This window comes from Macaca nemestrina, chromosome 5 (assembly GCF_043159975.1).
Source record: "Macaca nemestrina isolate mMacNem1 chromosome 5, mMacNem.hap1, whole genome shotgun sequence".
Classification (NCBI taxonomy): Eukaryota; Metazoa; Chordata; class Mammalia; order Primates; family Cercopithecidae; genus Macaca; species Macaca nemestrina.
Genome location: NC_092129.1, coordinates 5,302,607 through 5,374,426, shown reverse-complemented (window position 1 = coordinate 5,374,426; position 71,820 = coordinate 5,302,607). Strand labels below are relative to the sequence as shown.

The 71,820-nt window shown below is 44.6% G+C and overlaps 2 protein-coding genes across 2 annotated transcripts; both read right to left on the bottom strand.

The window, feature by feature from the left end:
- Positions 1-12,676: 12,676 nt before the first annotated feature.
- On the bottom strand, positions 12,677-14,893 carry LOC105487549 (proline rich 18). Its single transcript, XM_011751017.3, has 2 exons — positions 14,763-14,893; positions 12,677-14,686 (listed from the first exon to the last, which is right to left on the bottom strand). Exon 2 carries the CDS (start codon positions 14,654-14,656, stop codon positions 13,772-13,774), a length of 885 nt encoding a protein of 294 aa, XP_011749319.2. The 5' UTR covers positions 14,657-14,686; positions 14,763-14,893; the 3' UTR covers positions 12,677-13,771.
- An 11,331-nt stretch (positions 14,894-26,224) lies between these two features.
- LOC105487550 (SFT2 domain containing 1) lies at positions 26,225-48,943 on the bottom strand. The gene is made up of 8 exons (XM_011751018.3): positions 48,780-48,943; positions 36,180-36,266; positions 35,517-35,599; positions 34,306-34,387; positions 32,197-32,232; positions 30,688-30,746; positions 29,030-29,059; positions 26,225-26,453 (listed from the first exon to the last, which is right to left on the bottom strand). Exons 1-8 carry the CDS (start codon positions 48,840-48,842, stop codon positions 26,414-26,416), a joined length of 480 nt encoding a protein of 159 aa, XP_011749320.1. The 5' UTR covers positions 48,843-48,943; the 3' UTR covers positions 26,225-26,413.
- Positions 48,944-71,820: the final 22,877 nt, after the last annotated feature.

Here is a 71,820-nt window from a genome sequence, read left to right as displayed (position 1 = left end):
TTCTAAGAAATTCGGACTCAGTGGCTACTGTGAATAAGTGTAGCTCAGGTAGGTATCCCTGACCCAACGGTGTTTCCTGGTGCAGCGGGGCTGGCAGGGGCAACATGGGAGGCAGAGTTTTCCTCACTGCAAGAGGGAATGGAAGAAGACACACGCCTGCAATTGCTGGGAAAACCAAACCCCAACTGGTTGCTCTGACAGCCTGCTGTCCTGACAGTCTGTCCTCAGGAACAGCGGACAAGTCCTTCCGGGGTGGGAGCTTGACAGCCAACAGCCACAATTGCCTGAGTCACGGTGCCGGTGACAGGCAGGCAGACCCCTTTGAGGCACTACTAAAGTCTTTTTGTGGCCAAATAGGCAAGTCTTTTTTCTAATACCATATATATACACATACATATATATGTATGTATATGTATGTGTGTGTGTGTGTGTGTGTGTGTGTGTATATATATATATGTATGTATTTGAGACAGGGTCTTGTTCTGTCTCTGGGGCTGGAGTGCAGTGGTGTGATCAGGCTCACTACAGCCTCAACTTCCTGAATTCAAGCAATCCTCCCACCTCAGCACCCCAAGTAGCTGGGACTGCAGGTGTACAGCACACCCAGCTAATTAAGTTTTTTTTGTAGAGATAGGGATTTGCTATGTTGCCTAGGCTGGTCTCAAACTCCTGGACTCAAGCAGTCCTCCCAGCTTGGCCTCCCAAAGTGCTGGGATTATAGGCATGAGTCTTTGTGTCCAGCCAAAACTAAAAGTTTTTTTAAAAAACATAATTGTATTATTCCTCAGATTTTTTAAATTGCAAATGCATAGAACAGAATCATAACAATTGAGGAAAATAGTAAATCGAAGGCTGAAAGAAAAATGTCAGAAGAATCCACTTCAGGTTGACTTGGCTGTCTTAGTAAATGACAGAGCTGGAGCACTGTCATCTTGGACAAACACTGCCACTTTAAGTTCTAGCTCCCTTTCTAGCCTCATGCATTTCAAGGAAACCACTTCTCTTTTAACAACAAGCAGTCGGAAAGAGCAGACAGTAAAATACAGATAAGACAGCTCAGGCACAGAGGCAGGTGGGGGAAAGTCTCTTGGGTAACTCCCAAATTTCACCCTCACAGAGTGGGCCCCAGTAAAACAGTGGGCCTGAATAAGAACATTCTTTTCTCTTCACGTGCACTAAGATAGGGAAGCTAAAAGCAGAACTCGGGGGTGGGGTCAGGGGAGGTGTATGCCTGCAGCCACAGAAAGACATATGGGAACAGACACACAACTCTCCCTCCCGGATAAGCACAACAAAAAGACACAGAAGCAGTCCAAGCCTCTAATAAATTTTCCCTCCCTGAATCCTTAAAAACCCATAGTCTATAAGAGAAAGTGCCTCTGACCTCACTTGGCCAGAAGCCCCTCTCAGGTTTATTCTCTAAAATAAACCTGTCTTTGACTGTCAAGCCACTTTTCATGTTTCTTTCCTCTTTCTTTAATTCTTACAGTAAGGAGAACTTTGGAGCATCGGGACTTTTAACTTTGTCTTTATATATTTCTATCTTTGGGCACAATGAGTATGTATAATTTTATAATTTAAAAAATCAGAGAAAGCTTTAAGTGAAAATTGTTCTTTTCTGTGATGCCTGAAGAAGGTCAGTTGCACAAGGCGGAATTTTCCATGCTCTTCTATCAGGTCTGCAGTAGCAGAAGTGTGTGTGTGTGTGTGTGTGTGTGTGTGTGTATGTGTGTATTGGGGTGGGAGGAACAGCTTAAAGTCAGCTAAATGTGAGACAGCTCTGCGTCCTTCCAACACTACTGGTAAACAAACACATGCCATGTCAACATAGTCTGTTGGAAATGTATAGTTTGTAGTCTAACCATATTAAAGAACCAGTCTGCAGGATGAATCCCCTTTAAGCTACATGAAAGCCACCTAGATGTGCACCAGTCTACCATCCCTGGTGCATTACCCAGCTGCCAAGTGTCCTGAGAGGGGGATTTATAATTTGTCCACAATACCAAGTACTTGAAATTTTTTCTCTCTCAATTTCCTGAACAAATCAACAACACTAACAAGCTGTACATACCAGAGTAGGCTAGCAATGCTCTGGAAACAATAGCAGGCTCTTTAGTCCCAGCTGAAGGAACAAGTCTTTCAGTCTCTGCAATCCCATCTGGGGATGTTATTGGTGCTATTACAGTTAAAGAAATCCATGCATTGCAGAACAGTTAAGAATATGAAACACTGGTCTGTAGAATGAAAGAGTGACTCAGGATGTTTTGATCAACCCAATCAACATGAAGCAATCTAAGTACCCAGGGATGTTCATGCCAGCAAGCCCAGCACAGCCCCACCAAACCACACAGGATGCTTCTGTTTATGCATTCCATGAATGTGGTCCAAAAAAGACAAATGGTACTGATTGGAGTCTGTTTCATTAAAAACTGACTCTGAAGGAGTTTCTCATAGAGAAAGATCAGAACCATTTTGAGCTTTGGAGAATTTGCTTGGCCCTGGAGGAGGGGCTGGCTTGAGAGAGAGGGAAGTGAGCAGGGGGCCCTCCGGCACTTTGCAAAGCCCAGGGTAAGTGGGTTTCCTTCTCTTCCCTCCTGCTCACCAGTCTCTCCTTCCTCTTCCTCCAGGGCTGGCAGGGCAGAGGTGACACCAGTGGGTGTCAGCTGACCCTGCTCCTTCCATGTCCAAGTCTTCCCTTGTTCTGGGTGCCCTGCCCACCCCTCTCCCACCTCTTCGAACACTTCATGCCCTCCATTCTCCTCGTTAAAAAATCCCCGTAGCTTACTATGGAGCAAATGAGCCATCTCCAGTTGCCTTGCCATGCTCACCCTAATGGTACTGACTGTGTTTTACAGCAAAAGTAAAATCTTCAGCCAACATCACTAAGTACGTACACATGGGGTTCAGTGCTTGGGGAGGTTACAGAAAATCGAGACATCAGGCGATTCCAGCCAGCAATATTCCCAGGCCTCCAATACCACTGGAAACAGGCTCCCCTGGGTTCAGAAAGCACAGGACCATTTCTTAGTCAGCGATCTTCGCGTAATTAGAACTCGCTCTGTCCCTTCATTTCCCAGCTCCTCATTTATCATCCTAACCAGATCTATTTTCAAACAAAGGTAAGTATAACCTAAAAACTACACACAGCAAAATATCATTGGTGTGATCACAATATTCTCCCGTGCAGCTGGCACGAGGCGCTACATTAAAAATATTGAGAACGCATTTTTCTAAAATTCTGGTAAATATTTTATTGTGGATGTGTGAGTTTCTTCTGGAAGTTGCTGGGCTGCAAGCCCAGATACGTATCCCTAGAAAAGGAGATAACTTTTTATCTCCACAAAGTATATGCCTGCTGTTGAGAGTAGGGAGATAAAGTCATCTCTTTAGTGTGGCTTTGACTATAGCCCTGGCTGACCCCTGAATCCAGTTGGCCTGAGAGCATCATGATTTGTAACAAATATGAAACTATGTGAGCTCATCTATTCTTCAGTTTTCTTTAATTGACACTTCCACTCCTCTCGATGTCTCTCCGCAGACCCTGGGATGACACAGAAGCGGGCGCTCATTGTCCTTTAAGTGGATGAACGAGGCCCTTTGTTTCAAGTCTCTGTCTCCTGTGTGCTGAGCATGACGACACTGCAGATGAGGAGAGCCACAATGGGCAGCGAGTGTCTCGGAACTCTGTGGCTCCATTGTCTCCGCGGTGCTGGGCTACAGTCAAGCCATGCTCACCCTTGCAGGACTGCACCAAGGGACGAGATGTGACAGTGACAGAGGATGGCCAAGACCATCTTACTGAGTGCCAGGCACAGGCCTCGGCACCTGCTGTGCTCTGTCTGGGGAAGCAGGCACAGAGAAGAAGTGGGCACAGAGATGAAACGGCCCCATGGCGGTCCCTCCCCAAGAAAGGGGTGGACCTGGGGCCGGAGCCAGCGCAGGGGATGTATGGCCCCCGTCGGAGCCGTCAGGTGCCCCTCAGCGCCTGTCCTCCTTCTCGTTTTCCCAGATAGCTGGTTTCGTATAAGTGTTTTTGTTTGTTTTTTATTTGTTTCTTTGCTTGTTTTGAGATGGAGTTTTGCTTTTGTTGCCCAGGTTGGAGTGCAATGGCACAATCTCGGGTCACTGCAACCTCTGCCTCCTGTGTTCAAGTGATTCTCCTGCCTCAGCATCCTGAGTAGCTGGGATTACAGGCGTGCACTGCCACCCCGCCCGGCTAGTTTTGTATTTTTAGTAGGACAGGGTTTTACCATATTGGCCAGGCTGGTCTCAAACTCCCAACCTCAGGTGATCAGCCCACCTCGGCCTCCCAAAGTGCTGGGATTACAGGCATGAGCCACTGTGCCTGGCTCGTATAAGTGTTTTTTAAACAACTTCCTGGAGTAAAGATTTCCTACTTTCGTGATACTAACCCAGGAACCCCACGCCGACCCCTCCACTGTGAGATATAGTAAGGAAACAGGCCGCTTTCTCTAATCCCTGGACAGTCTTAACTCGAATGTGGCCTCTCGACCGTGAAGTTACAGTGGCAAGTACATGTCAGGAGGTTGTCCAGAGTACATTTGCAGGGATGTTTCCCTCCCTGCTTCAACAGAAGCACATCCCTGTGGGGTGAGGTACAGCGAGGAGCACGCCCAGTCCAGCTCTCTCTGCTGACCCCAGGCCCTGAGGCAGGCACTGCCCAGAAGGGAGCTATGTCTGCCTTAAACTGGCTGTGAGTTAGTTGTTGCCACTCCTACCTGAGTGATGGGGGACCCCTCCCAAAGAGTTTCCCCGCCTTTATCTACAAGATTGACCAAGCAGTTGCGTCCAGTCAGTGATGAATGTGAGACCTCGAAAATCAAGGTGAGTCTTCTTATCGATGTTACTAGAAGGTGGGAAAGGCTGTGGGGAGCCGATCTCTGGCACAGATCTACAGGGGCGGAGAGGTGAGCTAAAGTCCAGTGCTTGCTCAGAAAGGGCAGTGGGTGTTGGTGGGGCACTGGGGCTCTCACGCTCCAGGGACCAGGCATCCCCCTCTCCATGAATGCTGTGGCCATGCAAATTAGGCTCTTGTTTGCAAAAGGGAAAGATTTTTTCCAAAACATTTGAGATGATGTGTGCTGGGCGAGTTCTACGTATCTATTATTTTGATGAAGGAAATAAAAGCAAAATCCTCCTTGCCTCCACTCCTACAAAGAACATCATAAATCACAGAATTTTAGCCTCAGTCATGTGTATATTGGCTGTTTTTAATTATGGCAAAGAAGGTATTGACCACAGAAAAAATCTTTCTAAAATAACAGTGGGAAATGAGGTTGAGTTCTCCCTCTGCATGATGCTATGGGCAGTGGGATGGAGGGGCTGCAGCCTGGGCCTTTTTCTGTTCATGGCGTGTCTGTGGATCCTTTTCACATCTGTAGGATCTGTAGTTATATCCCTTCTTTCATTCCTGGTCTTGATAATTTTTTTTTCCTTGATCAATCTTGCTAAGGGTTGCTTAATCTAATTTTTTTTCAAAGAACCAACTTTGGACCTTGTTTATCTTCCCTATTGTCCTATTTTGCTGATTCCTGCCATGGTCATTTTTCATCAGAGGTTTTAAATCTATGGTCCATGGAACCCTCAAGGGTCCTAAATCCACTTCCTGGGAGGCTCCTGGATGTGGCACTGGTGTAAGTCCTACCTGGTCTCCCACTTGGCCCCACAGCACTGGGACAGGCCCTTTGCATACTGGTTAAGAACTTGAACTCAGGCCAACCTGGGCATGAGCTCAGCTGTAAAACTAAAGTAAATAGGTGTGAGGTGAATGTGCCAGTTGCTTTACCCTTAGAGACTCATTTTCTTTTTTTTTGAGACGAAGTCTTACTCTTGTCACCCAGGCTGGAGTGCAGTGGCACTATCTCGGCTCACTGTAACCTCCACCTCTGTTCAAGTGATTCCCCTGACTCAGCCTCCCAAGTAGCTGGGATTACAGGTGCCTGCCACTATACCCAGATAATTTTTGTATTTTTAGTAGAGATGGGGTTTCACCATGTTGGCCAGGCTGGTCTCAAACTCCTGACCTCAGGCGATCTGCCCGCCTTGGCCTCCCAAAGTGCTGGGATTACAGGTGTGAGCCAACGTGCCCAGCCAGAGACTCATTTTCTACACCTGTAAAGAGAAAGAAGGTTGCTGTGAGGCTCAAGCTTGCCCATGTGTGCCAAGCAGTCAGCACCAGCATCTTGACGTTCTGCCTGTTGGAGGATATGTGAGAAGCCACCTCCAGGACTTATGTAGATGTTATGAATTTTGAATATGATGCATAATGATTAATACAAGCTGATTAATTTATCCGTCACCTCAGAAGTTTGACATTGTTGTGATGAGAACGTTTGAGATTTTCTCTCTTAGTGATATGGAAATGTACAGTCTGTGGCCTCTTAATTCGGTGGCCTCCACCTAGAAGGAAAAGGAAGATAACTGCTGAGTCAGCTAGAGACAGCATATGGTCATGGCTTTAGCAAAAAGAAGAGAAAATTAAGAGCAAAAGAAAATTGCCAAGAAGTGATCAGAAGAAGGAAAAAGAGAGAAGGTGGGAAAAAGAAAAGAAAATTTTTTAAGAAGAGAAAGCAAGACAGAGTGTTTCTCTGTACACGTGCATCACGCAAGAATGCAGACAGATGGCTGGAGCCACAGGGCTGTGGGCCAGCAGGCAGCAGAGAATGGCCCGGCCGGGACTGCGCCCTGCACAGGTTCATTAAGGGACTGTGCCTTAGATTATCTGCCTGGCACCGCAGGTTCAGTCAAAAATTTTGAGCAGGCCGGACGAGGTGGCTCAAGCCTATAATCCCCGTACTTTAGGTGGCTGAGGCAGGTGGATTACCTGAGGTCAGGAGTCCAGCCTGGCCAACATGGTGAAACCCTGTTTCTACTAAAAATACAAAAATTAGCCAGACGTGGTTGTGGGCACTTGTAATCCCAGCTACTTGGGGGGCTGACACAGGAGAATCTCTTGAACTCAGGAGGCAGAGGTTGTGGTGAGCCAAGATCGCGCCATGGCACCCCAGCCCGGGTGACAAAGTGGGACTCTGTCTCAAAAACAAAAACAAACAAAATTTCAGAGCAGATACAAAGGCAAAAATAAGAGATTGTAGAGAGCAAATAAACTCTTTGCAATCTTAGGTTACAGACTTCAGGCCTGGCTTGAACTTTTCTGACTAGTTGGGCAAATTCTTTCATCTCCACATTCTTGTAGGTAGAAATAAAAAGGTTGAACTAATTAATTTTTCAAATTTCAATAAAAATTCTTCTATTTTTATGCTTCCAAAAGTTATGTGTTTGTGTGCATGCTTGCGTATGTGTGCATGAGTGTGTTTGTGCACGTGTATGTTTGTGTACATGCATGTTATTTGTGTGTGTGTGCTGTGTGTGCACCTAAGAGGTGGGAAGAAGCTGAGGACCTTATCTTGCTATCATATTCCATAAGTGGCCTTAAAAAGCAACTGAAACCATAGACCACGTTCTGGGTTGAATCTTGTCCCCAACACCTCCAAATTAATATTAATATATCAAAGCTCTAAATGCACTGTGACTGTATTTGCAGAGTGCATTTAAGGAGGTAAAGGTTAAACGGGCACATACGTGTGGACTGTGATCCAACAGAACTGGTGTCCCTGTAGGAGAAGGAAGAAATACCAAGGCTCTGTGAGGACACAGTGCTGGAGATGGCCGTCTGTAAGCCAGGAAAGAGGCCTCACCAGGGACCAGCCTTGCCGGCACCTTGATCTTGAACATCCAGCCTTCAGAACTATAAGAAAATAAATATCTGTTTTTTAAGCCACCCAGTGTTGGTATTCTGTTAAGTTGGCCCAAGTAAACAAATACAGATCAATGGCTGTCCTAAAGAACCACTCAACAGGCTGGGCGTGGTGGCTCATGCCTGTAATCCCAGCACTTTGGGAGGCCAAGACGGGCGGATCATGAGGTCAGGAGATCGAGACCATCCTGGCTAACACGGTGAAACCCCGTCTCTACTAAAAATACAAAAATTAGCCGGGCGAGGTGGCGGGCGCCTGTAGTCCCAGCTACTCGGGAGGCTGAGGCAGGAGAATGGCATGAACCTGGGAGGCGGGGCTTGCAGTGTGTGGAGATTGCGCCACTGCACTCCAGCCCAGGGCACAGAGCAAGACTCTGTCTCAAAAAAAAAAAAAAAAAAAAAAAAAGAACCACTCAATATTGACTGTCCTCAAACCAAAGTCATTGCTCTTGGCAGACCTGGATACACCTTTGAACAGGCCGACCCATTCGATTCTATTACGTAGGGAACAGTTCCAGTTAGTTTTATATCTCAGATACCCTTCATCCTGTAGAGGCAGGGTAAATATTTTTGAATGAATAACTGAACTGCTCTGGGCCTGCTGGCATACTACGCTGCTCAAAGTGAAATATTCAATAGATACTTGTTATAATTTCCTCATAAAATCAGGTGTTGAGCTCTGTGCATTGTCTGGGGTTGGCTTTTCAGGACACGGCCATGCATCTGCAGTTCTCAGAGTCTGCCCTCCCACTCTGGTGACACGACGGCATCAGGAGTGGCATGTGTGTGTTGTGGAAGCTTGTATCTGGGAGGCATTCATAATTATGCTGACACAGGTAGATGAGAGAAGACCTAGGACATCAGTCACCAAGGGAGAGGACTTGGGATGAATGAGATCTGGGGCAATGCCCCCCAGAAGTGGAGTGGCCAGCACTCCCAAGTCTATGAGGTGGACGGTGCCTAAGCTGATGACATGGGGTCACTTTAGTTATTTTTGGTCATTGCATCCTACCCCCCCTGCCGTGAAAACACATGGCCAGGAAGGGAGACATAACTACCTAGAAAAGGAGACTCTGATATTGACAGGGTAGCATTGCAGTGTCTATTCTGAGAGGACATAGTTGGTTAAATCCACCTTCAATAAAATCTGCCTGAAGTATTTCCTGAGCCTGGTCTTGTATTTCTTGCCATATAGCAATGACTCCCAACCTGGTGGCACATCAGCCCTTTCCCAGATCTACTGAACTAGTATCCTTAGGTCTGAAGTCTGGAAAATATGTTTCTTAAAACACTTCCTGTCCATTTCAGATGCAGCTAAGCCAGCTCTTACAGCAGGCACTAGGAGCTGACATGGTGTGGATGAAACCAGCAGTTTGAGTGTTCTGGGGTCTCCGCTTTAAGTTCTGAAGCAGGAAGTCCTGATAGAGAAACCCGCACTGAAGAAGGTTCTTTGGCTTCCCTCAATGCTTTTTTTCCCTTCAGTAATTTTTGAGACTAGAAAGAGGTCATGAGCCCAAACATTTAAGGACTGATGTAGAATTGTCTGAGGTTCTAGGGCAGTACTTGCTAAATATTTGAGCAGATCTAAAACTGCTTCCTGAAGATTCTCTACTGTATTTTGCAGGTTTCCATCTACGCCACCTCCATAAGGTGGGATGGTCCAGTTCCAGGAAGGATGTCGCTGATGATGGCTCCACTGGCTTTCATCAAGAGCTAACAGTGATGTAAAGAACATTTAGGCATCTTCTGCTGGGCGCAGTGGCTCACGCCTGTAATCCCAGCACTTTGGGAGTCCTAGGTGGGTGAATCACGAGGTCAGGAGATCGAGACCATCCTGGCTAACACGGTGAAACCCCGTCTCTACTAAAAATACAAAAATTTAGCCGGGCCTGGTGGCAGGCACCTGTGTGGGCTGAGGCAGGAGAATGGTATAAACCCGGGAGGCGGAGCTTGCAGTGAGCCGGGATCCTGCCACTGCACTCCAGCCTGGACGACAGAGTGAGACTTCGTCTGAAAAAATTAAAAAACAACAAGGACATTTAGGCACCTTCGAGAAGCTGCATTTAAGGATACTACCCATTATGTTATATATAATTCAAATACACACATAACAATTTTCTCCAAAAAGTGTTTCTTGTTATTAGATATTGAGATTATATGACTCATTACTTTAAACTTTGTCTCTCCTACTAGGTAGCTCAGAGCTAAATTTTGTGCTCGTAACATAATAATTAAGTGTGAGATAAGAAGGCAAAACACAATAGACATTGTAATGTTTTAATTCCTCAGGAAAATAAAAGTGTAGGTGTGCATTAAATGGTTAAAGATAAAAATCTCAGAATGCTGTAACCAGGGAGGGTTTCCAATGTGCACATGAGTGCCAGAGAAGGATGTTTTCTGAGTAAAGACTTTTTTGAAATAGTAAAAATTACAGTTAACCTTGAGCTGGGGGAACGCTTTGCATATTGCCTCATAATCCTCACCAGGGTCACCTATGTTCAATTATCCCCACAGACAGAAGATGAAACAGACATGGAAGTTTAATGAAACACATGGATAAATGACAGCATCAGTGTGGGAGCTCCAGCCTCCAGGGCACCAAAACCCACCTTGAACCATGGTGCAGTTCTCCCGCACAATGCTGAGGGGTGCTCCGTCTCCAAGCCGGGCCATGGGGCCACCACTACAGCTGTGTCCTTACCCAGACAGCATCTGGACATAGGCCATGCTGGGAAACCACATCAATCCAGGTTTCCCGCAGGTCACAAAGGGCTGCATGTGCATTTCTGTTGATGCAAAAGTGTCCTTGCTTACTAGAGAGACTGTTATTTTCAGACTTTCTTTGAATGATATACAATGGTTGGTTGAAATTACCATGCTGAAAAGCAAAGATCCCATGGATCACCCACCCTAATCTGAATTGCGCCATTTCTAGGGAAACCCCAAAATTAATGGTTCTGAAAACTTGGCATCCGCTTTTCTAGAAATAAGGCAGATCAACATAAAAACCTATCTTAAAGTGCCAGCGATTCTCTAAATAGATGGAATTAAGTCACAAACATGCGCAGTCTTTGCAACTCGCAATACTTTTACTTACATAGTGGCACCCAATTTTCTCTCCTGGGGTGGAAGTCCCCCCCTCAGTCCCTGCTATGAGCCAGCACAGTTATGGGAGAATTTGATGATAATATAATAGTAATCTAATAGTCTAGCCATTATTCAAATTGACCCTTTAATTTCCGATTGGTATGACCTACCAGTTTGAAATTACTTTAGGCAAAAGAAAAAAATATTTTAGTGAGTGTATATAGGAGGAGTCCTTAACCTGGGACCCATGAGCTTCCTAAAATATATGCAAATTATATGCAATGTTTTGTTGCTATGTGGTACGTGGTTTTAGGAGTCCTTCTGGAATCTAGCTTTCATGGAGATTTGTGACCCCATAAAAGGTCAAGTGTCATTGCCAAATAACCTTTTTTTTTTTTTTTTTTTTTTTTGAGGCGGAGTCTCGCTCTGTCGCCCAGGCTGGAGTGCAGTGGCCGGATCTCAGCTCACTGCAAGCTCCGCCTCCCGGGTTCACGCCATTCTCCTGCCTCAGCCTCCGGAGTAGCTGGGACTACAGGCGCCCGCCACCGCGCCTGGCTAGTTTTTTGTATTTTTTTTAGTAGAGACGGGGCTTCACCGTGTTAGCCAGGATGGTCTCGATCTCCTGACCTCGTGATCCGCCCGTCTTGGCCTCCCAAAGTGCTGGGATTACAGGCTTGAGCCACCGCGCCCGGCGCCAAATAACCTTACAGTATTTGACTATCTTAAAAATCCTGGTAGTGATGCTTAAAAATTCTAGTAGTGATTAAAACCATCAAACCTTTGTCAACTCCTGGAAATCACAGAACCTTAGGTTGCACGCCACTCTGAAGAAACCATGTCATGTGAATTGTAAATCCCTCAGTGGTCTCTTCCTGACCAGTTTTCAGTGTCCTCCTCAAAAAGAAGCACAAGTCACTGAATTTCTCTTTTATTTAAGCATTAAGAAATTGGAGCATAGCAACTTAGAAAACTTTCTCAAAATGTCCTTAACAGCAATGAAAAGATATCATGTGTCACGTGTCAAACCTTTTTTTCTGTTGGTTTTTTATTGAGGCTCATTGACCAGAGAAACATAAATATTCCACTGATCTGCTTTTAAAGTAGAGAACAAGGCCTACAAACTCGATTTAATAAATGCAAATTACGAAAAATGTGCTTAGTGTTGTATCGTGGCCAGTTAAGAACAGGAGATGCTGGGACGGAGCCTGGAGAAAGAGCGGGAAAAGAAAGGAAATCAAAATGAAGCAGCTGACAGGGACATCAGGGAGACACACAGGTGCAGTGACAGGCATACTGCAGCAGAAGCTCAGCTTGGAAGACAGAGGCTGCAGAAAGTCGGTCCCTCTAGGATGCCACCAGGGAAAAGTCTTCAAAACGTTGTTGTTACTGTGACCAAGGGCAGAAGTCTAGGCATTTTAATTATTGGTATTTGCACTAAGTGCAAGATGAGACCAAGTCCAGCCACTCCTGCCTTCGGCTTGGAGTCAATGCACTCTTGCCCTACCCTCTCAGCTCCAGACCGTTTGCCCTGCCCAGGATGGAGCACTCAGAGACCATCTGGGTGGGGGTGGAACAACAGCAGCATCATCACTTCAGCAAGCATTGCTAGTTTTGCCCCTCTAGTATTAATATATTCATTTCAAGTAAAAGAAAACTTATCTCCAAATTCAAAGAAGTTATTCAATGGGTAGGTTTTTTTTGTTTTTGTTTTTGCAACTTATCTGGCAGCTGACCTAGCTCCCAATCAATTAAATGCTTCACATCTAACTAAATGTGTGCCTAGAATGAGAAAGTGGGGGGGAGGGAGGGGAGAGAGAGAGAGAGAGAGAGAGAGAGAGAGAGAGAGAGAGAGATTGAGAGAGATTAGAGCAAAGACCTCCACGAGAAAAATACAAAATCTGTTTTTAAAAATGTAAGGCTTCAATTTAAAATACAATTAGGACTTGATACATTTAAAGTCTATCAAGATAAACATTAAACCAGTTATTGGCTTTTGCAAAGTAAGTCAAAACTTGAGGTAATACATTACTCTTCTATAACCAGCCTTATCTGATTATAACTTTATTTCCTTCTCATCCTTCGAGTTAGACATTCTCAGATACATGGAAGAAATATGTAGAAATCAGCCTCCAGTTAGCGGGGGAAAGGGTATGGTTACCAAACAGCAGAGGAGCTTTACTCTCTATTCAAATAATACACAGAAAAAATGTAATCAGCCAAGCGGTTTCCATGGAAGCGCTCATTGACCAGGGTTCACCAGCGCCTGGTGATGCCTACCCTTCCCCTTTGGCGACTGGAAATTCGGTTAACTGAGTTTCAGGGATTTCTAACACCCTCAACATTTTTCTGACTTGGGAGAAAACAAAATCACAAATGTAGCACCGGGTCCCAGCTCTGCAGGAGGCCACCGTCGCGGCCACCTACCCTGGGCCATCGCCCACCGCACTGTCCAGGGTGCCCGGCAACGGCTGAGGGTGACACCGCAGGGGGTGCAGATGTAGCCCTGGGGAAGGCCCACCTCCAGGCAGAGGGTCTCTGGGACCTAGACGAACCCTGGGGCTGGGGGCGCCGAGAGGCATTTTCTCAGTTGCTTAATTCCCCACGAACTGCATGGACACTCGGGGACGCCAAAAGGAGGCCAGAGTGGGGCAGAGGTGAGCTACTGGGATAGATACCACCAGTGTGACGGAGAAAGGCCCGGGCTGCCTGCTGGTGAGGGCAGGAGGGGGGCCGTGGCCGTCGGGCGAGTCTGCACCCCACGCGGGCCAGCTTGCTCACGGGTGTCCCGGAAGTGGGCGCTGGCGGCCAGAGGAGACTGCGGTCTCCCCCGAGGGTCCCCAGGAGGAGTGGCGCGTGCAGGAGGTGATGTGGGATCAGGTCTGGCCTGTCCCCGCAGGACCGCTGGGCTCACAGCGTGCTCAGGTGCCGCCGTGAGTCCAGGGCCCCGGCCCGGCCCCGCGCGGCAGCCGCCGACTCCACGCCGCGCAGCCACTCCGTGCACTTGCGCACCAGGCCCTCGTCCACCACCTCCGGCTCCTCCTCGTACTCCACGTCGTCGTACCTGTGCCGCTCGTTGAGCAGCGACACCTTGAGCATCGGGCGCAAGGACCCGGACCGCGGGCTCAGCTGGGGAACCTGCAGGCCGCCGGACAGCAGCTGGGCGCGGGGCGGAGGGTCGCGGCGGCCCAGGCCAGCTGCTGTGGACGCGTCAGGGTCGCTGGCGGGGCCGCCCCTCCGCAGGCCCGCGGCCCTGGCCCGGGGACAGGGAGTGAGTAGGCGCCTGGGTTCGGCCGAGGGTGAGGGGAAGGGCCTGCGAGGCCGCGCCAGCAGCTGCTTCTCCAGATGACGCCTCTGGATGACCAGGACGGCCTCGGGGGTGAGGTTCAGGGAGAAGCGCGCCCCGGTGTCAGGACCGGCCCCCGTCCCCAAGGAGGTCCCTGCGGCGGTGGTCCCCGTCCCTGCCGAGGTCGCCGCGTAGGTGGTCCTCGATGGGCTGTGGCCGGAGCCGGCTGGCCGGGGCTGGGCGCACGTGGCTGGGTTCAGCGCGCGGCAGGGCGAGGCCTGGGGGGAGACGCCCGGAGGGGCCGGCAGCTGCGTCCTGTCCCGGCCGGGGCCGCGCCGGGCCGGCGGCCTCTTGAGCGTGGCGGAGGGCCAGGAGCTGGAGAGGAGCCCCTCGGGCCTCTGTGGGGGCCTCTTCTTGTCCCCCGCGGCGCAGGGCCTCCGGGGTAAGTGGCGCGCGGCTTGGGCCCCCGGTGCGGGGGCGGTCTGCGGCTGCACGGGAGGGAAGGGCATGGTGCTGCGGAGACGCGGGATCCTCAGCCCCTAGAAGAAGAGGCGGGCGTTCAGCCACTGTGCGCGGAGCGGGTCCCCGCAGTTCGGGCTGCTGCGCCACACCCACCTGCGTCCCGCCGCGGCCTCTCCGGCTTCCTCACATCCCGGCGACCAAACCCGGGGACTCCAAGAGAGGAGCTCCCACCCTCCCCTCCTCCTGGGGCCAGGGGCTCCCCTCTGACTCGGTGCTTCCGAAACTGGACCCTGCGGGAACCGCCTCCCGCCGTCCGACTGTGGGCGAGTCGCGGCGCCCCAGGGTCCCCACGGCTGAGACGCGGGCCGGGCCCGCAGGAGGAGGAGCCCAGCGCGCTCGCTAAGGACGCGGCCCTGCCAGGCCCCGGGCTGTGCCCAGCTGGTGTCACTACCGACTGTTGAATGGGAGCAAAGTGCCAGGACAGCAGAGGGCGGAGCGCGCGCCAGGCATCCCGGGGCTCCCCCAGCTGGCGCTCCGGTGGCCCGAGGTTAATTTAGTCCATCGAAAGCCAGAAGCAGCCCCCTGGGGGAGCCGGCAGCCTTCCGGAGTCATAGGTGGAGGCCCTGCACATTTGAGAGAAAATCCCTCGTAGCCTTCCCCGTGCCTTCGAGACAGCAGGAAAGGCACCGCGAGTAAATACAGCTCTGCTGCCCCACACATCCTGCTTCACAGAGAAAAGCGGGCTGGAGCTGAGAGGGGAGAAAAGATCTTCGGTGAATCTTACATAGTGTTCATGGCCACCCCTTGAGGAGTCACTTTCAAATTCTATTTGAATTTAATTATATCTAAGTATCTATGAACAGGCAAAATAGTTCAGTTTCAGCTATATAATGCTGATTACATAGCAAGTATTAGATATTAAGTCCCTTTAATGATTCCTGTGAGCAAAACAATATATTTATCACTGTAGCAGAGATTCAGAATTAATGAGATAAATCTTCACTGTCAATTTACATTCTGGTTGTAGACACATGAAGACATCCTATGATATTCAAATATTTGTTTAATAAATAATTGAACAATTGCAAAGTGATGGATCAAAAAGCCAACGTTTCATGTGTGCAGTCGCTGCATTACTTCAGGATAATCATCAACTGCTTAGATCTCCACAAAGTACTTTCCATGAGATACGCTTTTCTGATGGAAACCAGGTGTGTGATGGTTATGGCCCCAGGTGAGCTCCAAAGCACATTCAAATGTGGGTAAACACAAATGTGCCCTGTGCCAACAGTCACAGCAGGACAGCATCGCCCTCCCCCCCAGTGCCTCAGTCTCCCAGGCAGCAGCAACGCCTCCCCCTGTTGACTGTTGGTGGCCTCAGAGAACTGCACTGTGGATACAGGGGAGAGTCAAGGAAACCTGGTAGGTGGTGGGAAATGCTTCTCACCAGAGCTTGGGTTGGGGTGACAGGTTTGGGCTCCATCATCTCTACCAGCACCTCCCAAACCACCCCAATACAGCTTTGAAACAAACCTCCCAGTTCACAAGCACCTTCCCTCCATCCCTGCCAGCCTGTCTCTGGCCGTGGGCTCAGGCTGTTAATTGGCTTGACAGGTGAGGTCCTAAGATACTGAAAGCTCCCCCACAATGTGTTTTATTCCAGGTTTTAGAATCTCTGGATGGGTGTGGGAAGAGGCACGTCAGTGGCAGCAGGAGGTCCACAGTTCTGTGCCTGGAAAGTGGAGGATTGGAAGGGAGTGTGAGGAAGGAGAGGACGGGGGTAGGGTGAGGGGAGGTATCAAATATCATTTATGGGGGTCACAGCTGGAGAGGCAGGCTATGGAGAAAAATCAGCGAACACTTGGACACTCAGACTTCTGAGTTTGGAACCCGGCAGTTCAAAAGCGGTGACGGTGCTGGTGGCAATGTGCGAAATTGGTGGGCTGGTGGGGTGTTCTCTGCTTCCTGTCTCCTTACTCTTAGGATGCTTCAGAAGGAATGACAGTTTGGGGGTGAGAGTGGGTTAGTGGCCTCATAATGCTTCCAACTTCCACTGCTATCTCCATTCTGCTGGGACACTGGGCGTACAGAAGCAAGGTAACTACGCACCTGCCATCACACGGCTCTAACGGGACGGAGGAGATAAGACTCCACCCCAGGAGTGTGAATCCAAGACCAGATTGCAACTTTTATACTAAAGCTGAGAGGGAAAAAGTCTTGTTAGATCAGGATGACTGGATTAAGTGACCCCTCACCCACAAACTAGTAGCGATTTGGGCCTTTTTAAGCCAAGAAAAGTGATAGTTTGTCAGATTAATGCACATCTCTGACCGGACGAGGAACTGGGATTCTCCAAGTCCTCCGAGACGACTCATCCCAGCCCAGAAGCTTGGAGACGTGGAAAGCTGTAAGTCTGTGTGACCCTTAAGAGGCAGAAAAGTACATTCTGAGTGTCCGCTACCTTGTCACCAGGCCAGGTAGGAGGGGCAGTGCCTCTTCCCTGTCTCCCCAGAACCCCCAGAGCAAAGCATGCCCCTATGAGGGGTTCTGAGCTCGGGTTCTCATGGCAGGCTGCAGCCCCAGGAGTGACGGAGGAGTTAGCATTGCCGACGGACTCTCCCCTCTTCATACTCTGATAAAAGCACCCAAATGACAGCATCGCTTGTCCCCTGCCCAGCTACTTCTGCTACTTGAAACCTTCAGCTCCTTATAAATTAGAAGTTAGAAAGATTGGCTTGGGCCTGGAATAGAACGTGTGAAAGCAGCCTCTGTCGCTGGCCCTCACTGGTGCTGTGGCTGTTAAAGAATCCGTTACAAATACCCTTCAGTTGACACAAGCAGCCGGCAGCAGTTCCCAGCAAGGAAAGCCACGCCAAAGAGATGGCTACGTTTAACTTCAGAACAGCAGGTGTAACTGAAAAGCGATTAAAGAAATATAGTAGCTGGTTGCAGTAGCTCACGCCTGTAATCCCAGCACTTTGGGAGGCCAAGGCGGGTGAATCACCTGAGGTCATGAGTTCAAGACCAGCCTGACCAACATGGTGAAACTCCGTCTCTACTAAAGATACAAAAATTAGCTGGGAGTGGTGGCATGCACTTGTAATATCAGCTACTTGGGAGGCTGAGGCAGGAGAATCATTCGAACCCGGGAGGTGGAGGTTGCAGTGAGCCGAGATTATGCCATTGCACTCCAGCCTGGGCAACAGAGCAAGACTCCATCTCAAAAAAAAAAATAAAATAGTAAAATTTAGCTTATAGTTTACAAGGGATTTCTCATAGCTTGCCCAGAACACAATAATTATAACTATTCATATATAATATTAAATAGTAAAGCTTGGGTACTAGAATACTAAGATCAGCTAATCTGTCTCAGAACTATATTTTGGGGTTCACCTGAACAAGAGCTGATCTCTAAAATGCATGATTACATCTTATCTTGCATGATTACATCTTATCTAAATGTACTGTCTCAAATAAGTTGGTTGATTTAAAAGGTCAACTAAGCAAAACCAAATACAGTTGACCCTTGAATCCCATGGGTTTGAACTGTGAGGGTCCACTTATAGGAGGATTTTCCTCTGCCTCTGCCACTCCTGAGACAGCAAGACCAACCCCTCCCCTTCCTCTTCCTCAGCCTACTCAAGGTAATGGTGATGAGGATGAAGATCTTCATGATGATCCACTTCTATACTTAAGAATAGTAAATATATTTTCTCTTATGATTGTCTTAACATTTTCTTCAGCTTACTTTACTGTAAGAATACTGTATAATATATATATAATACATATAATGTAGAAAATATGTTAATGAACTATGATATTGATAAGACTTCTGGTCAACAGTAGGCTATTAGTAGTTACACTTTGCAGAGTCAAAATTTATACAAGGATTTCTGACCCTATGGGAGGCTGGCACCCCTAACCACCACATTGCTCAAGGGTCATATGTATTTAGAACTGTCCATATTTTTGACTTATGTTTTACATCATCTATGTTTTAAATTTGATTTTCAGATTTCAAATATAACAATAACACAATATTGCCCACATATGGGAATGGTGATTATCCACCTGCCCCACTATTCTGTCAGAGTCAAGTGTGTATCAGAGTAAAGAATTTCCATTACAACAATCCTTTAAGACATTCCCAGCGAATAATATGTGCACAGAGAATATTTCAGTCACTAAAATAAAACACCAGGAAGATTACATTCAGGCTCAACTAAAATCATAGAGGCAACTGTTCCCCAGATTTGAACTGTGTGAACTGAAGAATTATCAAGGCTGCAGCTCAGTGACCCTGCTGTGTAAAGGGCCTCAGATCTGATCATCCCTACTGCCTAGACCCTAGAGAAATGATCCCAAGGATTCCGTGCTCCCACACAATGCATGTTGACTGCTCAACTGGTCACTCCTGCGTCGTTACCAGTGAATAAAATTAGAGCCAGTAATCACATCACACCACCAGGAAATTAGCGATTATTCGAAAAAAAGTTTCATTTTGTTCATTAACTTAATTTTTTCTTTTTTACTAAGGCATATAATATTTAAATGTACATTCAGAAAAGTTTCAAAATGGGAACTATTTCAGTACATTGTTTCTCATTATTCCCTATGGTCTACTTCATTCTATACTTTCATTCAAATCATTTTTACATGATAGAACAGTAAGCAGTCAAACATCTAGAACTAAAACTAAACCTGAATTTTAACACAGGAAAAGCTTATTCCAGTTTAAAACCAATTTTATTACTTGGAAAACTTGAATAACTTAAAAATGTCTAAATTTCTTCTAACGCTGGTCTGTTACTGTGAAAGGCTTTGGGAATTAACACTTAGGAAATGTGTTGGATGCTAACAATTTTAAAGTATTTCTTTTTCCCCATTATTAAGATAATAGGCAATGTCTATTCCGCACTAAATAATCCACTTTATCTGGATTAGTTATATCATTGAAAGCTCATGAAAGCCCTATGAGAGCAGTACTAGCAATACTTGCATTTTACAGATGACAAACCAAGGCTTACCCAAGTAGCCACACAACTAGCATGTGGCCAAGAGCAGCCTGTCTAGGCAGGGGGCGCCAGAGCACACTCTTCCCTCCATGCGGGGGACAGGGGATTGCAATTTCTTTGGTCTCGAGACCAGATGGCCGAGAACCCCAAAGAGCTTCTGTTTTGTGGATTTTACCCATTATGTTAACCTTATTAAAAATTTAAATAGCTTTAAATACATACATGTTAGCAATAAACCCATTATGTTAACATATTTTTAATATATTTTTAAAAACTATTTTCTAAAACGATCAAATGAGAGATGAGTGGTGGGCTCAGTAGAAGCCATGGGATCTTGTATCCACTGTGTTCTGTCCTGTGTCATCACGCACCACGGGACCTCAGTAATGCCACTGTGCACTGGGGATAGCAGGAGAGGGAAAAAGAGTGACGCTGGCTCAGTATCACTATGAAAACAGACCCTAACAGGCCTCCGGGCCCCCAGGCGTCCCGGGAATGCGCTGTGAGAGGTGCTGCATTGAGACCACTGACAACCAGCAGCCTTCCTATCAAAAATCCTTAACCCAGTAACCCGTGGATGGCCCAAATGCATTCCATCAACCGCTTTGCTAGAAGAAAGTAGAAAAATAACTTTTAGAGGAAACCTCATTGTAAGCACACCTCACCAGTTCAGCACTATCCTAAGTAAAAACAAGCAAAAAAGTAGCTTACTAACTCAGCATTATAAAAGTATAGATGATTCTAAAAGTATAGGTGTAAGAAAAAGGTGATTTAACATTAACCACTAAAAATTCCCTTAACCAAGCAGGTTTCCTTGGGAATTTAAATCTTAATTACCATACAAAAGTCCGACCAGACCTAGAAGGAACTCCCTTCAGGACAGGACCATAGATGGTTCCTCCCGGGTGATTTGGGGGGGGGGGGGGGGGCGGAAGCCCACGATGGGTATTCAGTAATTTAAGCAGAGTTAGGAAAATTGCCTAATAATTGGTCTGCTCAAACGTGGAGCTCTTTGCACTCAGCCAAGCCTTAAAGTACTCACAGAATCAAAAATCTGGATCTCAATCCTGACTCAAAATGTTACCTACACCCTCTCTGAAATGAATTTGCAGAAGAACTGTTATTTATGGGAGTGCATCTTGATGGGGCGGCGGGGTTGTTATGAAATACTCAGGAACCCAGCCCAGCTCTAGAACTCACCCCTGAGCGCAAAGACAATGTTGGTCACGCTGGTAAAGGACCACTAGAATCCAGCAGCCCGGACCCCTTTCTTTGTAGTCAAGAAAGGTGGGAAAAGGGGAGTAGGACTGCAACATCGGTGAGCGTAACGAATCCGTTAGGCAGAGGTCCGAGGGCAGTTACGCACCCTGGAAAGGAATAAGCATTAGGACCATAGAGGACACTCTAGGACTAAAGCTCATCGGAAAATGACTAGGGGTGCTGGTAACCCTATTTTTTTTTCAGATGGGAAATGTTCCTCCCAAGACAAAAAACGCCCCTAAGATGTATTCCGGAGAATTCGGCCCAGTCAGGGTATATGTACCTTTTTCCTTCTCAGACTTGAAACAAATTAAAATAGACCTAGGTAAATTCTCAGATAACCCTGATGGCTATATTGATGTTTCACGAGGGTTAGGACAATCCTTTGATCTGACATGGAGAGATATAACGTTACTGCTAGATCAGATGCTAACCCCAAATGAGAGAAGTGCTGCCATAACTGCAGCCTGAGAGTTTGGCAATCTCTGGTATCTCAGTCAGGTCAATGACAGGATGACAACAGAGGAAAGAGAACGATTCCCCATAGGCCAGCAGGGAGTTCCCAGTGTAGACCCTCACTGGGACGCAGAATCAGAACATGGAGATTGGTGCTGCAGACATTTGCTAACTTGTGTGCTAGAAGGACTAAAAAAAACCAGGAAGAAGCCTATGAATTATTCAGTGATGTCCACTATAACACAGGGAAAGGAAGAAAATCCTACTGCCTTTCCAGAGAGACAAAGGGAGGCATTGAGGAAGCACACCTCCCTGTCACCTGACTCTACTGAAGGCCAACTAATCCTAAAGGATAGGTCTGTCACTCAGTCAGCTGCAGACATTAGAAAAAACTTTCTAAGTCTGCCTTAGGCCCGGAGCAAAACTTAAAAACGCTATTGAACTTGGCAACCTCGGTTTTTCTATACTAGAGATCAGGAGGAGCAGGTGGAACAGGACAAACAGGATTAAAAAAAAAAAAAAAAAAAAAAAGGCCACCCCACCGCTTTAGTCATGGCCCTCAGGCAAGAGGACTTTGGAGGCTCTGGAAGAGGGAAAGGCTGGGAAAATCAAATGCCTAATAGGGCTTGCTTCCAGTGCCGTCTACAAGGACACTTTCAAAAGATTGTCCGAATAGAAATTAGCTGTCCCCTCGTCCATGCCCCTTATGTCAAGGGAATCACTGAAAGGCCCACTGCCCTGGGGGACGAAGTTCCTCTGAGTCAGAAGCCACTAACCAGATGATCCAGCAGCAGAATTGAGGGAGCCTGGGGCAAGCGCCAGCCCATGCCATCACCCTCACAGAGCCCCGAGTATGCTTGACCATTGAGGGCCAGGAGGTTAACTGTCTCCTGGACACTGGCACAGCCTTTTCAGTCTTACTGTCCTGTCCTGGACAACTGTCCTCCAGATCTGTCGCTCTCCGAGGGGTCCTAGGACAGGCGGTCACTAGATACTTCTCCCAGCCACTAAGTTGTGACTGGGGAACTTGACTCTTCTCACATGCCTTTCTAATTATGCCCGAAAGCCCCACTCCTTTGTTAGGCACAGACATCCTAGCAAAAGCAGAGGCCATTGTACACTAGAATTAGAAGGAAAAAAGGTAAATATATACACAGACTCTAAGTATGCTTACCTAGTCCTCCACGCCCACACAGCAATATGGAGAGAAAGGGAATTCCTAACTTCCGAAGGAACAGCTATCAAACATCAGGAAGCCATTAGGCCCCCCAAATTCTCCTTACCTCTGAATCTACTTCTTCCGATCCCTGCCTAAAGATAATTTTATGGGGAAGACGATTTGCTTGCGTCTTTCCAGGTGACAATCAGGTGCCTATGTGGGTGCCCACCAAACATCTGAAGACCTATCATGAGCCTTAGCATCTAGTGGACCCCCCCGTACAGTGCGAATTGAAGGTTTGAAAAGCCTCGATTTGATTTCTCTATGCCTTCTGTTAATCAGAAAAGGCCTGTTTCTCATTATCGGTGGCCTGCCGGCTACAGCCACAAAAGTTTTTGCTTCTGTTTCAGTAGATTTACTAACGTGGGGGTGAGGGTATGCTTGTGATTTTGCAGGAGATGAACAAACCGTGTGGATGCCCTCAAGATGTGTACGGCCATGGAACGGGAGACTGGAGGGACCCATGGATCCCAACCATGCACCAGGTTTCCCCAGTACGAGCCATGAACCAGTTGAATCTGAATACGAAGATGGAACGAGGAGCGACCAGAGTCACGATGCTTAATGGACCAATGCTTTCTGACTCAGCTCCTCTCTACCCTGAGTATGAGAGACCCTAATAGTTAGGCAGGAGTATCATCACCCTTATTCAGCATGAAGAAGTTATGGAAGATGGACCTTCATCCTTCTGCAACCCCTAGGATTAAGGGTCCTCTTGTAAAAGGGAAAGGGGTGATATGTTGGAAGCGTACAAACCATAGTGACTCATAGTGACGTACAAACCATAGTTTGAATAAAGGCTAAGAGAAGCTGGGTCAAGGGCTGCACAGCCTGCAATCACCTTGCTAATGATAGCTATTAATAATGATAGTAATGATGCCTTCTCTTTTACAAAAAAGAGAAGGGGGGCATGTTGGGAAACAGCTGAGTGTTGGGGGGAAACTGAGGCAGGGCTTGCATAATATCCTCTGGAATGTGTCTAGACTTCCTGGCTCCTTGCTTCTAGCCTTCCTAGGCCCCTATTCCCATTATCTCAAGTAGCAGAACATGTTCCATATAAATGCTAAACTGTCACAGCTGTAGATCATGTGCCTGCCCTTTTGACCTCCACGTTCCCACTACCTGTTTCTTTGTTGGATTACCAGTAAATACTGTGGGGTCCGAGAGCTCAGGGCCTTCACAACCTCCACGATGGCAATGGCCCCCCTGGTGTCCCACCTTTCTCTCTCAAACTTTTTCTCAGTCCTTTGACTCCACTGGACTTTGTCACCCCCATGACCTGGTGTTGGGTCTGATCACCCCAACAGAGCCTGTGCTCACCAATTTTAGTCCTTCCTAGCACCGACCCAGGCCTTCTGGAGCCCAAGGCATGCCTGCCCTGCTGCCGGTGTCTGGACTGAGACGGAGGGCATCCATCCTATCCATCCAGGAAGCCTGAGAGCTCTGAGCAAGGCAACACCCTTGTCTGAACTCAGGTGTCTCTCTCTAGCACCTGGGCAGACTGAATGACGCCCTTATCTATCCTGAGGCCACGCCTCACACCCCATGGTGGACCCAAAGCTACTCCATATCCTGTCCTGGAACTACCCCTCACCCCCTGACCCCTGCATCAATCGGAGGTAGTTTCTGAACCCACGTTGCTCCAAACGGTTACTCTAAGTGTGGCCTCCAGTTTATCCCTCAGTTCTGGAAGACGGGGATTCCTCTAGAGATAGGCGCGAGCTTACCGCCTGTGCCACCAGTCCCTGCTGTAAGCTCTCAGGCTGCCCGGATGTGACACTTTTCAAGCTCACCCCTGACTTATCTCACACAGACTCCTAGAAGACCCCATACTTTGATCAGGTCAGATCTGCTGCCAACACAGAGCAAATGGGAAGCAAAGAGCCGTTTCCATGCTTAAGTCTACCTGGGCAGAAATGAAGCTCAACAGACGATTCTCAGGAAGATTCCCAATGCCGGGTGAATGTTTCCTAGAGGAACATTTCTGTGGCTGACAAACACGGATGCAGAAAAATGACTCTAGGGAGGCGGCAGAGCACAACGGGGGCACAGCCTCCGCAGCCCACAAGCTGGCCACACTTGCCCCTGCCATGCAGGCTGAGTCACCACGGCAGCTGCGCCTCTGTATGGTGTGGAGACTCGGCCACGCCGCAGGGCTGTGGGCCAGCCCACGGACTAACCAGGCCCCAGACAGAGCTCAGCACATGACCTCAGATCTTCCTAGTCTTTTCTGCAAACTGACATGTCTTGTCTTTACTCCCATTGTCACCTACTGTCTAAAATAAGATTCTTCTCCAGGCTGCCGCTACTCTCAAACTCCAGCTCCGTCATGTTTTCTGGAGCCCTGCGTCCTCTGTGGCGCTCCACGCAGGCCACGCTGTGCCCCTCCACACCACCCTCTTCTTCTGCCCCGCTGCTCGTCACCCTCCCTGCAGCTGGGTGAGCTGTCCTCCACACGCCCGCCGGGCCCTGTGGACGTCTCTGAAGCCAGTCCCCACACCTCACTGTAACAACTGGGAACACGTCTGTCCCCGTAATCATAAAGTCTTTGAGGACAAGGACGTCTGTTGCATTTTTCTTGAGCACCAAGCACAGTGTCCGCCCCCTCACCAGAACTCTCTTTTCCTGCACCTTCTTTTCCAAGCATATGCCTGACTTCCAGGGTCCTAAGGCCTGACCCTGGCTCCCTGCCAGCTTCGGCTCCCTCCCCGCAACGCTACTCCTGGACTTCAGCCACACCTAACGACCTGAACAACAACTACAAGGTCCAGCCACCACCAACCTGAGGCACACAGGCTCCCTTCTGCCCATCTGCCTGCTGCCCCTCAAGGACACCCCCCCAGTTCTCCTCTAAGCTGACTGTGCAGAAAGTGATGCTCCCATTACCTTGCTGTACGCTCTTTATTAACTGTCCCTACCCTGGACAGACATAGGGCTGCCTTCCCTCCTGCTGGCACCACCACATCATGCTGGCACCCGCCTATCTGCCTCTCCCTGGCAACTGAGGAGACCAGGCCAGCCAGTGGGAGACCTGCGGGAAGGAGGAGGGTGCTGGCTAGTTCTCCTCCCTCTCTGCTTCTCCTCCAGCCTGGAGTGAAGGTAGCTTCCTGCTGCCATTACTGTCCGGTGGCCTGACTTCTCCTGACACTTTCACAGCCAATGCCACCTCACCTCCTCCCCCTGCACTTCCTGGAATGGGCTCTGCTGTCAGTCCCATTCTCTCTCACAATCTATACTTAGCAGTATTATTTAGGGGAGACTGTATCTTACTCATTTTTCTACAGAAAGACTGTAGAGTGCCTAAATATTGAATTGAGTCACTTAAAATATTATAAATTTGATTCAGAAAATGTTATTTTTCCAAGGATGGGTTTATTTCAAAATTGTAAAGATTTATATATTATTTTTATTACACATAGTAAGCAATTTTTAGCTTAAAATAAGAAGTTTCACATTTAAAGTAAAAAAAAAAAAAAAAAAGTCTTAAAAATGCAGACATTTTTTAAAAGCCAAAAAAGCTGAATTATCTTGCAGCACAGGTCTACCCTTAAATATTCACATTTCAAAGCTGTTTTGAAAAGACTTAAAGATTGGCTAAAAATAATTTACGACTGGCAGTGATTAAAAATCTCCTTTGGAAAAGCGTATTAATGACACATAATGAATTTAAAGTTACAAGCATTTAACGGTTTAATCAAGCATGTAGTTTTTACCAGTATACAAAATGAGACTTAGTACAAAACGGTCTTCAACTGTCACTTCAGTTGTTTCTGGAGTATTTTATGGGGAAAAGCAAACTTCACCAAACACAGAGTATCAACATTCGAGTGCTCTTTTCCACGAGTTTCTGATTTTCAACTTAGGAGAGAAGAACAGCATTTAATAACTGCATCCCTGGTGGAAAAAAAGAGGGAAAAAACCAGAATATAATATTCCTCAAGAGCAAAGTTGCAGAAAATGTTCCTGCTAAGTCACCGTTTTTAACAGAACTCAGTGGATGCTCCAGCACACTTTCTGATTAATAAAAACTTTGTTCAGTATCATTTAAGATTAAGAGCTGAGACGTGAAAACATTTTGCTAACTTTTGACATGGTATTTATCTTAAGAAATTTTTACTGGCATATACACTGATCTCAACACAAAGAAATAAGTTTAAATATCAAAAATAACCCAACAAAAGATCTAACTTTTTTCTTTTTGAGAGAGGTTCTTGCTCTGTCTTCCAGGCTAAGTGCAGTGGCGTGAGCAGATCCTCCCACCTCAGCCTCCCAAGGAACTGGGACTGTAGGGCACGCCACCATGCTAATTTTTTTTTTTTTTTTGGTAGAGACAGGATCTTGCTCTGATGCCCACGCTGGTCTCAAACTCCTGGGCTCAAGCCATCCACCCATCTCAGCCTCCCAAAATGCTGGGATTACAGGCATGAGCCACCACACCCAGCACAAAGATTTAATTTTTTAAAAGAACTAGGCCAGGCAAGGTGGCTCATGCCTGTAAGGCGGGTAGATCACTTGAGGTCAGGAGTTCGAGGCCAGCCTGGCCAATGTGGTGAAACCCCATCTCTACTAAAAAATACAAAAATTAGCTGGGCATGGTAGCATGTGCCTGTAATCCCAGCTACTCAGGAGGCTGAGCCAGGAGAATCTCTTGAACCTGGGAGGCGGAGGTTGCAGTGAGCGGAGATCACGCCATTGCACTCCAGCCTGGGTGACAAAATGAGACTCCATCTCAAAAAAAAAAAAAAAAAAAAAAAGACTAATGAACTGAGTTTTAATGACCTGAGTTTTAAAAGTGTAATGTTTATAACTGAATCCTCAGAATTAAAAAAAGATTAAAGTGTGACCTTTCATATTTTTTTCCAAAACTGTTATTACTTGATACTTTCATTAAAAAAGCTTTCACCCAGGCCATTAAAAATATCCACTAATAAAATTCTTATAGGCAAAATCTGTACATTGCTTATTGCTCTCAAGTGCAGGATTCTAAGTGTCTGGAGAGGCTGGTCATTTTCTTGAAGTCCTGCCATCTCTTCAGAGCCTCTTGTACGGGACATCATGTCTACAGGTCCTTTCCTTGGCACCAAGTAGTACTGGAGGTCTCCTTGCTCTAAAGCTCCAAGGCATGGTAAATTACCCGTGCACACTCTTGGTTAAGCAGTTTTCTCACCTGTGGCTGACTTTGTTTTGCTTTTTCTCCTTATAAGTATCTATCAGAATGAATCATATATTTGAAATGGAATAAAAATAAAATTTCTACCAATTTCCTTCATTGTTCATATTAATCAGACAATTTTGCTGTTTTTAAATATAGAACATATCTTTGAATTTCACAAACAGGCAAAGCTGTGCCTCACCAGAATCTTTTTCTAAATCGATCAGATTTAAAATTGGAACTCGTTTTGTTTTCTCCTCCACGGCTAAATAAATACATTTCTCTGGAAAAATATTTTAAAATGCCAGTTACCTCTTGACATACAACTGTTTTTGCTGACTAAAAATAAGCATTTATGTGCAAGCCCTCATTTTCCCAGTAACTTCCTTTTTTATTGAGATGGAGTCTGGCTCTCATCCAGGCTGGAGTGCAGGGGCACGAACTTGGCTCACTGCAACCTCTCCCTCCTGGGTTCAAGTGATTCTCCCACCTCAGCCTCCCGAGTAGCTGGGATTACAGGTGCGCACACCCTGCCCAGCTAATTCTGTATTTTTTAGTAGAAATGAGGTTTTGCCATGTTGGCCAGGCTGGTCTTGAACTCCTGACCTCAAGTGATCCTCCCAAACTGCCAGGATTACAGGCGTAAGCCACCGCACCCAGCCGTAACTTCCTTTTTTTAAGTAGAATTTGTTTTCCTGGAGTCTCTGTGTCCTATTTTCTGAACTCCTAAAGCCACGGGAGGGTCCAGAATCTCATCCACATTCCCTACTGCATGCCAGGCAGCAGGGCGGGAGGATACTCCCCACACAGCTGCTCCATGTCACCAAAATGTTTCCACACAGACATTAGCATGGCAAGCTTCTCTTCATCTCATTGAAAACATGTCTATTGCCGGGTGCGGTGGCTCCACGGTTGTAATTCCAGCACTTGGGGAGGCCAAGGCAGTTGGATCACAAAGTCAGGAGACTGAGACCATCCTGGACAACATGGTGAAACCCCATCTCTACTAAAATACAAAAAAAATTAGCCGGGCATGGTAGTATGCGCCTGTAGTCCCAGCTACTTAGGAGGCTGAGGCGGGGGAATCTTGAACCTGAGAGTCAGAGATTTCAGTGAGCCGAAATCGCACCACTGCACTCCAGCCTGGCGACAGAGCGAGACTCCATCTCAAAAAAAAAAAAAAAGTTTATTTCCTTTCAGGAAATTAAGATCAACCAAAAAAAGTGTTTAAATAGTATTTTTATGTAAACATTACTTAAATTCATATATTTGCGTGAAGATAAGAACCAGAAACAAGACAGAATTCAAACAAGCTCACCTTGCATATGGGATGTACGACAGGCTATACCTGCAAGAAATATTCAAGCATGTTGAATCTTCATCTGAATGGTTTTTCTTTATGCCAAAAGGCCATGTCTAACTTTATAATAAATACAGCACCATGAGACTGTACAGTGGTTCTCAAAGTGTGACCCTGACCAGCAGTGAGAGTATCATCTGGGAACTTGTTAAAAATGTAAATTATTAGGCCCTACCCTAAACCTCCTAAATCACAAGCTTGCTTTAACAAGCAACCTGCACTTTAAACAAACTCTCTAGGTGATTCTGGTGCATGCTGAAGTCTGAGCTTCTTATAATAAAATAGAAACTGTACCAAAACTGATATTTATAGTCTCCTTTAGGGATAAATCAATTATTAGGTACAAATTAGGCAATAAAAGGCAAAATCCTAGAGAAAATAACCAAGAGATTAAATTTAGGTTTCTTCACATATCAATGAAAAAGAGTAAGGAACATTATATGGTTAATTTGAGATATAAAGATATTTGCATTTAACATTCATCCATGTTTTACCTGTCAGTGGAAAGAGGGCCAAAAGAAAGGTGATCTCAAACTGGGTAACATCGAGTAAGAGGAATGTAAAATGGCAAAACCAGGAAGCAAACATTAGGAAGCAAGCAAGAGCTGCTCTGAAGGAAAAGGAAAAGGAAAAGCACTCTTGACTAACACGGAAGAGCGCAGGAGCTGTATGTAGGGCACGTTTAATCAACCGCCCAGATATTTATGGCCTTTATGCTGATGAACTCTTACAGTACGAGACACAAAAAGGCTAAGAGGAGGAGAGTCTGAGCAGGAACCAGAGCATGACTGAATATTCACAAAAGTGGAGTGGGAAAGGCAGTGCAGGTAAAGCATCTCTGATCTGAAATGCTTGGAACTAGAAATGTGTTGGATACTGGATTTTTCTGGATTTTTGGAGTATCTGCATTACATTTACTGGTTATCAACCAAATCTGAGCATCATGTTAGCGTTCAAGAAGTTTCGGATTTTGGGCTGGGCATGGTGCCTCTCACACTTGTAATCCCAGCTACCTGAGAGGCTGAGGCACAAGAATCACTTGAACCCGGGAGGCAGAGGTTGCAGTGAGCCAAGATAATGCCACTGTACTCCAGCCTGGGTGACAGAGTGAGACTGTCTCAAAAAAAAAAGAAAGAAGTTTGGATCCCGAAGCATTTTGGATTTGGGATGCTCAACCAGTAACTTCAGAAGTATTTAATCACTGCCAATTCAGAAGACATCTCCAGATATCACAGGGCCACGGAGTCAACATTAAGATAAATTCCAGCTTGTATTTATCCAGCAATAGAGTGGATAATGCAGGGAAACTCATCTTCCCTTGGTCTCCCCCTGTGATTTGGTCTCACTTTTATGTTTTCACATGGCATCACCTACTTTTCTTACTTCTTTCTCACATTAGAAAAAAGCAGAACATATCACTACGTAACTACACGAGCACAGCACCCCATACTTCTCCCTACCAGTACCACTGAGCCACGCTGTCAACTCCAACAGGACTCATCCCAGACCTCCCCTCCTCTGAGCCTGCAGGGCCTGTCTGGCTCCGAAACACCAGACGAAATGCTTGTCACATCTCAGGCAATTTTAACATTTTACTAGGATAAGGAAAGACTTACCAGGTCATTGACAAGAACTGCAATATGCAGAATAACACGGCCAGTCCCTTCTTATGCCACTAACAGCAGCAAAAACAGAGGAATTATGAGTTTCAAAGTTTTAAAACAGCTTTCTCAATCAAACTTAATTCTTCTCTTTCAAAAATGTAGATGGCTCCATTTATCTTCTTTATTAAATTTTAGTGTGATAAATTTAAGATACAGTTGATCTGAAACTTTAGAACCCATAAAATAATTTCCTTTCTAAAACTATATCCATTAATTTAAATATTGCAAAATATGTGACTTTAAATAAATGTTACTGAAACAATCGTGCATAGGCTGAAAACATTAAACTTTTAAAGGTGGTTAGGTCTTTAAAGTCAATGTTAAATTATAGAATCAACACTTAAAATCCCCCTGAGATCTGTATGCCCTATGTGAAATTTACTTATTTTACTCATGCCTATTTGCTCCCTGAGTGACATTTTGAAGGAAAATTGTATTTTATTGTGATCTTCTGGAATAATATAATCAGTTTCCATGGTTGTTTTAAAAGATCTATTTTGAGAATTCCTTGTCCATCAGTGCTTTTTTATTTATTTATCTTCAATCTACTGTTTATAAGTAAACAGGCAATTCCAAAACCAAAAATCAATGTTCTATAGAGATGTGCAAGAATATTATTTTATCATTAAGAAATGACATGTAAATCAATCTCATATAACTAAAGTTCTGTCCTTACATCACCAAAATAAAAAAAAACCTGGAATATTTCTGATAGAATATGTCTAAACTATCTACCCTTTCTTCTTTAAAATGGGACTTTTCTTGTTGATAGTTCAAGAACTGCTTCAAACCCTTTTGGGAAATAGGTTGAGTACAATAGAAAAATATGATGTAGAATCAGGAAGTCAAAAAGTAAACGGAATTGTAACATTGTGACTTCTTTAAAGGCTAGTGAAGAGCTGTTAACCTTCTCCACAGGGTAGGAGGAGGATTTCAGTTCCTCTGTCTCTCTGTTACTATCTGTGTTTTCTGGCCTTCTCCATTGGTTTTACACCTTGCTACTTGCAGCGCACTTGCCTCACCACTGCAGAGTCACAGTGCACGCCTGCAGCATCATGAGGGAGAGAGCACAGCCCCTGAGCGAGGGCCCCTCACCACACAGGGCACTGTCAGAGGAGCCAACCGGGCCCACAAGCAGGTGAGCTCTTGGGCACACGTGTGTGTTTATTAACGACCTCTATGCTGTAGACAGCAGCATCTATGGCACATTTAGCCACTAGCTGGATGGGTGAGCAAGTGTGCACATGTGGGTTTACTGACTACCTCTACGCTGTAGACAGTAGAATCTATGGCACTCTTAGCCACTAGCTGGACGATAACATGTCAAATTTTAGGAATACCTAATCTTTAGAGAGTTTTAAAAAAACCAGATGAGCTATTTTAAGATAACGGTGTGATGACACTTCAGCTGGGGAGGGGGCACACAGTTAACTGAAAGCCAGTAGGGCTGGCATAACTTACCCAAAGAGCAGCACACAGGGTAAATATGAAACACAACTACAAGGGAAGAAAGAGTAGATTATAAATTTGAGATCCTTTCAAAAGCCTAATAGAAATGCATATACTATTCTACATTCATTTGCATAGGTAATATACTATAGAACAAAAGTAAGAATACAGCTGACTAGTTTTATTTACATTTTCTGTAAGTATTACTTTAAAGTCTACAACTGCAATATTCCTTGGCAAATTGGAAGCACCTGATAATTTACTCTGTTAAGTAAACTGAAAGATGATCATTCCTCATCCCTGTGAAAGCAAGTAGGCACAGGAGTGAACGTGAGAGGTGGGCGGTGTGGTGTTGGAAAGACCTAAAGAGATCCCAGCTCTAACGCCTGCTATCTGAGGGTCCTTGGTGAAGTCAGTGGACTTGTCTAAACCTGTTTTCTTCTCTTTAAAATGAGGAGAGTTCCTACCTACATGCTTTAAAGGGCTGTTGTAATGAATAAGGTAGAGTGCATCCATGATGGGCTTGAGCTAGAAGCTGGCACGTGCAAGGCTCTACGTGACAGAGCCTCTTCACCACCATTACTAGGCATGATCTTATGTGGGCAGCAAATCAAACCAATCGAAGTGCTCCACCTTGGGAAATGTCTTATATGTTCAAACGCTCCCACATTCTCTCAATTTGATGTGTATTTTTGTAAGGTACAGTATGTTACTGAAAAGGCTGAGGGATAAGTGCCAGGATTTCTTAAACAAAACTAATCTAACTAAAATCTTCGTGGAATATAAACTACTTATATTCTAACAGTGAAATATAATTTCTTCGTAAGCTAAAGTTAAATGTTTATATATATGTTGTTACATATGCTATTATAGTAAATTCAAAATAACTGGAGATTATAAAAGTAAGAAAATAAGAAGTTCAATACAGACATAATAAATAAAGCTAAAAATGATTCCTCTAGTGAGGAGATGTGAGAAGACTGCCAGGCAGATTAGAGTTAACAAACATTTCCTTGTAAATTAACATAGGTTAGCTGTGTTTGGAAAGCTCATGTTAATACTTATAATGGTGATATTTAAATCCTTTAAATATCATAAATGCTTGAAGGCAAAAGAAATCCACAAGAGACACAGACCAGGTGAGTTAGGCGACAGAGGCAGGATGGAGAAGAGATTTGGGTCCCCCTCCTGCCCACAATACACGAAACGATGAACAGCTCAACACCCGGCATGTGTGAGAATGGAAACAACCTTTCTAGCCAAAGCGTAAACTCTAATCTACCGACCACCCGGGCTCAAGAAAACAAGAGCGATGACCTGAGAGCTGTGGACAACCCACAATGTAATGGAAGGCACATTTAAAGATACTGTTACGGGAGCCATATTGTTAGAATGTGTCAAGTCGGCACACAGGGAAGGGACAAAAGTCAGATGACAAATGATGCTAAATCTCCCTAAGAATATTCTAAGGACACAGAAGTATGGTGTCTATGGAGGTTGTTATGGAGGGTGTCTACGCCCACCCTCCAAAGGGTACAAACTAACAATCCCTTATGAAACCATCGGCAGGGCTTAAAAATGAAAGCACACTCGGCTCTAGGGTTCATTTAAATACACAGCTACACCATTCCATATACACAACAGAAGCAGGCTTTACCCAGCCAGTAGTCTTAGATAATACTGTACCATCTGAACTCTATAACACACAGGACATAATTTTTTATTTTTTTCTTTTTTAGACAGAGCTTCACTCTTGTTGGCCAGGCTGGAGTGCAATGGCGCGATCTTGGCTCACTGCAACCTCCGCCTCCCACGTTCAAGCAATTCTCCTATCTCAGCCTCCCAAGTAGCTGGGATTACAGGCACATGCCACCGGGCTAATTTTTGTATTTTTAGTAGAGACGGGGTTTCATCATATTGGTCAGGTTGGTCTTGACCTCCTGTCCTCAGGTGATCCGGCCTCCTAAAGTGCTGGGGTTACAGGTGTGAGCCACCGTGCCCGGCCAGATATAATTATTACATCCAGCACAAGAAGTATACATACCTAAGTACAGACAATTATTCATAAAATAACAGTGCAAATACTTCAATAAAAGTTTTAAAAATGCACTATTTACTTACGAGCATAATAATTGTTGCAAGCAATCTTGTTGTTTCAAACATTTTCTTCAGTTGCTTCACAGGTCCCATTAAAAAGCATGTACTGTTTGAAACAAATAAAGTTTAACTGAGGTACAGGTCTACTAATTGATCTGGCTATGCAAAAATAAACTGCTTTTTTAAAAAAGAAACCCTGTTGGTTTATTTAGTTAACAACTCTCACTAAATCTGTTTTATTTTTTCCTTAACTTTATAAAGAAACTTCACAACTATTCCACTAGACATGCTATGGTCTAGGTGTCACACCATGGTGTGAAGGTGTCCTCTTCCAAATGTAGGTGTCCTCAGCGTGGTAGTGTGAAGGCCGGATTAGGCTGTGAGAACTCCTCTGAAAGGGATCAGAGGCACTTGGAGGAGAGGCTGCCCAGGGGTTGCTCTTTTCTGCCCTGGGAGGACACCGGGATCTTCCCCTTGGGGGATGCATCCATCAGCAGGAAACTAAGCCTGCCAGTGCCTTAACCTTGGACTTCAGGCCTCCAACTGTGAGAAAAATTTATCTTCTCCTAAGTCACCCAGTCTACAGTATTCTGTTACTGCAGCACAAAAGGGACTAAGGCAAATAACAACCCAAGGATGAGTCAAAGGTTCTCCAAGAGGGATTCTCATACTCCCAATCTAAAGTAGCCCTCAGTCACTACTGCCACACCCTATTTTAATTCTCTGCACAGCACCAATGCCATCCCATCTTTCTCTGGCTTATGATGTGAACATCTTCATTAAAATGTAAGCTCCACAAGAGCAAGGCCTAGAGTGCAGCAGCTCCAAGCCTGGGCTCTGGAGCCCATTGTCTGCAGGATTCCCACCTCAGCCATCATTTAGGTTCACTGCCATGGGCAGCACTGACCCCCCTGCTCTGTGCTATTATCTCCAGCTATAAACGGGGATGATAATACTGCCTACCTCACAAGCTCGCCGTAATACATATAAAACACTCAGAACAGTCCCACACAGTAAGTGCCCCACAAAGGCTGGCTATTCCTAGCACTAATACCGTCTGTTATGGGAGACGGTATGTAGCAGCAGTCAATACATATTTACTTAATACATGTAAATCTTGTGGCTGAATTTACAATATGTACAGAGCTACATAAACATCCTACTGGGAAAGTGCTTATTAGAAAGGTAAATTTGGTAGCAAGAGCAAACCAGATATTTTGAGAAGCCAAACGTACCTGGCTAACGCAGCAAGATTGCCGAGGGTATAAAACACTGCAAAAAGCTTTATGCCGCCCGGAAGCCACAGCAATCCAGTTCCCTAAGTTAAGATATTACAGTTATTTAAAAATAATTTTATGATTTTAATGGTTAAAATATAAATGTGCTACTGCAGTAATACAATACCAATATTATGTAAATACAAATGTTTAAATACAAATCTGCTTGTAGACAGTCTAGTCTGATTACACAGAAAAAACAGTTAATTTTCAATGTTATACACTAACTTGAATCTTCTTCCTATTTGCATTAGCATATATAAATGAGCCATAACAACACTTTCTTTGTGCTTATCAGTAAATCTCAGTCTATTTAAGTTAAATATTCATGCTAAATGTCAAGTATGAAAAGGTAATAAACATCTAGATTACTGATTTTCCAGATCTTTTAACACGCTGATAAATTTTTCTTAAATTACTTCAACTATCCACAAAACTCCCCAAAATATTAATTTCTACATATTTTCATTGATCTCTACCCCTTTATTTCAGTTCAATAAATACGTTCCACCAAAATAGTTTAACAGGGATTTAGTAAAGGACACTCATTTTTGGTACTAAATGGAATTATTAGTCTAATACAAAATAAAAATTATTAAACAATATAAAGCCTTAACTCACAAGAATAGAAAAGAAAATGCCACATACGAAGCAGATGGCAAACCATTTCAATCTGGTGTTGAAACTAAGGGATGAGGCATCCAGGACCTTAATAAAAAATGGGAAAATTTAGAATATAATCTTAATTCACCACCAATCTGATTCTTTATCCTAAATTAAAGCAAAGTTTTAACACAGTCTAAATCATTTATTTTGCAAGTCACAGTGTCATTTAAGAATACTAAGATTCCACGGTTGTTACGAGTAATATGACCAAGGTCTGGGTAGCAGATGATGCTGAGGAATAACCATTAATTTTGCTAAGTCTGATAATATGTTTCACAAAAGTCCTTATCTGTTAGGGACAGCCAATATACACCGATATGGATAAAATGACATATGAGATATATTATAAAATATACAAAGATTAAAAAAAATACGGGGGGCAGATACGCAGGCCAGGCAAAACACTGAAACTGTTGGGGCTGGGAAAGAGTTCACAGGTTCATGACTGGTTCTCTCAGACTCTGTAGGATGAATTCCTTAGGCTCCCAGATGCAGAGTCTGAGGAGATACTTAGGCAGGAACTGCTCTCGGAAGCCTTTAAGAAGTGAGGGAAGTGGAATAGAGAAGCGGAAGGAACCAAGCAAGGACATGGTTTCACCCAGAGTGCAGGGTGGGCCCGCAGTGTCAACGCACTGCACTGCCAAGTCCTGCTGTGAGGCAGAGGCTGGCCTTCTAGACGCCACCTCCCTTTGGCCGGTCATTGGCTGCAGGCCGGGGGTGGAGTGGGGTGACTGTACCCCATAGAAGGTAGAGGACACTGGCCACCTACAGGAGGCGGCCTGAGCAGCCCCAGCAGAGACCATCACAGCACACACCAGACGGTGCCCATTCTAAGCTCTTTCAATCCAAGCCATGAAAGCTTTGGGCCCCTCCTCCACCAGTGTAAAAACGTACTGTGAAATGACCATTTATTCTAGAGCAACAGCATTACTACATAGCACGCAAATTCTAGCCAAATTATGTGGGGAAAAGAGTAGAAATTACTGTGTCTACTTTCTACAGTATGATAACCCAGCAACAGTAGGTGCAATAAACACACTCAGATTACTAATTATACTATTAAAACATACTTTCCCAATAAGGCTAAAAAAAGTACATCGACAACAGCTGTGCAAGAAACTAGAAACACACAGTAAGGATTTATATTCCAAAATTTAAATTTCTAATTTATACTACCACATCCACTTAAATATAAGACTACATGCTTATATTTTCAAGAATAATGAAAAATACGAGAAAGTTCCATATGCAACAGCTCAAAATACATTTTGGTTACATTCCTTACCTCAAGAGATTAATCTGTGAATCCTTATGTAGCATGAAAAGCAGATAAAAATAACTAAGTATTCTGTAATGAAACATATATCACTCTTTAACACATTTTAAATGTTTTTTACGTTTTGTTTTAATTCACAGACATTCTTGTTTCCAGCAATGTCATCTGTTTACGGCAAAACTAAACACTTGATTTTAAACAAAGAGTCAACTTGCCTATAAAAACATCTAAATTTCATTCTTACTGATCAGGAAGAATACGAATACACACTAAGTATATTTTAACTACGCAGGCCAGAATAAACTGAAAAGACTGAACTACATAGTAAATGATCTGTTTAAAAAAAAAAAAAAAAAGGAGACATGTTCATTAGCTTGATTTAACCACCCCACAAAGTATACATGTCAAAACATCGTGCTGTACACAATAAATGTATACAATCTTTATTTGTCAATTGAAAATGGAAAGAATAAACTAGTGATTTCTAAAGGTTAGTGTGAGTCCACAATGATGTGAGGATTTAGTGAGAGGAAAAAGCATCCATTTTTCCTTCTTTTACAAGTTCAAATCACCCCATTGTTCACAAGTTCAACGCTGGTTTTCAATAGCCAGTTTTTCTCTCAGCAATGCAACAGCATGGTTATTTGTATAAAAGTAGGTATTTTTTTCCTTTTATTGCCATCTTCCATGTACTGAACTTTAAAATGAAACAGCATGACAAATTATTTCCATTTGTAAACATGGAATATTCAATCCATAAGCAAATGATTTGTCTCAAGTCTTGCAAATTGTCCAGGATACAGAAACAAACACAGATTTCCTAACTGCTAACTGGGAAAACTGCGAAATGCTTCAACATGAAAGAAAACCTGGCAGTGCATCTTCCAACTAGGAGACAGAAGGAACCCTCACATCTGCTTATCACAAGCATTTTTTTTGAGACGGAGTCTCTGTTGCTTAGGCGTGATCTCAGCTCAAAGCAACCTCTGCCTCCCACAGTCAAGTGATTCTCCTACCTCAGCCTCCCAATTAGCTGGGACTACAGGTCCACGCCACCATGCCTAATTCTTTGCATTTTTAGTAGAAATGGGGTTTCACTATATTGGCCAGGCTGGTCTCAAACTCCTGACCTCATGTGATCACCCACCTCAGTCTCCCAAAGTGCTGGGATTATAGGCATGAGCCACAGCACCCAGCCTGCTTACCATAAGCATTCATGTGCTGCTTAATTTTACCACCAATCAGGAGCAATCCCACCAAAACCAGCAACTTTGTTAATCTCTTAGTCTTAGAAAAGAAATAAAATTGCCACCTCTTTCTCTCCCAAAACCACCATCAATCATTTTACTTACCTGTTACCACAGGAAGGGGAAGCCAAGAGAATACAGGCCCTTCAGCAGGGACTGCTCTCCCTATTCCTGCCACAGTAAACACAGCACTGCTTGCAACTAGAACTTGATTAATTTTTTTAAAAAGCAGGTGAGAAACATAACAGAGGAAAATGTAGTCCTAGCAGCAACAACACGAAGGCTGAATGAGTGGCTCCCACAGCACAGCCGAAACCCACCCCTTCAGGTGACGGAGAAGCGGAGGAACAGCTCTAACCCATGCAGCATCAGCGCCAGGAAACAGCACAGCCGGAAGGACCTGAGCCTTGCCCCCTGGGCTTCTGCCATCTAAACACAGAAAACACTTGTGGCTTTCCACTAATGATGACACTGAACCCAGTATTCCTCCCACTCCTTTTTCAAAATACCAGTGGGTATAAAAAGACAAACTTGCGCAGACAAGTGAGAAAAAGAAACAGGCATCCGCAGACCCTCAGGCCCATTCCAGGCAGAACTGCCCGCTCCCCCAGTCGCCTGCTCCCCACACCGGATGCTGCGGTCCACACTTTTGAGAGCCACCTTTTCCTCCTCCTCATTCAGGACTCTTGATCAGGGGGCCGACCCAGATCCTTGCAGCATCTGGCATGGTTTCCACGTCCACATGGGCAGCCTGGCCTTTCTGTTTCTCATTCCCTAATCTCCACTGGCATTTCCCCTCCAGTCCCTGACCCAGCCCAGGGCAGTCTTTCTACCCGAAATTACACCATCGCCAAAATTCCGGTTGCCGCTCTCCGACCGCAGCAGGCTGGTTCCTTGGCTCCCACTGTGCTGACTCCTTGGCCTCCTGAACACCTCATCCCGCCCTTCTCCTTTTTTCAGTGGCTTTGACAGGACATTCCAATTCCCTTTCTGCTGCCTCCACCTGGTAACATCCCACCGGAGTGCAGCTTTCCCTCCTCCTGCTCCAGGAGGTGCTGAGCTGAGCTCTGCTGGGTGAAGTCAGGCACAGGGCAGGGGGGTCCTGAGTCGGTCCTCATCAGCACCCCACGGCCTGCACACTGCTACCTGGCAATCTAAGGCTTCTTGCTTTATCTCAACGTGCATTTTCCTCTAACCCACTTCGAACCTCCACTTCCTGCCCCACGCTTCCATTCTTAGCAGACAACTTCCCCTACTTCACACACAGAAACCCAAAGTCATCAGTGGGAACTCCCTCACCTTCCTGCTACCAAACCACCAAACCCGCCCAGTAAGAACACCCATGCTCTCATCCTTTCCTGGTTCCCACAGAGCTGAGATCCACCTGTCCACCCTGCTTTACAGCCAACCCCTGACCTGCTCAGGAATTTATGCTAGTGGGCTTTTTCCTCTAGTGAATGTGTTCTCACTCTCTGAAACTGCGTCCATAAACTTTTAAATATGCTGAAACCCTTTCCATCTTAAACAGAAAGCATACTTGACTTCACCTTCCAGCCTCTGTACACTCACACATCCGTCCGTCCGTCCGTCCGTCTGTCCATCCATCCATCCATCCACTGACTGGCTCAATACTTACTGAGTGCCGCTATGTGCCTGTTCTAAGTGCTGGGTAAGGGATCTAGCTCCTGGTTAAAAATCTATGTGCTGGCTGCTACAACAAAAATACCATAGGCCAGGCACTGTGGCTCATGCCTGTAATCCTGGCACTTTGGGAGGCTGAGGCAGGTGGATCGCTTGAACCCAGTTCAAGACCAGCCTGGGCAACATGGCAAGACTCCCATCTCTGCAAAAAATACAAAAATTAGCCAGGTATGGGGGCACACACCTGTGGTGCCAGCTACTTGGGAGACTGAGGTGGGAGGATCACCTGAGCCCGAGAGTCAGAGGTTGCAGTGAGCCAAGATCACACCACTGCACTCCAGTCTAGGTCAGTCTCCCAAAGAGCCCAAACAGCTGTGGAAGCTCGTCATTGGAGGGCTGAGCTTTGACACAACTGATGAGAACCTGAGAAGCTAATCTGAGCAATGGGGGACGCTCATAGACTGTGTGGTCATGAGATCCAAGCACCTAGCGCTCTGGGGGCTTTGGCTTTGTCCTGTATGCCACTGTGAAGGAGGTGGATGCGCCATGAATGCAAGGCCACACGAGGTGGATGAAGAGCTGTGGAACCAAAGAGCTGTCTCAAGAGAAGATTCTCAAAGACCAGGTCCCCAGCTAACTGTGAAAAAGGTATTTGTTGGTGGCATTAAAGAACACACTGAAGAATATCGCCTAAGAGATCTTGAACAGTGTGGAAAAACTGGAGTGACTGAAATCATGACTGACAGAGGGAGTGCCAAGAAAAGGGGCTATGCCTTCGTAGCCTTTGACAACCAGGACTGTGCACAAGACTGTCACCCAGAAATACCACACTGTGTATGGCCACAACTGTGAAGTGAGGGAAGTCCTGTGAAAGCAAGAGACGGCTAGTGCGTCATCCAGCCAAAGAGGTCGAAGGGCCTCTGGAAACTTTGGTGGCGGTTGTGGAGGTGGTTTTGGCGGGAATGACAACTTCGGTCATGGAGGAAACTTCAGTGGTCGTGATGGCTTTGGTGGCAGCTGTCCACAGCCGTGGCGGTGGATGCAGTGACAGCAGGGATGGCTGTAATGGATTTCGTAATGATGGAATCAATTCTGGAGGTGGCAGAAGCTCCAATGATTTGGCAATTACCATCTTCAAATTTTGGACCTATAAAGGGAGGAAACTTTGGAGGCAGAAGCTCTGACCCCTATGGTGGTGGAGAACAATACTTTGCCAAACTTTACAATACTTTACAAAACCGAGGTGGCTACAGTGGTACCAGTAGCAGCAGTAGCCATACACTGGCAGAAGATTTTAACCCATTTAGGCCTGAGGTTGTATTTTTCTGAATTTGAAAAATCAGACCTTGGCGATGACCTTGAACAGGAGAATATAAATATCTCCCACATGCTTAGCGTTCCAATAATGGAACACTAGGCATAAACAGGTTCAAAAAACCAAGGTGGCTATGGTGGTTCCAGTAGCAGCAGTAGCCATGGCACTGGCAGAAGATTTTAATCACTGCCAGGAAACAAAGCTTAGTAGGAGAGGAGAGCCAGAGAAGCGACAGGGAAGCTACAGGTTACAAGAGATTTGTGAACTCAGCCAAGCACAGTGGTGGCAGAGCCCAGCTGCTACAAAGAAGATACGTTTTAGACAACACTCAAGTGTATGAGCAAAAAACTCCAGGACTGTATCTGTGACTAATTTTATTAACAGGTTATTTTAGTTTCTGTTCTGTGGAAAGTACCAAGCATTCCAACAAAGGGTTTTAATGTAAATTTTTTTGTTTGCACTCATGCTGTTCGACACTGAATCAATGTGTCTTTTTTAAAACGTGCTGTGTAAAGTTAGTCTCCTCTGAAGCCATCTTGCTAAATTTGCCCCAAGAGTGTGAAGTCAGAATTCCTTCAGGGTGATGCCAGGTTCTACCTGGAAATTCTTCACAGTCTGCTTGGGTGGGGAAGCCATTGTCTTCAGTAAGCTCGGTGTAGCTGAACTGACAGTTACTGCTGTGACCTGAAGTTCACCACTAAAGGGGATCACCCAAGCAAAATCACAGAATTATCAGTTATAAAAACGATTGTTGGCCGGGCGCAGTGGCTCACGCCTGTAATCCCAGCACTTTGGGAGGCCGAGGCATGTACATCATGAGGTCATGAGATCGAGACCATCCTGGCTAACACGGTGAAACCCCGTCTCTCCAAAAACAAAAAACAAAAAAATTAGCCGGGCGCAGTGGCGGGCGACTGTGGTCCCAGCTACTCGGGAGGCTGAGGCAGGAGAATGGCGTAAACCTGGGGGGCAGAGCTTGCAGTGAGCCGAGATCACACCACTGTGCTCCAGCCTGGGCAACAGAGCGAGACTTGGTCTCAGAAAAAAAAAAGATTGTTGGCACATCCCATGCAATATATCTAAACTGAATAATGGTACTAGATAACATTATAGATGGGAATGAAGCTTGTATATCATCCATAATTGTATGTAGCTAATAAAACTATTTAATTCTCTTAAAAAAAAAACACTGTGGACTGGGGAGCTTATAAACAACAGACACTTATTTCTCACAGTTCTAGAGACTGGAAGTCCATGATCAAGCAGATTCGGCGTCTGGTGAGGCATCTCTGGTTCACAGATGACACCTTCTGAGTCCTCACACAGCGGAAAGGGCAATGCGTCCCTTATTTCCTCAACTTCCCAGGCTCAAGCAATCCTCCCACCGCAGCCTCCCATGTAGCTGGGACCACAGGCACACACCATCACGCTCAACTAATTTTTAAATTTTTTGTAGAGATGGGGTCTCGCCATGATGCCCAGACTGGTCTTGAACTCCTTGGCCCAAGCAATCCTCCTGCCTCAGGCTTCCAAAGTGCTGGGATTATAGTCATGAGCCACTGCATGTGGCCAGGGACCTCTATTAGGGCATGAAACCCATTCCTAATCACACCCCAAAGGCCCCTCCTCTTCATACCATCACACTGGGGATTAAGGGGGACACAGACATTCAGACCACAGCACTGTGAGTGATTCTGGGGCTGGCCACAGGCAATTACACAGGCTTTACCTGGCAGACCTCCCAGGGAAAGCTCCCTCTGCACGCCATACTCGGAACACAGTGCAGACTTGGGGCAGTGCAGCCCCTGGGGAGGTGCAGTCAAGGTCTCAGGCCTTTCGGCCCCCACACTTTTTCATGTAGTTCCCTTCCTAGCCCAGTGCCTTCTTTCCCAGGAATCTCTGATGTCGTGGGAGTGGACAGGACCCCCGGCTGGCACACGCCTGGCAGTGGTTGGAAGTTCACCTTGACCATTCTAGCTTCACATGCCTCACCTGGCTGAAACCCTGCAGACACAAGTCACTTCCCTGTCCTTAATTCCAAGGGACATTTTCGAGACATCAGTATCCTTTCCAACTCAACAGCACAGGACACTTTGGCACTCCCTCCTGCTTGCAATGTTCTCTTCAACTCCCACATCCCACAGGCTCTCCTGACTGTCCTCCCGCCTCACTGGCTGCTCCTGCTGGGGGTCTCCTCTGCCACCTGAGCTCCCTCTACCTGGAAAGACAGTTTCCTCCTTGTGTTTCTCTACACTCTCCCACTACCCACCTCACCCACACCCACTACGGGAACAGTGAGGGAAGTAGATAAGGTAGGTATATTTACAATCTTCTAAGTGGGAGAGGCAGAGAGAGCTTAAATTGTATATTAGGCAATTTTCTCTTATTATCATCCTCCACGCGGTGATGTTTGAAGTGAAACATGATAAATTAATGCCATTTGTAAATATGAAATACTCAGTCAACAAGCAAATGGACTTGTCTCAACCCGTGTGCTATGGTCTGAGTGTCTGCTGAAATCCTCAGCCCCATGGTGATGGTACTGGAAGATGGCCCTGCAGGAGATGATCAGGTCATGGGGGTGGAGTCCTCATCAATGGGATCCATGCCCTAATAAGACGAGAAAGAGACTAAAGCTGTCTGTTCTCTGCCATGTCAAGATGTAAACAGAGGCAACAGTGTGACACCAGGAAGCGGGGAGGGGCTCACCAAGAACCCATGAGCACACCTTGATCTCTGACTTCCGGCCTCCAAACCCGTAAGAAATAAATTTCTGTTGCTTACAAATCACCAAGTCTAAGGTATTTTGTTACAGCAGGCTGAATGGACTAAGACATCTCACAAAGTGTCAGCAGGGGTTAGTAGGGGCTCTCACAAGAGAACTCTGTAGAATGTTCCTGCCATTCTTGTCATCTAACTCCCAACAAGTACCTTATGCCAATGCCCTCACCTCTCCTTGGTAGTTACCCAAATCCAAACAACTCACTCCTCCGTTTGTTCAACAAGTAGTTATGAACAGCTATTAGACGTCAGGTACTTGGTAGGTTCTACATACACAGAAGGGAATAAGACAGAACGTAGTGCACTTACATTCAGATGGGGGAAAATGGGCAATAAACTAATAAGGCAGGTTCTACTAAGGACATAAATAGGGGCAGCGTAACTGGGTCAGGAAGGGCCTCTCTAAAGAGGTGACCAAATAAAGACATCAGGAAGTGACCAATCCAACTCTGAAAAGAGCCAGGAAGGGGCATTCCAGAAAAAAGAAATGCAATGCCAAGTCTCCCAGGCAGAAGAAAATGGCTCCAACTGAGGAGGAGAAAGAGGGCCGGGCAATGCAAGCACTGGGGAGAGGGTAGGGAGGCAGGCCAACAAGCAGTGAAGGGCTGAGAGGCCAAGGGAGGGATCTGGATTTTATTCAGGTGCTGCAGGAAGTCACCGAAGGATGTGATCAAGGGAGGAATATGATCAACTCTAAGATCTGGCTCAACATCTCTCCCTCCTTGACTTCTTCCCAGACATCTCAAAAGAGGTGTCCCAGAACTCTGGCTACCGTGCCTCTCCCCTGGGCTCAAAGCACCTCCACAGGAGGGCGACACAGCCTGGATGTCAGCATGCTCCCCTATGACCTTCACTGCCTCGCCCAACTCCTCAACTGGCCGAGAACCATCCCTGTCAAGACCCAATTCCAACGTGCCCACTATCCTGGTTACGTCTTGCTGCACAAGAAGGGCAACACTCTCAGGTCATCCCTCACCCCATTCAGGTCTGTGCACCTTTAATCCCATCTCGTCTCCTACCCATCTCCAAAAACTAACAGCAAACCTCCCTATGTCCTCACCCTCTTCTCTGAGGATCCTCTCACCTTCCTGCTAGGTTTGAAATTTAGTCTCCGGGGCCAGGGCTCTCCCCTGCGAATTCTGCACCACTTGGACAGCAGTGAGCCAGGTGTCTTCCCTCCTCACTGCCACTTCCTGCCCCTTCCTCCTCCCTAGAGACACTTGCTTTCCAAGTCACTCCTCAATAGCCCCCTAGCAACAATCCCCTCTTGCCTGCACCATCATTTTCCCCTTTCCCGGATCATTCCCAAAGCACAGAAACATCCAGTATTTTCCTTGGGAAAATGACATGTTCCCCAACCTCACTGCATCCTTCAACTACCACCCACTTCTTTGCTCCACAGGAAAAATCACTGAGATGCCCATACTGATTCCATCTTCTTTCTGTTCTCCCCTGACTTCAATCAGGCCTCTGTCCCCATCCAGCCACCAAGACTGCTCTCGTGGAAGTGACAACTGATAACCTCCACAGGTAACCTGCTCTTAACTTCTGAAACCCATTAACAATACTGGGTCCCCTCCCCTTCCTAAAGCACTCTCTTCCCTCACTTTCTGGGGCATCCTTCTCTCTGGGTTCTCCTCCTCCTCCTCTTGCCGATCCTCTCAGCTGTCTTTGCTGGCTGCTACTCATCCTCTAAACCTCTACACACCAGAGAAAACCAGAGGTCAAACCTTGGATCTCATCTGTTTTCTACTTGACGATCTCATCTCTCTCCTATTTCCTCCCACAAACTCTACAGTCTTATGTCCAACTGCTTTCCTGACATCTCCACTTGGATGCTACCTGGATCTCAGACCTCACATCCACACTGAAATGATTTTCCTCCCTGAACCTGCTCCTCCCACATTCACTTAATGGCAACTCCACTTCTCAAGATGCTTAGGTCGAACGCATGAGGCATCCTTGCCTCCTCTCACTCACACATCCAATCCGTCAACAGTGAGGCCTGCTGGCTGCACACTCAGATGATTTACAGAATCTGATCACTTTTTTGTTTTTTAAACAGGCTTTTTCGCTTTTTAAACCACTTGTATCACTGATTTGAGCCACAGTCATCTCTTGCCAGGACAACTGTACTTGTCTCCAGCCCAGTCTCTGGGCTTCTAACCTTGCCTCTACAGTTTGTTCTCCACAGAGCAGCCAGAGTGACCCTTTAAAATCCAAGTCGGTCACACCACCACTCTACTCAAAACCCAAAGGCTTCCTATCACACTCAGAGTAAAGCTAAAATCCTTTCCATGGCCTATGAGAACCCCCACAATTGAAAATCCCCCTTCCTGCCTCACCTTCTCTCCCACAATTGTCCCTCTTCTCTGCCCCGCTGCTAGAGCCCCTCTGGCCTCCTTACTGGCCCTGAACATGCTGACCACACTCCACTCGGGACTCTGTATCTGCTGGGCCCTCTGCCTTGGAGGCCCTTATTCACAGGACGCTCAGACATCCCAGCAGCTCTTCTGAGCTGTGCACACATGGCTCCCTGGCACGAAGGCCTTATCTAATACGGCAACCTCAACCTCCTCAATCTGCTCTGACTTTTTCTGTGGCTGACACATTATACACTTACTTGTTTATTCATTGTTTCCTCCAATTAAAATTTAAGTTCCATGTGAAGGAGGTATTTGCACTGGTCACTTGATATTAACACGTGCATCTTGAACAATGTCAAACATATGCAGGAACTTGAATATTTGTTAATGAATGATCACCTCCTCTGAACTCGCAGCACTTGTCTATACAGCCAGTCACTCTAATCTTTGATTACTTCTCCACGTATCTTTTCTCCCCTCTAGACAGTGGGCTCAAGATAAGTGATATTACCTTCGCATCTCCGAAGTTTAGAGTAGCACTGTCCAATAGAATTTTCTGCAATGCCAATGTTCTATATCTTCACTGTTCAATACACTAGCCTTTAACCACATGTGTCTACAGAACATGTGAAATGTGGTTGCTGTGACTAAGGAACTGAATGTTAAATTTTATTTAATTTTAATTAATTTAAATTTAATTGCTCCAGGCACTGTGGCTCAAGCCTGTCATTCCAACACTTTGGGAGGTCAAGGTGGGCGGATCACTTGAGGTCAGGAGTTCGAGACCAGCCGGACCAACATGGTGAAAGCCCCATCTCTACTAAAAATACAAAATAATTAGCAGGGTGTGGCGGCAGGTGCCTGTAATCCCAGCTACTCAGGAGGCTGAGGGAGGAGAATTGCTTGAATCTGGGAGGTAGAGGTTGCAGTGAGTCGAGATGCACTCCAGCCTGGGCGCCAAAGCAAGACTCTATCTCAAAAAAAAAAAAAACCAAAAAAAAAATTAATTGGCCACATGTGGCTGTGGTAATGTACAGAGTTACAGAGCGCAATGAGAACAGATACTTGTCTTACACTCTCTGAACCCAAAACTCTAGCCCAGAACTCTGCCCACAAGAAGTGCTGAGTAAGTATAATGACAAGGAAGTCAGGAAGAGACAAACAGAAGAGCCTTATGAAATACAATTTTAAATGTCCAACTTCTGTGACAGCGCACAATAATACGCAATATAACCTCAAGCAATAACAAAAATACCTATACCGCAGTTCCTGCTCCACTGCTACTTTGAACCTTCTTACCTTCTCGCTGGTAAGGCGCAGACACAAGGGCTTTTATTAAGAAAGGAAAAAAAATTCTTACCAGGGCTCACTGCCTTAACAGAAAATGTTTAATTCAATATAATTTCACTTATCAATGTCCTGTTTATTTTTCCTCCAGTCTCCCTATTTCCAAAAGACCAACCTCCTACACACACACACATAGTACCTCCTTTACCTCCAGAGACAAACAGATGCAACAAGCTTTAGGGTCTCGGCTCACTGCAGCTCGCAGGATAAATGCCCTGCATAGCTACTTACGCTGCATAGCCCGAGGCCAAACCCCGCACTAGGCTCAGAAAACCAAATAGGGTGTGGGAGCGATGGATTATTTGGGAGAGCGAGGGCAGGCGTTGGTGGGTTCTTGAGAGTCAGAGACCAGATGGAAGAGTTGGAGGGTGGGTCTCAAAGGGGGTTTATGTAGACCCCATGGAAAACAGGAAGGTTCTCAAATTCTCCCCAGGAAGCAGACGGAGCCCTCCTAAATCAACCGGCCGAGCAGAGGAAGCCCAGACCCCCGGCCTCGCACCCACCCTACCCGCTCGGCCGGTCCTCACTGCGGCCGGGGCCGGCGGGCAGCCCCGGGACTGGACGAGGGCGCGAGTTTTCTACCTGCGTGGTCAGGCCCTGCTCCTCGTCGTCCTGGCCGCTCAGGACCCGCCGCAGCTTCTCCATGGCCCCGTTCCAGGGCCGTAGCGCCCGGCACTCTGTTGCCGGCCGCTGACGCCCACCAGGAAACCCCGAACCCGAATCCCACAGAGCAGCCGGAAGTCCGGTCCTGCACACTTCCGGCTCGTCAGCGCTGCCGGGGCGGCCGCCGTAGCAATGCGCGCATGCTCACCAGCGTTTCCTTTTGGCCTGGACGTGGTCCGTGAAGTCTGCGTAGTGGCAGGTGATGGTGGGGCTGTCCCTTCCCACTGTCCGCGAGGTGCGGGGTGGCAACGCGCGGGGACACAGCGTGGGTATGGGCCCCCTGCCCACAGCTGGCGCACAGCCATGAAGGTAGACCTGACCGGGGCACGACCAGTGAACCCTGCAGACCCGGCGTCCTCCGGACCCCGCGAGGGGCCCTGCTGGGCGGGTCCGCGGCCCCGAATGCGCCTTTCCTCGCCGGGAATCGGGGAGCGGAGGGCTTCTGGGGGCAGGTGGCCGTGCTCCGACGAGCGCCCCGCCACCCACGAGGGGGCTCTGGGGGCGTCGCCAGCCCTCCCAGCTGGGTCTCCTCATCTAGAGACACAAACGCCTGCCTCAGGATTAAAGCGAGGAACTGTATTTCAGACCGTCTCAGGAGAAGTAGCAGGAGGCTGCCTCACTCCTTTGCCCTTGTGAGAGCTGTTTCTTTACTCAGTTCCCTGGTCAGCTAGGAGTTTGAAAGAGTGAAATCTTATAAAAGGAATAGCTAATGCAACCCATTTTTCTAGTTTTGCGTAAACAGACCGTTGAACAAGCGTTCACTGTTCTCCGGCTCGTGCTGGATGAACAAACACTAACAGAGGGGGAAGTGGCATTTTTTTCTCTCATTTTCCACCATGCTAAGAGATTAAAAATCAGGGCTGCCTAATATGGGCTCCAGAAGTCATTAAGTGATAAGTTTTGCTCTGTTTGCTTCTAGGCTTGGTAAGATGGTAATGAGAATGTCTATTATTTTGTTTAACTACTTTGGCCACTCTACTTCCTCCCTAAAATCTTTCAACTAAAAGGTGGATCCTCAGAAAGGTTTATTGTCCATCCTACTGCCTCAGTAGAAATTTTATCTAAACTCATTTAGATGAAAACAAATACCACAGGAACCTTAGGAAAGCAAGTCGCGCCTTCTTGTGATAAAAGTCTTAATGCTCAGCATCCTTATCCTTTAGGCAGAAGATACTTCTATGTGGCCTATTCATACTAACATGTCAAGTCTTATCCTTATGTCCTTAATTTTAAAAGGTCAGAAAGTAGATTGTAAGATCTATAGAAAACTCTATGCTTCTACTGAATAAGTCATAGAGTGTATCTGTTACAGGAAAGGGGTCCGGATCCATACCCCAAAAGAGAGTTCTTGGATCTTAAGCAAGAAAATATTCAGGGCAAGTGAAAGCAAGTTTATTAAGAAAGTAGAGGAACATCGGGAGGCTGAGGCAGAGAATTGCTTGAACCCGGGAGGCAGAGCTTGCAGTGAACCCAGATCGCGCCACTGCACTCCAACCGGGAGACAGAGTGAGACTCTGTCTCAAAAAAAAAAAAAAAGTGGAGGAACAAAATAGCTACTCCACAGGCAGAGCAAGGCTGTCTATTACCAGGGCTGCTGGTTGCCTATTTTTATGGTTATTTCTTGATGATATGCTAAACAAGGGGCAGATTATTCATGCCTACCCTTTTTAGACCATGTAGGGTAACTTCTTGATGTTGCCATGGCATTTGTTAACTGCCATGGCGCTAGTGGGCGTGTAGCAGTGAGAACTCGACTAGAGGTCTCTCTCGTTATCTTGGTTTTGGTGGGGTTTGGCCGGTTTCTTTACTGCAACCTCTTTCATCAGCAAGGTCTTTATGAGCTGTATCTTGTGCTGACCTCCTGTCTTATCCTGTGTCTTAGAATGCCTTAACTGTCTGGGAATGCAGCTCAGTAGGTCTCAACCTCATTTTACCCAGCCGCTATTCAGGATGGGGTGCTCTGGTTAGCACGTCTGACATAACTGCTTTCAAGATTTTCAAGTATAGGCCGGGGACTATGGCTCATTCCTGTAATCCCAGCACTTTGGGAGGCAAAGATGGGTGGATCACAAGGTCAGGAGTTTGAGACCAGCCTGGCCAATATGGTGAAACCCCACCTCTACCAAAAATACAAAAATTAGATGGTTGTGGTGGCGGGTGCCTGTAGTCTCAGCTACTCGGGAAGCTGACAAGAGAATCCCTTAGAACCCGGGAGGTGGAGGTTGCAGTGAGCCGAGATCGCTCCATTGCACTCCATCCTGGGCGACAGAGTAAGACTGTGTCTCAAAAAACAAACAAAAAACCTTACTTCCTAGCTTTTCCTGCTTCCTGGCCACAGTTTTTTCAAGAGCCAATGACTCTCCTGAACACAAGGCAGCCCAGGCACAAAATTGTTGGGGTGATCAGACCCAACACAAGGTCGTGGGGGTGACAAAGTCCGGTGGAGTCAAAGGACTGAGAAAAAGTTTGAGAGAGAAATGTGGGACGATGGGGACCATCACTACCGTGGAGGCTGCGAAGACCCCCGAGGCGCTAGGAACCCACAGTATTTATTGGTAATCCAATAAAGAAACAGGTGGTGAGAATGTGGCGGGCAAAAGGACACGTTGCATTAAGCACCTGATTTACAGCTGTGATGGGTTACCTTTTATATGGAACATGTTCTGCTACTTGAGATAATGGGAATAGGGGCCTAGGAGCCTAGGAAAGCTAGACACATTCCAACGGACATTATGCAAGTACTGCCTCGGTTTCCCTCCCAAAACACTGCTTTTTCCCAACATGCTCCCCCTTCTCTTTATTGTAAAAGAGAAGGTATCATTATTGCTAGCTGTCATTATTACTAGAGTCACTCTGGTTTGAACGCTTCCAACATATCTCCCCTTTCCCTTTTACAAGAGGACCCTTAATCCTAGAGGTAGCAGAAGGATGAAGGTCCATCTTCTGTAACTTCTTCATGCTGAATAGGGGTGATGATACTCCTGCCTTAACTATTAGGGTCTCTTGTATTCAGGGTAGAGAGTAGCTGAGTCAGAAAGCATTAGTCCTTTAAGCATCGTAACTCGGTCGGTCCTCGTTCCATCTTCGCATTCAAATTCAACTGGCTCATGGCTTGTACTGGGAAATCCATGGGTCCCTCCAGTCTCCTGTTCCATGGCCGTACACATCTTGAGGGCATCCACACGGTTCGTTCATCTGCAAAATCAGAAGCATACCTCACCCCCTCATTAGTAAATCTACTGAAACAGAAGCAAAAAGTTTTGTGGCTGTAGCCGGGAGGCCACCGATAATGAGAAACAGGCCTTTTCTGATTAACAGAAGGCATAGAGAAATCAAATCGAAGCTTTTCAAACCAATTCTCGCTGTACAGGGGGTGTCCACTAGATGCTATGGCTGATAGATCTTTAGATGTTTGGTGGGCACCCACATAGGCACCTGATTGTCAGCTGGAGAGACACAAGTAAATCGTCTTCCCCATAAAATTATCTTTAGGCAGGGATCAGAGGAAGTAGATTCAGAGGTAAGGAGAATTTGGGGGGCCTATTGGCTTCCTGATGTTTGATTCGTGTTCCCTCAGAAGTTAGGAATTCCCCTTCTCTCCGTATTGCTGTGTGGGCATGGACAACTAGGTAAGTATACTTAGAGTCTGTATATATATTTACCTTTTTTCCTTCTAATTCTAGTGTACAATGGCCCCTGCTTTTGCTAGGATGTCTGTGCCTAACAAAGGAGTGGGGCTTTCGGGCATAATTAGAAAGGCATGTGAGAAGAGTCAAGTTCCCCAGTCACAACTTAGTGGCTGGGAGAAGTATCTAGTGACCGCCTGTCCTAGGACCCCTCAGAGAGCAACAGATCTGGAGGACAGTTGTCCAGGTCAGGACAGTAAGACTGAGAAGGCTGTGCCAGTGTCCAGGAGACAGTTAACCTCCTGGCCCTCAATGGTCAAGCATACTCGGGGCTCTGTGAGGGTGATGGCATGGGCTGGCGCTTGCCCCAGGCTCCCTCAATTCTGCTGCTGGATCATCTGGTTAGTGGCTTCTGACTCAGAGGACCTTTGTCCCCCAGGGCAGTGGGCCTTCCAGTGATTCCCTTGACATAAGGGGCATGGACGAGGGGGTGGCTAATTTCTATTTGGACAATCTCTTGAAAGTGTCCTTGTAGAACGCACTAGAAGCAAGCCCTATTAGGCATTTGATTTTCCCAGCCTTTCCCTTTTCCAGAGCATCCAAAGTCCGCTTGCCTGAGGGCCATGACTAAAGTGGTGGCTTTTTTTTTTTAATCCTGTTTGTCCCGTTCCACCTGCTCTTCCTGATCTCTAGTATAAAAAAACCAAGGTTGCGAAGTTCAATAGCGTTTTTAAGTTTTGCTCCGGGCCTAAGGCAGGCTTTTGAAGTTTTTTCTAATGTCTGCAGCTGACTGAGTGACAGACCTATCCTTTAGGATTAGTTGACCTTCAATAGAGTCAGGTGACAGAGAGGTGTGCTTCCTCAATGCCTCCCTTTGTCTCTCCAGAAAGGCAGTAGGATTTTCTTCCTTTCCCTGTGTTATAGTGGACATCACTGAATAATTCATAGGCTTCTTCCTGGTTTTCCTTTGTCCTTCTAGCACACAAGTTAGCAAATGTCTGCAGCACCAATCTCCATGTTCTGATTCTGCGTCCCAATGAGGGTCTACACTGGGAACTGCCTGCTGGCCTGCGGGGAATCGTTCTCTTTCCTCTGTTGTCATCCTATCATTGACCTGACTGAGATACCAGAGATCGCCAAGCTCTCGGGCTGCAGTTATGGCGGCACTTCTCTCATTTGGGGTTAGCATCTGATCTAGCAGTAACGTTATATCTCTCCATGTCAGATCAAAGGATTGTCCTAAACCTCGTGAAACATCAATATAGTCATCAGGGTTATCTGAGAATTTACCTAGGTCTATTTTAATTTGTTTCAAGTCTGAGAAGGAAAAAGGTACATATACTCTGACTGGGCCGAATTCTCCAGAATACATCTTAGGGGTGTTTTTGCCCTGAGGGGAACGTTTCCCATCTCAAAAAAAAAAAAAAAATAGGGATGCCAGCACCCCTAGTAATTTAACGATGAGTGTTAGTCCTAGAGCGTCCTCTATGGTCCTAATGCTTATTCCTTTTCAGGGTAAGTAACCGCCCATGGACCTCTGCCTATCGGATTCGTTACGCTTACCAATGTCACAGTCCTGCACCTTTTTCCGCCTTTCTTGACTACAAAGAAAGGGGTCCGGGCTGCTGGATTCTAGTGGTCCTTTACCAGCATGACCAACATTGCCTTTGCGCTCAGGGGTGAGTTCTAGAGCTGGGCTGGGTTCCTGAGTATTTCATAACAACCCCGCCGCCCCATCAAGATGCACTCCCAAAAACAAAAGTTCTTGTGCAAATTCAGAGAGGGTGTAGGTAACCTTTTGAGTCAGGATTGAGATCCAGATTTTTGATTCTGTGAGTACTTTAAGGCTTGACTGAGAGCAAAGAGCTCCCACGTTTGAGCAGACCAATTTTTAGGCAGTTTTCGTAACTGCTTCTACAAGAGTTTCCCTATAAATTACTGAGTACCTATCGTGGGCTTTTTTTTTCCCCTCAATCGCTGGGAGGAACCATCTATGGTCCTGTCCTGAAGGGAGTTCCTCCTAGGTCTGGTCGGACCTTTGTATGGTAATTAAGATTTAAATTCCTTGTTAGGAAACCTGCTTGGTTAAGGGAATTTTTAGTGGTTAATGTTAAATCACCTTTTCCTTACAGAATAGCCCTATACTTTTAGATTTTTGAGTTAGGAAGCTACCTTTTTGCTTTTTGTTTTACTTAGGATAGCGCTGAACTGGTGAGGTGTGCTTACAATGAGGTTTCCTCTAAAAGTTGTTTTTCTACTTTCTTCTGCCAGCAAAGCAGTTGCCGCTAATGGAATGTATGTGGGCCATCCACGGGTTACTGGGTTAAGGATTTTTGATAGGAAGGCTAGTGGTTGTCAGTGGTCTCAGTGCTTTCGGGCTACGCCCTTGCTTATACTGACAAAAAGGTAGCATTGGAGTATTATAGGGTCAGAAGACCTTCAATTATCAATTATAGGTTTTTAAATTTACCCTGGCTTTTAAAGGAATAGGGTACACTTTTTAACTACTTGTATGTCTTTATCCTTTGTAGATGGATTTTGGAAACAGCAGAGGGGTGTTTGCCGTCCTCCCTGCTGGATTATAGTTAGGGGAAATTGCCCTGCTTCAAGGTCTCCCTCAGCTCTAGCCTTTTGAATAGAATTTTGTACAGCACCACCAATTGCTCCAGGTTTTAACGTTGCAACTACAGGAGAAGTTTTGTAGCTAATTAATCTTGCCCATTAAGAGGTGAAAGAGGAGGTGACCTTTCACTTAGTTCAGCAGGTAGAGCCCATGGGCTGGTAAAATATACTTTCTCCAGTTTCCCTTTGATTTCCTACGTTTCCTGTTCCTCACATTCAGAATCTGAAGTTTCTTACACTCGTCCTCCTCTTCCTCATCTGAATCTTCTTCTGTTTGAAACTGCTCAAGAGCTTTTATTAGCACCTACATAGACCAAACCAAACTGGAATTTTTGCTCTATGTTTATATGCTTTTTAAAAAATCTGCCAATTCTCTCCCATTCATCCAACTCCATAGACCCTTCTTCCAGGAACCATGGGCTAGAGTGAGTGATAACAAATTTTGAGTACTAATTTTCATTGCCCCTCTTCAAAATAAATGCTTTAAGAAATTTAGTATAAGCAGAATGTCTGCTTTCACTTTGTCCCATGTTACTCTGGTTCTTCTGAGTGCTCAGCTTTCCCGCCAAGCTTCTTTTAGATGTTCTCTGGTGTCCTTTGACGATGTATCCTCTGCTCTAGCGTTACCTTCACCAGGGTCTTTGTCACCCCACATTGGGCGGCCAGGAATGTTGGGGTGATCAGATCCAACACCAGGTCATGGGGGTGACAAAGTCCAGCCGAGTCAAAGGATTGAGAAAAAGACAGTTTGAGAGAGAAAGGTGAGACACCAGAGGGCTATCGCGGAGGCTGCAAAGACCCCGAGCTCTAGAAGCCCACGGTATTTATTGGTAATCCAACTAAGAAACTGGTGGTGAGAATGTGGAGGTCAAAAGGACATGCTGTATTAAGCTCGTGATCTACAGCTGTGACAGTTTAGCATTTATATGGAACATGTTCTGCTACTTGAGATAATGGGAATAGGAGCCCAGGAAGGCTAGAAGCAAGGAGCCAGCAAGTCTAGACACATTCCAGAGGATATTATGCAAGTCCTGCCTCAGTTTCCCTCCCAACCCTCAGCTTTTTCCCAACACAGAATAAAAGGAGGCTCCGAGTGGAGAGAGACAAATCTTGTTTCTCCCATTCTGCTTTCCTCCAGGCCTGCCAAGGGGAGGACAGGAACGGATCATGGTCTCCACATCTGATGTCAGCCCTCCAAGCTCCTTCCCTTTACCTCACCTGCAGAGAAGCATACACGTGGGAGGCAAGGAAACATTCAGAGATGAGAGCCCTGGTCAGGGAGGCAGAGGACTGCCCGAGCTTGTAATCCCAACTACTTGGGAGGCTGAGGCAGGAAAATCGCGAGAATCTGGGAGACAGAGATTGCAGTCTGTTGAGATTGCGCCACTGCACTCCAGCCTGGGCAACAGCAAGACTCGGTCTCAAAAATAAAAATAAATAAATAAAATGATTTGGAAAGGAGACATTACAGAGACAAAGATGAGTCCTATAAAAATTATGACTTTATAATAGCTAGTGTATATTATACACATAAGATATTCTAGGCACTTTGCACACCACCACATTTCCCTTTTACAGATAGACTACAAAGAGGTTAAATAACTTGTCTGAGGTTGATCACACAGTAAGGTAAGTTCAAAATTTGAACCCAGCTCTTCAAGACCAGAATTCACTCACCTAACCACTAAGGAATGCCGTAAATAACAGCTTCCGGTGATCGTTTTGTTGAATTTCAGCAGCTGAATCTTCCTCTAAGACAGCAAGTTACGACATTTTTATTACAAATCGCCACTCTAGGTAAAATGTTTGTCTTGATTTACCTGATTTTCAGCTCATTCCTTGGAGTTTTCCTAACCACATCTCAGATGAAACAACCTGAGTGAGAACATGTCCTTCCAGAAAGCCTGCGGCACAAAGTGGCTCCCTGGGCGTGGTCCCCCAGAGGCTGTGTGCTTTTTCCTTTTGACATCTGCATCTGTGCATTGGGCTGTAGACAGCATTGCAAGGCCAACTACAAAAGCAGCAATGGAGATGCAGGCTCCTGGATAGACGTTTAAAAAAAAAAAGAAGAGAAGAAATGTGTTGGCTTGTAGCTGTCAGCTTTAGCAACTGATTAAATACTTTGAGTGTGCAATAAAATAAACTTAATCAAATCTCCTATGTCATTGAAATATCTGCAGGGCTGACTGCTCGTCCCATCTGTGGGTTGAGGTGACTTAGGGACATGGTAATTGGGCTGTGGTAGAAAAGACTCCTACGTACGCCCAGGAGCAGGGAGCACTGCAGCAAGAGCCTGGGAACTCCGAACATCTGCTCTTCTTCCCAGCCTCCGCTGGACTCAATACATTTATGATGTCAACGTCATGTGATTTTTCCTGAGGTCTGAGACTATTTGTGGCAAAATTTTGCCACCTTGTGACATCACAAAATTCAAATTCTGAGGCATTTGTTGTTAGGAATAGAAAAGTACTTTCCGAAACACATACCTTCTCCTTATTGGAACATCCCTTTATCTACTAAAATGTACAGAAAACACTAGGACAAAAACTTCCCAAATGTTTGTAAATCTCAACTCCTCAGATGTAGTGTCTGGGCTAGGTAAGTCTTTTTCCATAGACTGGAAAAAGTATAAAGCTTCCATTTTTTGTTTGTAACAATCCTTCTGCAAGTGATTAACAAATGGCCTCGATGCAAAGAAAGAAAATCTACCCCTTAACCGCCTTCTGCCTCCATGAACAGGCCTAGATGGGAAATGTGGGTAGTGAGAGGGGACTCTTGATGTCACAAAAGGGTGCTTGGGAATGTCCTCAACTCTCTCCCTTCCATGTCCATAGAGAAGAGGAGGGTTCTGGTCATAAAGGGTTTGTTAATTCATTGCCATTTGCTCAGCTCCTAACCAGCTATAAAACTGCAAGAAAGTCACTTTCAAGAAAGTCCTTGGATCTTTGGTTCCTTATTTTTAAAAAAGAAGAGGGAAAGATGAGATAATCTCTAGTGAACTTCTGGAATTACAACACTTTGCCCATTGGTTCATGCAAAGAATGTGTGTGTGTGGCGGGGGGGCGGGGGGGGGAGGGAGAGAGAGAGAGAGAATGGAAAAGAAGTGGTGTCTGAACTGAAGGATCTGATCCTATGGGGAGAAGCCCATCCCGCCATCCCACAGGGCTGGCATAAACACTGAAGGTCACCTCTGGTTGAAGGCCAACGGCCTCCCTCCTAAGTGTCTACAATGAGTGATTAACACAAAATGACCATTCTATTTTGGGCTCCCCCATCCCAGTTTATTTTAAATATTAATTTGTTGGGCTAGTATGGAAAAGCATTGTTCTAAGAGCCTAACTATATTAAAAGCTACACCCAGAGATATCAGTTTCCCCTTGTCTCTTCTCATTCTCTCCTCATTCTTTCCACCCCATTCCCACCCATCCTCTGTAGGTAAATAATTCATTAATTTCTGGTTTCTACTTCCTTTGTTTCTTCCGCACAAGAGAGCTGATACATGCATGCTTTCCTACATCTCCCTTCTTTCTTACGTGAAGGATAGTATAGTATATTCTTTTCATTTTGCTTTTTTCATTTAACAGTGTACCCTGGAAATCAGTTCATATCAGTTTTCAGAGATTTTCCCCCTTTTTTGGCACAGCAGCATAATACTGCATTGTTCTGTAGTTTTCTCAATGACTACTTAGATTGTTTCTAATATTTTTCGATAAGAAACAATATTGCAATAAATAATCTAATGCACATATATATATGTATATGAGAGGTATCCAAAAGTTAATGGGAAATATGTATTATGAAAAAACTATGCATGAATTTTAAGCGTTTTTGCACCAAAATAAACCTGTACTAACTTTTTATAACATGTCTGAACACGTTCAAGTTTGAGGCATTAAGAAGGATAAGACATCAATTTGAAAAGAGTCCCTGTCAGAGCAACATGACTTGAAAGCAAGAAGGAAAAAAAAATGAAGCAAAAACAAACATCAAATTTATGCTGATGTTTGGCTGCAAGAATGGTGAAATCATTGATACTTTACAAGACACTTGTAAGGACAGTGCCCTCAAAGGAATCAGCAGTTAAAAAATACATGTAACCTGTTTTCAGAAGGGACAAGATTAATTTGAATATGAAGCAGTGACAGACCATCCACATCAATTTATGAGGAAAAAATTCATTCTGTTCATGCCCTAACTGAAGAGGACTGACAACAGCACAAACAATAGCCAACATCATAGACATCTCAACTGGTTCAGCTTACCCAATTCTGACTGAAATTTCAAGTTGAGCAAACTTTCCACTTGATGAGTGTCAAAACCATCATGCCCAGATCAGCTGCAGACAAGAGCAGAGGTTTCAATGGAAATTTTAAACAAGTGGGATTAAGATCCTGAAGCATTTCTTCAAAGAATTGTAACAGGAGATAAACCATGGCTTCACCAGTACAATACTGAAGACCAAGCACAATCAAAGCAATGGCTACCAAGGGGCCAAAGTGGTCCCATTAAGGCAAAAGTGGACCAGTCAAGAGCAAAGGTTATGGCAACAGTGTTTTGGGATGCCAAGACATTTTGCTAGTTGACTTTCTGGAGGGCCAAAGTGCAGTGATGTCTGTTTATTATGTTTTGAGAAAGTTGGCCAAACCTTTAGTAGAAAAATGCCCGGGAGAACTTTACCAAAGTGACCTTCGTTCAATTTCAGATCACCACAATAAAGCAAAAAATTGCAATTATAAATTTTTTGGTTTCCCAGTACATGTAAAAGTTATATTTACACTATACTATAGTCTATTAAGGGTGCAATAGCATTATGTCTGAAAAAAACAATGATCATGCCTTAATTTAAAAATACTTTATTACTAAAAAATGCTAGCAATCATCTGAACCTTCAGTGAGTCATAATATTTTTGCTAGTGGAGGGCCTTGCCTCGTTGTTGATGGCTGCTAACTGATCAGGATGGTGGTTGCTGAAGGTTGGGGTGGCTGTGGCAATTTCTTAACATAAGACAACAGTGAAGTTTCCTGCATTGATTGACTCTTCCTTTCATGAAACATTTCTGTATAGCATGTAATGCTGTTTGATAGCATTTTACCCACAGTAGAATTTATTTAAAAATTGAAGTCAGTCTTCTTAAACCCTGTCACTTCTTTATAACTAAGTTCATCATACAATGTTCTAAATCCTTTGTTGTCATTTCAACAACGTTCACAGCATCTTCACCAGGGATAGATTCTGTCTCAAGAAATCACTTTGTTCAGTCATAAGAAGCAACCCCTCATCTGTTCAAGTTTTCTGATGAGACTGCAGCAATTCAGTGACATTTTCAGGCCCCATTTTTAATTCTATTTCTCTTGCTATTTCTACCACATCTTCAGTTACTTCCTCCACTGAAGTCTTGAACCCCTCAAAGTCGCCCATGAGGGTTGGAATCAACTTCTTCCCAATTCCTGTTAATGTTGATATTTTGACCTCCTCTCGTGAATCATGAATGTTTTTAATGACATCTAAAATGGTCAGTCCTTTCCAGAAGGTTTTCAAATTTAGTTTGCCCCAATCCGTCAGAGGAATCACTGTCTATGGCAACTGTAGGCTTATAAAACGTATTTCTTAAATAATATGACTTGAAAGTCTAAATGACTCCTTGATCCATAAGCTGCAGAATGGGTGTTGTGTTAGCAAGCATGAAAACAACATTCATCTTGTGCATCTCCATCCAAGCTCTTCGGTGACCAAGTACCTTGTCAATAAGCAGTAATATTTTGAAAGAGATCTTTTTTCCTGAGCAGTGGGTCTCAACAATGGGCTTAAAATATCCATTAAACCATGTTGTAAACAAATGTGCTGTCATCCAGGCTTTGATGTTCCTTATACAGAGTACAGGCACAGGCAGAGTAGATTTAGTGTAATTCTTAAGGGCCCTTGGATTTTCAGAATGGTAAGTGAACATTGGTGTGAACTTAAGGTCACCAGCAGCATTAGCCCCTAACAAGAGAGTCAGCCTGTCCTTTGAAGCTTTGAAGCTAGGCATTGACTTCTCTCTAGCTCTGGAAGTCCTAGATGACATCTTCTGATTTAAGGCTGTTTTGTCTACATTGAAAGTCTATTATCTAGTGTAGCCACCTTCATCAATTATCTTTTTAAGATCTTCTGGATAACTTGCTTCAGCTTCTACATCAGCACTTACTGCTTCACCTCGCAGTTTTATGTTATGGAGATGGCTTCATTCCTTAAATCTCATGAACCAACGAGCTTGAAACCATTCTTCTGCAGCTTCCTCACCTCCCTCAGGCTTCATAGAATTTAATAGAGTTAGGGCTTTGCTATGGATTAGGTTTTTGCTTATGGGAGGATTGGGGCTGGTTTAATCTTCTATCCAGACTACTACAACTTTCCCCATATCAAAAATAAGGCACTTTCATTTTTTGATCATTTGTCCACTGGAGTGACACTTACTTTTAATTTCCTGAAAAATTTCCTTTGCATTTACACTGTAGCTAATTATTCAATGGAAGAGGCCTAGTTTTTGACATACCTTCCTCAATACGCTTAATAATTTCTAGCTTTTGATTTAAAGTGAGACACATGTGACTCTTCCTTTTACTTGAATGCTGAGAGGCCATGCAGGGTTATTAATTAGCCTAATTTCAATATTGTTATTTCTTAAGTTATGGAGAGGCTTGAGGAGAGGGAGAGAGACAGGGGAATGGCTGGTCAGTGGAGTGGTCAGAATACACACAACGTATATTGATTAACTTTGCTATCCTATATGAGCACAGTTCTTGGCACTCCAAAACAATTACAGTAGTAACATCAAAGATCACTGATCACAGATCACCATAACTGATAATAATGGAAAATTTTGAAATATTGTGAGAATTACCAAAATGTGACAGAGATACAACATGAACAAATGCTGTTGGAAGAATGGCACTGATAGATTTGCTCTGCCACAAACTTTCAACTTGTAAAAAGAGCAGTATCTGTGAAAGACAGTAAAGCAGAAAGCAATAAAACGAAGTGTGCCCATATATACTGATAAGACATAGTTCATTTTATTAATAAAGCACCTGTCAATTTCAGTTGAGTAATTTTTATCAGGAATGGGTTTTGAATTTTGTTCAAGGCTTTTACAGCATCTGTGGGATAACTGTAATGTCTCCCTGGATCTATAAATACATAGAGGATATTAATGAATTTTCAAATATTGAACCAACTTTGCATTCCTGGAATAAATCTTACTTGATCATGATAAATTATGTGGTGCTGAATTCTATTTGCTATTTTTTCCATCTTTTATTTTCAATCTTCCTAGACATCATATCATTGAATTTTTAGTATTCAATCTGAGAATCTTTATCTTTTGTTTTTGTGAGTTTTTAAAAATCATTTATAATTATCACAATGACCATAAACAGGATGTATTTTTGCTATTTATTTCATATCTTTTATTGAATTTTTGTTTTGTTTATTTAAATTCTCTTTTTCTTTCTTTTTGGTCATTTTGAGTATTCTGCCAGTTTAAAAGTTAAACATTACACTTCTGTTCTCATAGTGGTTACAGTTAATTTGAAGCCTGTAATTATGTGTATTTACCCATAGTAATAAACTTAGCAACATCTACAGTGCTTTAAAGTCAAGAATTTTTGCACATGATTATGTCCATTAATCTCCCTCTTCCCTCAGCCCCCATCATGTTGATATTTTAATTCTGGGCTGTTATGAATACAGTCGTTTTCCTTTTTTGATCTGTTAAATTAAAACTTGGCCTGAGGCTGCCATAGCTTAAATCCTTGAGTAAGGAAGTATAAACTGGTTTAGTAGGTAAACAAACTGAAAGCCTAATTAAGGAGTATTCTTGGTAACAAAGAGCTGAGTGTCAGCCAATCTGAGCAGTGGCCTTTAGCCAATCACAGGCTTCCTGCTGATCAGTCCACATCCAAATACAGCAAACACAAAGCTGAAACCAGTCACACCCATTCTGCACCTCACTTTCCTTCTCTGCCTATAAACTCTCCCTGCCCACTCTGAGGAGCAGAGCTTTCTGAACTGCCACTGGTTTAGTGCTGCTGATTCATGAATCGTCATTTGCTCAAACTGTTTAATTTGTCTAAAAACTTCTTCTTTTGACAAGTCCTATAATAAACTTTACCTAGGTATTCAGTTACCCTTAATTTTTATGTCTTTTGTAGAAATATGCTAGATTTGCTGTTTTCTCAGTGTTTTCAACATGTGGCAAAATTTTGGAAATATATGAATGAGAATATTTTTATTATACTTTCACATTTAATGACAATTTGATTGGATAAAACTTTTTAGTATTCAAAGTTCTTTTAACATTTTAAAAACATTCTACCGTTTTTCTCTTGTGTCATTTTGTTATTGAGGAGTCCACAATCAATCTGACTCTTATTCCTTTGTAGGCAGGATGATGATATAACTTATCATTCAACTGGGGCACTTTGGAGCGTGAAGGGGATACTAGTAATAATTAGGCTTGTCAGTGGGCGTAACCCAGGACTGTCCTGTGTATGTCAAGACATGTGGTCCACTTATTTATAGGTGTTCAGTCACCCTATTTATAAGTGATTAGTTCTTTATCTCTAGAAGCTTTTAGAATTTTATTCTTTGTGTTTGATATTTTTAGGTGTTGCTATAATACTTCTAGGTGTGGACTTCTTTGTTTTTCTCTACTTGGCCTTCTGTGATACTGTGATTTATAATAGGAAACATATATTTGGTCTTTCTCCTTTTTCCTGGCATGTAGCTCCAAAAACCCACAGAATCTCCAAAGTGATGTATCTATTTGTATGCCAGTGAGATGAATGTGGGCTGGGGGATCCTGGATAGCCTCAGCATGAGAGGGGGTTGCCAGGGTAACCCCTGTGTGATTAGAGGGGTGGAACTTTCAGCTTTAGGCTACCCTCAACCTTGGAGGGGAGAAGGGCTGTAGGTTGAGTCAATCACAATGGCCAGTGATTGAATCAGTCATGTCTAGGTAATGAAACCTCCATACAAAAACAAAAAGGCTAGAATCAGAGAGCTTCTGCGTTGATCAATGAGAACATATCAATGTGCCAGGATAGTAGCACAACCCAACTCCATGAGGATAAACTTTTCTGCTCAGGAATTTCCAAACCTCACCCTATGTATCCATTCATCTGGCTGTGCATTTGTATTCTTTAAAATATCCTTTGTAACAAACAGGCACTGATAAATGTTAAACACAGTTTATGGGAGGCCACTGTTTTGGACAGCCCTCTTCACTAGGCCCCAGTAAAGCAGACCAAACCAGAATGGAGCCATTTGTGCTAAGTGCCTTGGAAGCATATAGAACCTTTAAATTTCATCCTTTCTCTCCCTCCTTCTTTCCTTCCTTCTTGTCTCTTCTTTTCCTTTCTCCCTCCTGCCTTTCCTCCCCTTTTCCTTCCTCTGTCTTCCTTCCTCCCTCCCTCTTCTCCTTTCCTTCCTTCCTTTCTTCCTTCCTTTGTCTTTCTCTCCCTTTCTCCTCTCCTCTTCTCTCTTTGTTCCTTTATTCCTTTTCCCCTCTTCCTTCATCCTTCCCTTTTTTCCGTCTTTTCCTTCTTCCTTGATTCTTCCACTCTTTCTTCCTTCTTCCCTCCCTCCCTCCCCTTCTTTTCTTTCTTTCCTTCTTTCTTCCCTCCCTCCTTCCTCTGTTTCTACCTCCTTTCCTCTTCTCATCTCTTCTCCCCTCTTTTCTACTCTCCTCCCTTTCTTCTTCCCTTTCTTTTGTTCCTTCCTCCTCTTTTCCTTCCTCCCACCCTCCTTTTCTCCCCTTTCCCTTCTTCTTCTCTCCCTTCCTTCTTTCCTTCTTCCTCTCTTCCTTCCTCTCTCCCTTCCTCTCCTCCTTCCCTTCCTTTCTTTCTGCCTTCTTCCCGTCTTCCTTCCTCCTTCCCTTCCTTCCATATTTTTCTTTTCTTCCTTCCTTCTTCCACACTTTCTTCTTCCCTCCCTCCCTCCCTATCCTCCTTTCTTTCTTTCTTCCCTTCTTCCTCTCTTTCTGCCTCCTCTTCTCTTCTTCCTTCCTTCTTTCCCTCCTTCCTTCCATCTTTGTTCCAATAATTCCTACTCTAATTTCACTCTCAGGCTCTTTTATTGATGTTGAACTTAGAGAGGGCACTTATCCTGCCAGCATGAGCCTTTCCAGTTCATGTAAAACTTTTATTTATTATTGCAAATGTTAAATGCAATTCTATTCTATTCTTTCATATTAAGAACTAAATGCTGTGTCTTCCAAAATTCATATTTTGAAAACTAATCTCCAATGTGATAGTATTAGGAGGTGGGGCTTCTGGGAGGTGATGAAGTCATGAGGGTAGAGCCGATGTGAATGGGATTAGTGCCCTTATAAAAGAGGCCCTGGAGAGCTCCCTTAACCCTTCCACCATGAAAAGACAGCCTTCTGCAAACCAGGAAGCAGCCCTCACCAGACCCCAGATCTGCTGGCAGTCTTAGATTTCCCAGCCTCCAGAACTATGAGAAGTAGGTGTTTGCTGCCAAAGCCATTCAATCTATAGCATTTGTTATGGCAGCGCAAATGGACTAGGACTTTCCACCTGCAGCACATTTTAAATATTTGCAGAGCCTTCAGCACTGATAAAAGTCTCTGGGCCCACAAAGGCAGGAACCCCATCCCTCAGCCTTTTTGAGGGTAGTGCACTGTGCCTTTCCACATGCCCATGTCCAGTACTGATTTCCCTCTGGGAACTGAGGACATGAAGACTGATAAGTCATGCTACCTGTCTGAGGTTGGTTAGAGTTCTTAACTGCAAGTAACAATCTACTCTGACCAGTTTGAGCAGCAAAGAGATTCATTAAAGGATCGGAGGTTGCTTCCAAAGTCATGCTGCAGAGTGGAAATGACTTCTAGGACCAACCCTACCCCCATGCTGTGGGACTGAACTATGAGGAATCTGCCCTCACTGCTGCTGTCCCCCCGTTAATGCCTGGACATCTGCTGCTGGAAAGAACTACCACTTCACCATCACAGAAGCTGCAGGTAGACTGACAAAGGGGATGTTCCACAGAAACTTCCTTGTGACACTTCCAAACTGAAGTCTTATTTGGATGTGTCCTATTGGCCAAGTCCAGGCCAATGCCCTCCTTTCTAGCTGCAAGGGAAGTGTGTTGGGAGACAGGCTGATAAACAGGAAGTTCAGAATATCCTGAAGTAACATATAAAGGTTATTTAAATTTATTATGGTCCATGATTGTGACAAACATTCACTAAGGAATTCCCAAAGAGCCTACCGTCCAGTGGAGGAGAGAGACAACCATAGGTTTTCAGTGCGCAGGGGGCTGATGGGAGACGCACCTGCACAGTTGTAGCTGGTCTCAGGCAGCTCTGGCCAACATCAGAAAATATACACCTCTCTCTGAGGGCTTGTCTAATTCTCCCTTCTAAATAGAAAGGAAGCCTTTTAAATTTTAAACACAAGTTGCAGAGTTCTCCCTCATATGTTCACACATTTTTCAGACTATTTTTAAAACACTGTAAGCTTGCTTTGTTCAACTGAGAGTTGATCTTGTTGACCTAGAGAGATTTCATAGCGTTTGTCTAGAAAAAGTAACTGCCTGATTCATTCCCCATCCCCCAATTGGCTAATGTGCCCTAATTGTTTTTAAGGAGCCACTTTTTGCTCTAAGTAGCAACTTACTTGAAATTTATGCTAATTTATAGTAAAAAATTATGGCATAATTCTTGATTAGAAGTGCTTTTAGAAGAAAGCATAAATGTGGCTGACTTTAAATGAAGGAGAGCTCAAAAACTGGATCTGCTGATCAGTCCTTATTACATCTGGATGCCTGTGTGTTCTCTATGAAGTAAGAAGTGCATTAGACACATGGGAAGCAAGAAACACCATGTGCCTGGGGCGGGCCACTAGAGCCCGTGTCCTACCCTGTGAAGTGGCCTGCCCTGTGCCCTCACTTCATCTCTCCCAGCCAGAATCACAGGCACTGCAATGGCACCGTCTGCCACACACATTGCATCCAGCTGGTCTGTGTTAACCCTCACCCAATTTGCAAAACTCATGTTTCAGCGAAGGTGTTGCTGTTACAAACTAAGCAAATTTAGTCATGCACAACTCCTAGGCTTTTTTTGTTTCGTCTTTTTGACTAAATAACTGTAATCACTAAAAGGTTTGAGGTAGGTGAGCTATTTGAAGGGTATTTAGTTGTACTAGAAAACATACACAAAAAGCAAAGTCTGCATTTTGACGTACAAGTGAAGAGGTTTCAGACAAAACCCTAAAAAGCTGTGTTTATATTTGTCACCTCTGCTCATCATGTGGAATCTTAAAATATCATCTATCTCCTTAAAGCCCCTCTATAGGAAAATTAAACACTGACTCGAATAAAGTCAAGAGAATGTTAACTGAGAGTTATTTGAATTTATACAATATAAGCCATAATGAGAAAATACATAGCATGCTATTTAGATAGATTGGATATGATTATTTTTAAAGAGAAAGGTTATCACTCAAAAACGGCACAAAATAAAAGTTTCACAGGATGATCTTTCAGGACAAGATTAAAAAGTTAAAATATCTAGGTTTTAATAGCACTTGAAATTAAATAGTAAAAGGCAGACCAGGCATGGTGGCTCACATCTGTAATCCCAATACTGTGGGAGGCCATGGTGGAAGAATTACTTTAGCTAGCCCAGGAGTTCAAGACCAACTTGGGCAACATAGTGAGACACCCATCTCTCCAAAAAATTTTAAAATGAGCTGGGCGTGATGGCATGCATCTGTAGTCCCAGTGATTTGGGAGGCTGAGATGGGAACATTCTTGAGCCCAGGAGGTTGAGGCTGCAGTAAGCTGTGTTTGTGCCACTTCGCTCCAGCCTGGGCCACAGAGCAAGACCTTGTCTCGAGAAAAAAAAAAAAAAAAAAAAAAAGTGAAAAAGGAAAAGGCAGAAATTGATTTATTTATTGGTGTAGACAGACTAAATAATGAAGAATGGAAGTATTTAGACCCAATTGCTCTGATGGTAGATGGTCTTGAAGTTCATGGTAGACTGACCTCCCACCTCCTATAGCTAACAGGACTAGCCTTCTAAGAACTAGCAGCTGCTAGAATGCAGAAACTTTACACTGAAAATAAAAACTAACAATTGCATTAAAGTCTACACTGGATAGGTGCTTACATAACACACAGTAAAAGGTAATTTCAAGTGAATTTAGAACTATTATAACTTAAACCACACATGCTTAGGACAGATTCTAAAGACAAAATTGTAAAGAAAATCTTGAAATTGTATTCAGTAGTTTCACTGTTTGTGTTAATAATGGTATTGTTATTGTGAAATTACTTTATATTGTTAAAGCAAGTAAGTAGACAATGTTTATGTGATTAGAAATAATGCTATTCAGTATAAGAGAAAAGAGATTCAATTATAAAATCAAGTTAATTAAGTAGAAATACAATACTAGAGTTGAAGTGTAAATATCAACATGAACTCGTGATTTTAAAAAAGACACCTTTCTAGCACTGACCACTGAAATGGCCAAAAAGCAATGTCCCCCTAGCAGCAATGTCCCCCTAGCAGCATAAGGGTGCCAAGAGTCCACCTTTTGGCTACAAACACCACTCCTCATAAATGCAGCCAGAGCTCCTTGGAGAAATGCTCCTCCTTTCATGTTGGGGACAAGGAAAGGACAGGGTGAGCAGGAGAATCTTGTACCAGCAAACATGAAAGCTTTCAGATTGATGGGATTGTATCAAAAGGACACCATTAAGGGGCTCCCAGTGGCCAAAGGTAGGACCTTTGAGCCAAAGAGAATAGTATCATAGTTGATATAAGCCCATTAAATCTATGAAAATTCAGAAGTCTGTTATCACGCTCAAAACAGAAAACATTCAAAATAATTTATCACTACTGAAATAGCTATTACACCAATTCCTTTTTAACTTTTAATTTTTATTTTTATAGATTCAGGAGGTACAAGTGCAGTTTTGTGACTTGGATATTTTGGGTAGTAGTGAAGTCTGGGCTTTCAGTGAATGTATTAGTCAGTTCTCACACTGCTATGAAGATACTACCTGAGACTGGGTAATTTATAAAGGAAAGAGGTTTAATTGACTCAGTTCTGCATAGCTGCAGAGGCCTCAAGAAACTTACAATCATGGCAGAAGGCAAAAGGGAAGCAGGCACCTTCTTCACAAGGTGGCAGGATAAAGTCATCAGATTTTATAAATGGAGTTCCCAGTGTCAGTATGTTCATGTGTACCCATTATTTAGCTCCCACATAGAAGTGAGAACATGTGGTATTTGATTTTCTGTTTTGGAGTCATTTTAATTATGACAGTGGCCTCCAGCTCTATCCATGTTGCTGCAAAAGACATGATTTCATTCTTTTTTTTTCATAGCTGCATAGTATTCCATGGGTCACATATACTATATTTTCTGAATCCAATCAACTGTTGATGGACACTTAGGTTGATTCCATGACTTTGTTATTGCAAATAATGCTGTGATAAACATATGAGAGCAGGTGTCTTTTTAATGATTTCTTTTCCCTTGGGTAGATACCTAGTAATGGGATTGCTGGATTGAATGGTTTCTCTATTTTTAGTTCTTGAGCAATCTCTATCCTGTTTTTATGAATGTTGTGCTAATTTACATTCCCACCAACAGTGTTTAAGTGTCCTCTTTTCTCTGCATTCTCGGCAACATCTGTTGTTTTGTGACTTTTTAATAATAGCTATTCTGACTGGTGTGAGATGGTATCTCATTGTGGTTTTACTTTGCATTTCTCTCATCAGTGATGTTGAACATTTTTTCATGTTTTTTGACCACTTGTGTATCTTCTTTTGAAAAATGTCTGTTCATGTCCTTTTCCCATTGTCTGTTTACTCTGTTGCCTATTTCTTTTGCTGTACAGATGCTTCTTACATTATTTAAGTCCCATATGTCTATTTTTGGTTAGTTGCATTTGCTTTTGAAGTCTTCTGATAACTTCTTTGCCTAGGCCAATGTCCAGAAGAGTTTTTCCTAGGTTTTCTTCTAGGATTTTTTATAGTTTCTGGTCTTACATTTAAGTCTTTAACTCATCTTAAATTTTGTATATGGTGAGAGCTTTGGGTCCGGTTTCATTCTTCTGCATATGGCTCTCAAGTTTTCCAGCACTATTTATTAAATAGGGTGTCCTTTCCCTAGTGTATATTTTTGTTGACTTTGTTGAAGATCAGCTGGCTGTAGGTATGATGCTTTATTTCTGGGTGCTCTATTTTGTTCCATTGATTTATGTGTCTATTTTTGTGCCAGTACCATGCTGTTTTGGTTACTATAGCGTTGTAGTATAGTTTGAAGTCAGGTAGTATGATGCCTCTAGCTTTGTTCTCTTTGCTTAAGATTGCTTTGGCTATTCAGACTCTCTTTTGGCTCCATATGAATTCTAAGATTTTTTTTTTTTTCTAATTCTGTGAAAAATGATGTCGGTAATTTGGTAGGAATTGCATTGAATCTGTATCTTGCTTTGGGCAGTATGGTCATTTTAACAATATTTATCTTCCAGCTACAAGCATGGGATGTTTATCCATTTGTTTGTTTCATATATAATTTATTTCATCAGTGTTTTGTAGTTCTCCTTATAGAGATCTTTCACCTCCTTGGTTCAGTGGATTCCTAGGTATTTTGTATATGTGTGTGGCTATTGTAAATGGAATTGCATTCTTGATTTTGTTCTCAGCTTGAATGTTATAAGTGTATAGAAATGCTACTGATCTTTTCATGTTGGTTTTGTATCCTGCAACTTTACCAAAGTCATTTATCAAATCTAGGAATCTTTTGGAGGAGTCTTTAGAGATTTCTAGGTATAAGATCATGTCATCAGCAAACGGAGATAATTTGACTTCCTTTTTTCCAATTTGGGTGTCATTTCTTTCTTTCTCTTTCCTAACTGCTCTGATTAGGACCTGCAGTACTATGTTGAATAGGAGTGGGAAGAGTGGGCATCTTTAAAGTTTACAGTTTTTAGGGGAAATGCTTTCAGCTCTTCCTCATTTACTATGATGTTGGCTATGGGTCTGTCATATATGGCTTTTATTATTCTGAGGTATGTTTCTTTGATGTCTAGTTTGTTGAGGGTTTTTATCATGAAGGAATACTGGATTTTATCAAATGCTTTTTCTTCATCTGTTGGATGATCATATGGTTTTCTTCATTCTGTTTATGTGATGAATCACACCAATTCTTTATATTTAAAATTGGGTAGAGAAGGAAAGAACTGAACATTTATCCTGCCTTTTCATTAGGACCCATGTTTGTGTATAAGTGAACAGACTTAGTTAATGGAGTCTACTCTATAGAAGGTGATCTAATAACTAAATGTAGGAAACCACCATTAAGCTACCCCATGGGATTATTAGTTTAGGTGGGAATTATGTCTTGGCTGAAATACTGTCCTACCTGCCTCAGATGGGTGACTCATTCAGAGAGCCTGAATGGAAGAAGAGCTGTGATTCATCAGAACATAGGAGAACAGCAAGGTGTCGTGCTTCCTGCTAATGTACTAGCTAATGAACATTTGCTAAACGCATGTCTGTAAGGAAGGCAGATTTTGACCTGTGACTTTCATAATAAAGTTGTCAGGGAGTAGCTAATCCTCACCAACTTTTCTATGATTTCTGTTATATCCACCAAAAACAAAATAACAGCAAAACCCTGGGAGTCCTATGTGACCAGCCC

Excerpts from the sequence above, each read along its gene's own strand:
- LOC105487549 (XM_011751017.3), bottom strand. The coding sequence starts at position 14,656 with ATGCCCTTCCCTCCCGTGCAGCCGCAGACCGCCCCCGCACCGGGGGCC.
- LOC105487550 (XM_011751018.3), bottom strand. The coding sequence starts at position 48,842 with ATGGAGAAGCTGCGGCGGGTCCTGAGCGGCCAGGACGACGAGGAGCAG. Across the intron at positions 35,600-36,179 it reads GCATTTTCTTTTCTATTCTT|GGAACTGGATTGCTGTGGCT; the intron begins GTGAGTTAAGGC and ends ATCTTAACTTAG. Across the intron at positions 34,388-35,516 it reads AATCTTGCTGCGTTAGCCAG|TACATGCTTTTTAATGGGAC; the intron begins GTACGTTTGGCT and ends TGTTTCAAACAG.